A 72089-nucleotide genomic window follows, 5' to 3' on the forward strand; every position below is an offset into this window, starting at 1 on the left:
CTAAATGTTGGGACAATTGTCTTACATGTAAACGACTAAAATTTGCATTTCTGCTATATCAGGAACCAATTTCTGTTTCACAATGAAAATTAAATGTTTTTCTGTGTGGACTTTAGATACTCTGTACGTATCACTGCATTTATCCTCTATACTCCAGGGGTTACTATCAATGACTTTACATCCACCCCATATACTATTAAACCGAAATCAGTTCAGTCGGCTGAGTTTATGTCGTATCCTTCCTTCTTCCGTTCGTTTGTTAATGATATTTCACAACGGAGATGACGTCGTTATGATATATTTCGATTAAAAGGACGAAATCCAAAGATGCAGAATAATTTTCCAAATACAAATTAATTTAATATAACTGTTCCTAGAAGTCGGTAGGCGATTCCCGGAGTATCCGAAAACCGACCCCTGCCGTCCGAGCTCTTGACCCTAACTGCTCACAGTATAACATGTAAGATTACATTAGGAACTGACACAAAAGATTAACAAATGACATTCATTACTGCATACTTCCAACATCTCACAAAGGAAAAGTGTGGCCAATAAATGTCTTGCTACCACAGTTGACTCCACAATAACCCCCTTTCATGGCCAATCAAGATTACTTGACCATGAAAGGGGTTGAATCCCCCATTCATGGCCAATCAGGATTATTATCTGACCATGAAAGGGGCTGGACATGTGTGCAGTCAACTATGTTCACAAATGCTGTAAGAGAGGGGAGATAATCATTACTCACCTTGTTCTAATGATTAGATTAATCAATAGACTAACCAACCAATGCTGACAAGATTTTTAAATGTTTTACAATGCAATAAGAAAATGACATGTATTTAAATGTACATCTAAAAGATTCATTAATTATCATTTCAATTAATTACATGATAGCAACTTCGTATCGTAAGGAAAAGTTTTAATTCCTCATGAACCTGTATATCAACAAAAGAATATACAAAAAAGAAAAAATGTATACATTTCATCAATTGAAAGCACATATGGAATTAATTTTAAATAAAATTTACTTACATTTAAAGTTTCCAAACAATTCATTTTTTTTTTCATTTACTTATTTTTTTTTCAATCGCTGAACAGAGCTTGATCATATCTCTCATAAAACATTTTGATGCAGCATTTTGAAAATCAATGTTTTTATCTGTACACATGGCAAAACTCCTTGTGTTCCTTACGATGGACAATGACAAACTGAAGTATTAACATTGATCAAAGAACCTCTAATACTGAAAAGTGCTCACAATCATAATAGGAACAGGTAAGTAAAAAAAAATCATTATAAGAACCAAATATATCGGTTTATAAAAATAGTTTTATTTCCTGCATTGCCAGATGTCGTAATTTAACATTACTTGTGCTTAACGCAATTCTTTGAGAACATTATGTTTCAAAAAATAAACAGATGATATATACGAACAAAAACCGTTGTTTGTTTATTCAAAACATATATATTTTTGCTGTATTAGGCACTGACGGCAAATGGCTGTATTTTCCATAGACCTTCTTTTGTTTAATCCGTTGGGACAGGAGGACAAGGGTACATCTGTGGGTAAATAAACCTTCATATCACACTGACACCGGGGATGTATATGGTTTATTATACCTACAATTCGCGATTTGTTACCTTGGGGCGCACAAAATGTCGTTTTACGCTTCGTCGTCATTGTTGTACAATGGGAAGGGGAGATGACTCTGTGTGATAAGATGGTTGATCACAATGGGAACACGCATCCCAAGGCAATACGATATTTATTTCCCCAAAGGAAGAAAGTTCCTAGTCATTAATTCGAAAAGAACATAAATTGAGAATGCTAAACGCATTCATACATTGGTTTGAATGATGTTTGGTTTCAGTGCGGAGACTGGTCAATTGTACCAACTGCTTACGTAAATGTGGATAGAGTTGATGTGACCATCACTGACACATAGCTCTCGGTAAAATTGACCAGTCTATCGGTAACTGGGTTGATTTTTTTATCAACATTTAATTTGTTTTAGTTTTGTTAACACTACGGTATATGTAAATGAATAATTGAACAGGACAAAAGAAATAACGTATTAAACATGAATGCTGAATAAAAAGAAAATAAATTATTGTGAAACACAGTGATGAGAAAAAAGAGAACGTTATAAAAATCGGCAAAAGTAGAAATAAAAGTTGGTAAGTATATGACTAGTGAGCGCTTTCGCCCCATTCAAGGGAGCTCTTCTGTCTGTATGTATGTATGTATGTATGTATGTATGTACGTACGTACGTACGTACGTACGTATGTATGTATGTATGTATGTATGTATGTATGTATGTATGTATGTATGTATGTATGTATGTATGTATGTATGTATGTATGTATGTATGTATGTATGTATGTATGTATGTATGTATGTATGTACGTGTGTATGTACGTGTGTTTGTATGTATGTACTCAGGTTACACACAATAAAAAAAAAAACACTGACCATTGCTAGCATGTTGGATGCGCTGGGGTTGACATTTCTTCGTGCTTCATTGTGGTAATTAAGTAATTCGTCTTTCTCGTCTTGAGACAATCCATTCTTCTCTGTGGATCGTGTGTCCACAAATACTTCCGTCTCAAGTTGTAACTCCTCCAAAGGTGATGTTTTAGTTGGAGACCCCACGGCCATGAGAAAACAAACAAGGAAACTCAAAGTCTGCATGGATACAAAAAGGCTCTGCATGGTTACAGAAAGGCTCCGCGTTGCCGTTTGCTGTACATATGTTCCTTTATATACTCAGAGTATATACATTTTATAACCTTTCAATATGTCTTATTGCTTATTATATACTTTTTAAATTTGCATTTTATGACAAACACATATGCTAACTACTGGTGTCTTCCCATATATATAAATACATTAAACGACACAGCAGCTAATACAAGGCGCCTGATAGGCTATGGCTACCCATGCAATGCAGCATTGTGACGTCGAGGCGTCAACAAAATTACGATTTTCTCGGTATTTTTTTCCAGAAAATTAGAAACTAGTTATAGGCCAACTTCGCTAACCAAGGGTATTTAGTAGATACTCAACTTCACTAGTCAATGGTTTTTAGTACGATACTCAACTTCACTAGTCAAGAGTATTTAGTACGTTACTCAACTTCACTAGTCAAGGGCATTTAGTACGATACTCAACTTCGCTAGTCAAGGGTATTTAGTACGATACTCAACTTCGCTATTCAAGGGTATTTAGTACGATACTCAACTTCGCTAGTCAAGGGCATTTAGTACGATACTCAACTTCGCTAGTCAAGGGCATTTAGTACGATACTCAACTTCGATAGTCAAGAGTATTTAGTACGATACTCAACTTCGCTAGTCAAGGGTATTTAGTACGATACTCAACTTCGCTAGTCAAGGGTATTTAGTACGATACTCAACTTCGCTATTCAAGGGTATTTAGTACGATACTCAACTTCGATAGTCAAGGGTATTTAGTACGATACTCAACTTCGCTAGTCAAGAGTATTTAGTACGATACTCAACTTCGCTAGTCAAGGGTTTTTAGTACGATACTCAACTTCGCTAGTCAAGGGTTTTTAGTACGATACTCAACTTCGCTAGTCAAGGGTTTTTAGTACGATATTCTTCCTAAAAAGTCTTAGGTAGAGTATCGTACATCGTACTTAATACTCTTTTCAAGCGACGTTGGTTATAGACTAGTTTACTATAAAACACGCAAAAAAAACGGGATTTTGATTTGAAACAATTACGCAATTTCCATGGAGGGACTATATTTCATGATATATTGTTTAATGGGTTATATCCTTTGATTTGGAAGGTTTTAATCATATATCTAGGATATTTTCAAATAGCGGGATATCATAGTAATAAAATTGCAATAAAACGTCGAGGTTTGAGAGAAAAGTATTTTTCATGTTAGGATAGGAATATTCTACCCTCGGGATCACAAATGATGCAAAACCATCGGTAAGCCTCGGGTATTCCAACATTTTGAAAGAGTCTTATATCCTTATAAGAGTAACTGTTTAACACAGATTTCGCCAACGTAACATGTCGGCATATGTCAATGGTGTGAGCAGGAAATTCATTGTGACGTCATGGCAAACAATAAAATGACATCAGGAAAATAAATTTTGAGGACAGCGGGACAAAATAGCGAACTCGTCTCGAGGGATCGCAAAAACGTCATAACATTTGTTTGGTAAAATCTGGCATGAAATGAACAATCATTTAAGACCCTATTTTAGGTTTAATAACGCCAGCTAAGCACGATTGAAAAAAAACATCAAAGTTTCCATCTTATGAGATGAAATAATACTGGTATTCATCATGAAACAAGGAATATTCTATTTATTACATTTTTTTCTCGATTCCATTTACAGGTGACGTTACTTATAATTCCAACAAAAGTTATTCCGCCATTGTATTTTACATGGTTATTATCCCTTCTGATTAATACGTCGTATTTTGTGAGCACAACATCATTTTTCTACACAAACTGATGAGGTAACAATCATGATATTTTCATTGTCAATGCTGCATTCCGGTTGATCAAAAGCAAGGGAGAATATAAAAAGTGATATTTGCACAGGAGTGAAGTATATCGAGTGTAGTATATCGCTTTTATGTTTACAGTAAAACCTTATATTTCACTACGAAAAATGTAATCAATGGTATTTCAATTAGAATATTTATTGTATTGTAGAAACTTTGCAGTTAAAATTACCAAAGGAACATCAACCTAATGCTTGATATTAATACCAGTACATACTAAAACAATTATGGACTTCAGACATTTTCTACATCTCGAGGTTATATCAAGATCACAAACCCCTGATCGTCAGATAAAAACAACATATGTATTCAATATTGTAATGATGTGAAATAAAATGCTAACCATAAGGTTTTTTACCATTTGACTTATAACGATTAGGCTAGATTTCCACACTATTTGAGTAAATAAAATGTGTAGCAAAATATGTTCATCAGCGATCAACCATGTACGTGTTGATTTTCGATGGGATTATTAAATGTATATAGGATGGGAGTGTATTTCGCTTTTTACCATTTTATGGTATTGCTACGTTTCAATGGTATGGGAATGTCAAAACCCACATGATCGACTTGCATGAAATGTTAGGCATCAAATTTATTTCTTAACTATGCTACCCCGGCGACAGAGCATAAATAATATTCGTCATCTGAACAATAACTGATGTTCAATTGTGTATATATTTGTCTAATTAACACAAACATACATTTAAAATAATTTATATTGCTCTCGGTGTATGCGCAATGTGTGCTTGATTCCATATATAGAGCCATGGATTTTATTCCGGTGTAACGTTGAAAATGGACCCCCGTTGAAAACTGACCTCGGGTCATTTCTCAACCTTGAAAAATGACCCCGAAAACCGTTGAAAACTGAACTTTAAAGCGCACTTTTTACACCGACCCGTTGAAAATAGACCCCGTTGAAAAGTGACCCCATAAGAACTCGTTTTTACACCACAACACAACACACGACACCACAACACCACACAACCACACAGCATCACACAGCACAACAACACACCAACAACACATCAAAATAACACAACATCACATAACATAACATCACACAACAACACATCACACACAACACAACATTACACAACACACAAATACACCACAACATAACCAAGCAGCAACAACACAACACCAGACAAAACCATACAACAACACAACACCACCTAACCACAACACAACCAAGCAGCAACAACACAATAGCAGACAAAACCATACAACAACACAACACATCATAACAAAACATCACACAACAGACAACCACCCAACAACAACACAACACAACAACACAACATACATCACCACACAACACAACAACACAGCATCACACCACACAACACAACAACACATCATACAACACACAATCACGCAACAATAACACAACATCACCAAAAACAACACAACATAACAACAAACAACAACACACCAATAACACATAACACAACAACAAGACACATCAACACACAACAACACCACACAACAGAACGCACAGCAACGCAACACACAACGACACAACACCACACAACATAACGATACAACAACACGACAACACAACACCACACAACACAACATCACATCACACCAGAGAACGAATATACGTACCCGTCCTACTATACCTTTCTAAAGACGACGCCATTTTCTGTCAAAAAGTCTTTTGAGCTACAATATTGCAGCTTATCACACCACACAACAACACACAACATTTTTCGCGTTGGGAAAATGCGAAAAAGCGAAAATCCAACGTTTGCTTTTTCGCGTTTTTTCTAACACGAAAAAGCGAAAAAATCTGAACACTTGAGTGGTCTTCTTGATCTTGTTATATTTATATATACTAAACATCTCCTGAAGAGCAGCGATAGCTACGGAAGCGTAGAGATTGCAGATTTGTTTTGATTTTTGTTTTTGTTTTAATGCTTACAAATTGTGTTCCTGTACGCAACCATTATAAGGCGGGTTCAGTTGTTTAACATACATAATTTCTGACGTAAAATGATTTGTCGTCGAAAATATGATCATAAAAAATCATTAAGAAACATATTAATAATATCCCATAATTATAGTTTTGTAACACTATCCACTGGTACTCGGAAGTGAGCATCACATAGTACAAACTTTGCATGAAGTTGATAACAACATTTCCTTTTATTTACTGCGTTACCACAGTGTTATATAGCAATTCCTCAGTTTGAAAACAATTTAATAATCAGTATATCTACACGGACGGACAAAATGACTATAGAAAAATTAAAATTTTGTAGTTCCGTATTCTCCATAATAAATATACAGACACCTAAAATGTTTAATTGAGGTATTTGTTACGATGATAACAATACCAAATTACAAATCGTGGTGATTACGTAATTTAAATAACAGCACAGAAGGGGGGGGGGGGCTTATATTAGGAATGACGATAACAGAATTCGAGAATTATGTTTGTGCAACAGCTGTATATATGTGAATGTATACTTAGGTCATTTTCAACAGAAGATCCGTTGAGAGTTTGCTAAGATCATTTTTCAACGGTCATTTTTCAACAGACCTGCCGTTGAGAAATGATCCTAGGCACTGTCAATTTTCAACGGCATGTTCAATTTTCAACGGCATTCGGGGTCCGTTTTCAACGTTGAAAAATGACCCCAGGTCAATTTTCAACGGAGGTCCATTTTCAACGTTACACCGGACGCAATTAATTCTATTTAGTATCTTTATCTTGAAGTAAACTAAGAAGCTCTAACTCAACGATGTAAAGAAGATAACGTTTGTAACTGAAGAAACACACTTATTCGTCCGCTCTTCATTTTGATAGAGACAAAGAACGATTTGTCAGCGGGGAAGCATCTTTAGAACGTTACTCATTAAGTCTGAACACCCTGTTTAAACTAGTGACATTTTTTCTGACACGGTCAAAAAAGACTCGATGTGAATGCCCTTGCAAAGTCGAATCCGGTCAAATCAGCGCTCCTACTATATGCTATAAAACACTAGTAAACATAATGGCATGGTTATTTGGTGACAGAAATATGTACTGAACCCTGTGGACTGTACAATATTTTGCATAATTTGCCACAATTTACAAACAACACAACAATATACCAGTTACAAGTTATATCTAAGGTGACGACGGATGCATAGACACTTTAAATCAACTACGTTATGTTCAAGTACACATATATAGGCATACAGCTACTTTAAACGGGGCCTTAAACCTTAATCAATCATATCTTTGGCGTATAATATATGTACTATTTGTACACATGAATACATTATATATCTATCTCTACACTAGTATGGATATCGGTAACAGAGTGAAATGATAGGTAGGATTATTGACGTTATCATGCATTGTAAATGATTCAAAATATTATTTCCTCTATATGTGTTCTTCTGTTCTCTCTGTAACTGTGTGTTTACTTATTTGATGAAAAAGGTCATATTTTTTTCATTTTTTTGTTATGTTAGGCTAAATAAGAATCCTAATTAAAACTAAAATAACATTACGTTTGGTGTTCTCCCTTATAAATCATGTAACATATATGAAAAATGGACAAAGATAGAGGGTGAAAATCTGCTCACGATAAATTTTTAATTTTCAATTCAAATTAGTTTATTGCACATAAATCTATAATGCTAAAAACCCGGTTAGACCATTATTAAGACTACAGCGCCCCCTAACTTGGCATTGGTAAATTTAAAGCCAATTGGACTTTAAACTGGCATAATTCAAAGTGAAAACACTTAAATCGCGTTCTTGTAGTGACTGAAAATAACACATAAAATTACCTTTATAACGACATATCATACTTTGCTGTATCTAGTATCATTCTATAACAAATGGAAGTAAAATAACAAAAACTACTTTTTCATTTTTTTAATTCTTTGTTTGAGCAACAGAAGTGCCCTATAATTTTCATGTTTAAAATTATATTCAGCTTCCCATCGGTTTACCATAAACAGCTCAAGTTGATAAATCACTGGATATTCTTCCCCCTGTTTTTGCCTAAATATATATACACCTTTTACCCAGTCACATTATGCTGACAACAGGTAAAGCAGTCGTTTCACACCCTTCATGCTGAGCGCTTACTTACATAGACTGCATGGTTTGTCCTGGCCTGGAAGGCAGGAGACAGAACCCAAAGCCTTTTTCACAGTTGCGAATGCTCATCTCAAGTTCAAAAGCGATGTAGTGTCATGGGAGACATTAGTGAGAAAAAAAAGTCACTTAGATTAAGAGAAAAAATATAGTCCGAAATTGAGTCGGTTCTTTAGGAAATATCACATGGCATTATTCAAGGTTTGTAAGTAAGGGATTTTGATCAAACATAAGTCAATTGCAAGTTTTAATGTCTTGCTCTAAATATTTGTCAATGCAAAATAAACATGGATTCAGAGATATTTTAAGGGGAAAAGCTTCAGAAGGATAACAGTTTCCAGGCGATAAAGGTGCATTAAATGTTGCCTTGATAAGTTGATTTTTTAAAGATCATCTGTCCCTATAGTAATCGCACTTCGTCCGTCGTCTTGCGCCGTTTATATTTTTTTTATTCATACGACTTCTTCTCAAAATGTAGGTTATACCGATGTACGTTTTGCTAAATGGCACATTTGTTTTAAGGAAAACAAACCCATAATGGCACAACTAAAATACTTTTCACGACTGCTGTAGGGCATAAGAAAGTTTGTTTTGGATGCAGTTAAAAAAAGTTCAAAATATAGGTCACATAGGCATAATTTTGCTTTATTACACGGCATATTCTGGTTCAATCTAAGACTCTTAAATAAACATTTTGTGAAAAGAAGTGTGTGATATAAAGGCAAAATTAAGATTTTATTTAAATATAGGTCAATGGTCAATATGTAGGTAAGCTTGACCATTCTTTGGTCAATGCATGGGATGAATTTACCTTAAGTATTACGTTGCTCAGGCACTTTGTGATACATGATAGAGCCAAGAAAAGGATGTTTCGTTAAAAATTCTCAGAATTCTCAGTACTTTGATATTGGGTGAGAAATAGAGGGTATAGATGTAAAAAAAAAGTTGGATAATCCATTTATTCGTCGACATAATATTTTTATATTAATAAATGATAAATGAAGTATTTTTATTGTTAAAGAGACAATTCACTCAGGCAAATTCTTTTACATAACCAATAAGCAAAATATAGCATAAATGTATTGTTCTACATTTCTTATGAAACATATAACGTAAAACATTGACAAATTCCACGACATTGTTAAGTATTTTAATTAATATCGTTGAAATATCAAATCGTTGATCAATACGATTAAGCAGGTACAATATGAACTCTGTACCCATACCCGAGCCAAAGTCACGCACGTTAAACAAATGAACTACATAACCACTGAGAAGGTGATAAAATGATTTTTAGGCAAGACAATTCACCTAATGAGGTAAACACACTACTGTCGGAGCGATTTGAGCAGTTCTAGCCAAAAGTTGCATTACATTACGAGCAAGGGACAGGGTTCGGCATACAAGAAGTTCGACCACAGTGTGTAATGGCGGACAGCGAGCAAGTTTGAATATTTCACACACATGTCACCACCATAGGCGTTTCAGGCATATCACAGTGAAACTGACTGATCTAATTTCCATTAGAACTTGTTTTATCTGATATATATACAAATTTTAATGTTCTCTTAGACTGAATTGTCCCTTTAAAATTTAAGGGTACTAGGGGTTTTTGATTGTTATTTAAGCAATAAATTAAAAACTAATAAAATGAAATTGCTTTTTTTTCACGAAGAATTAAGAGGAAAACTGGAAATTGCAAGAAAACTCATCGGCTATTTTCAATTATTGGATATCGTTAATAAATAATCCCAAACGCTATGTTATGACATCAAAATAATGTATCTTCGGCTTTTGTATGCCTTAATTTGATACATTAAAGGCGCACAAGTAGGAATCGATTATCGGACGTAAAAATATAAAAGGTATTAGTCGCAGGAATAATCTTTTGATGGAATAAGCACTGTTTCAATACGTATGATGTGCCGATTGATGCATTTGCACCAAAAACTATAAAGCTGATCGTGGGCGGCCATGCAACACTTCCTTTGCACATACTGCAATATCTATGAAGGAAGGGAAATAACTCGAATTGATTGGAATGTAACGGAATATCATGTACATACGCATAAGCTCTTACAAAAAATACCCTTTTGAATGTCAAATATATACGCAACAACATGTATATCGAAAATATGTTTTAACTGAGGATGAAAATTCTTCTCATTCACAAGCCTCTGATTCATCATATCATAAAATAGCTTACACACACTTTTCTTTCACCTGTCAGTAAATAAGAATGATTTGAAATGAAAAATTAAACCTGTTCTAGAACTAGCATTAAAAATCTATTTATTTCGTTAAGATTCTTTACGAATGTCGCCGTCCAATGGTGTGTACAAGTACCGCTGATTTGACGTTATATTTCTTTTATATAGTTTAGAAAGCATGACAATTCGAAAACAGACCCGATAAGATTTAATTCCTTTTGAAATATCCATTCGAATTTAGTAGTTCAGGTAAAAAAAACGAACAGAAAACAATAATGAATTCTTTCAAAATAACAACATTGACCTTCAGTCAATGTCGCGTTTCACAGATATTTGTTCGGTCTGTAAATTGCTGGCATGATGTCTACGAAGTTTTTACAAAAACAATCCAGGGTACTGAGGAAGCAAAAGTCTTCCATTGTGTTCTAGTACTCCCCACCCGTCCTTCCGCGTATTTCATGTACTATACATCAAATGGTAGATTGTATATGGAACCACCTATGCTGACGCTACGTGACGCAAACATTTAATTTATGATATTGTAGAGAATATCGCCATAGCCCTTCGAGATAATTAACTGTAACCAATGTTTTTATTCTTAATTAAGCAACGTGACGACAGAAACAGATATTTCTAAAAAAAAATTAAATTTACTACGCTAGGAGCAAATAAAAGTGTATAGATCAATTCATTAAAAGATGACCGGTTGAATACGCTCTGTCTTTTCGTCACTATTCACATTCACAGAAAGTATTTGTATCATACTTTTGCTTTTTGGGAAGTGGGGAATCTTAATCTGCATCCTTTCTGTCTACAACACTATACTCGTGACACGTAGAACAAAGGTTACAGATTACACAGATTGTTTTGGTTAGACAGTAAGAGCGTGGTAATTCATGTTTGGTCGATCTCTGAATTTTACGCTTGTTATAACTTGGATGGAGTAAGTTAGAACCAGGCAAACTATCAGCCACCATATATTTCGTTTCGCCCCGAAAAATAACACTTGATCACGACCATGTTAAGAGCATTTCATTAAAATGCTTGACACCGCTTCACTATTGACCTTCGGTCGTATAGATAATTTATCAACATTTATATAATGGCATTTATTAGGTGTATAACACTTTCATTGTTTCTAAGTGTTGAAAATATGCTGTTTTTTTTTTGTTTTTTTTTGAAAGCACGATAATGAAAAAATGCATGATAAATAAACAACGAGATATATTTGCAAGATATTTGTTTATTTTAAAGTTTAGCGAGAACATGAATGTTTTTTTAAATAAATTGACAAAATAAAGATTTTTAGTATTCCAATATTTTAAGGCTCGAAAATTATTTGAAGGCTGTAGTCTATTTCTCGGCTCCTTAAAAATAAGTTTAGTGTTCAAGCTCGACGTTTCACAAAATCAGCATGACATGTAAAAAAAAAAAGATGTTAATAATGTGTACATAGAATCTTACATTTCATATAAGATTTTAATGAAGTAAGTCAAAGAAGTTTTTATTTCTGCGAGCCTTGGCGAGCAAAAATTAAAACATCGAGACGAGTTTATAAAATCTCATATGAAATGAACACAAATTTAAGTGTTTTTTTAAATGTTTTTTATAAAATAACTACAAATACCTACATAACAAAGAATTCCACGTCAAAACGTATCCAAAAAATCCAGCAGAGGCCGCCATTTTGTCCGCTGTCTTCATTATCCTGATGTCACATCATTTTTCCTGACGTTATTTTATTGTTTCTGTCTGACGTCACAATGAACTTCCGGCCAATGAAATTCGCTCAGGTCATATTACACTAGTGACATACGCAAAAATATTACACGGGCGAAATCACTGGATATCAGGCGAATTGTGTGATAAATATATGTATAGTCAAATTATCTGATGCACAAAGAACGGAAACCGACCGAGACATTCATTAAACAAGCATGCCTATTTGCATTAAAGAAACACGTAAAGTGGAGCTCAGTTGCATTATATTGGAAAATTAGGTAAAATTACGTCCGCGTTTGGAATATATTAATATTCAAGTGTGGTCTAATGTTGAAAGACAAAGATATGTTTTCGAAAAAAATCATATTTTTGCTGTATGCTGGCAGTTAATATGACGTTAATCGTATCAAACAAATAACCGCAGTCTCTCAGCACACGCACTTAACACACACAACTTTCTCCAACCGGTTCCTCCCTCTTGTCCTCTGACAGGAAGACATATTACCCGTCAGACTCGTTCGAATTTGACTCACTCGGCGAGCTGCTATAAGAAGCGGCAGTACCCACGGTCAGGACACAGGGCCTCGTTACTATTGATGATATATATAAGATAGGTCACGTCTATTTACATACATTACACAAGGGAAGAAGCTCCGCCATTGGGCTGGCTAGGGGCGCCAATTTCAAACGAATATTAACAACACTTACTTTTGATATTTCTTCGTCGAAACTGTTGCTATTGTTTCATTATATGTTCTAGTTTTTGTATCCACAGTAGTTTCGTGTTCTTTCTACGATCTTAACCGCATTTTAAGCAATTTTGACGAGAGGTTACAAATATCCCGCCCTGTCCAGCTTCCATTGGACCGGAAGTTGCGCAATATCATTGGTACTAAACGTACACGAGACTATAAGGTCCCTTTCATGTCATAAAGAATTCTGACAATTTGTATCAATTAATTCAACGCTTAAAACATCGAAAACTTACCAAGATACAATATCATACATTGCTTTTCAAGATATTGCGCCAAATATATATTCGCTGCGGAACTAGTCTTTCCATGTGCATCGGCATTCATATTACTTCAGAATGGTACAGTCTAGAAACGTCCGAACGATATTGCGCAACTTCCGGTCCAATGGAAGCTGGACAGGGCGGGATATTTGTAACCTCTCGTCAAAATTGCTTTAAAATGCGGTTAAGATATTAGAACGAACACGAAACTACTGTGGATACAAAAACTAGAACATATAATGAAACAATAGCAACAGTTTCGACGAAGAAATATCAAAAGTAAGTGTTGTTAATATTCGTTTGAAATTGGCGCCCCTAGCCAGCCCAATGGCGGAGCTTCTTCCCTTGTGTAATGTATGTAAATAGACGTGACCTATCTTATATATATATCATCAATAGTAACGAGGCCCTGTGGTCAGGAGGAAGAAGATACAGAACATCTCGGGATTCTCTGTTGCTGGCGTGATGTACTCGTCATTTATATAGTATATGGTGTTGTCGTTTTATTACGCCTTTGATCTGTTTGGTTTTGATCGTATCATACAAAATCTGTCAAGTTTGATTATTTTCTGACAATTACGTTACTAAAGCGGCATCAATTATTTTATTGATGTTACCGTGAGAGTTAAAAGTGTATGCTGCTGTTGCATAGTACTTTTAAAGGTACAATTTGCCATATTAGGATTTTATTTCAAACACAGCTGTAAAGTAGTTTGGATGATTTATAATGTCTATCATACGTGCGAAGTCAGAAAAGATAAAATCGTTAGCGACGACAAATATAAATGACCTCATCATTACACTTACGGTGCTGCTATTACGATGGAAAATATCTAAAATAAAGCGATCAATATAAAATTATTTAACAAGAGAGGCAAAATATTCGGTCACAAACCAAATACTCAAGGCCAGTTAGCTTGGACAAACACCCCGTTTGATGTTTGGACGCATGCTTGACCCCAATTCTCGAGATCCAAGCCACGCTTCTGTCATGATTTATTGTATCCATATTAAATTCTGACTAGAAGAATATTATGGTCCGACATTTGCACTGTCATGATGACCACCGCATTCTAGAAAATGGATCAGTAATTTTCCAAGCAAAAGCCTCCATCCATTGGTCAGAATTATCGTTGTCCGAGGAAATGCAGTCCGGACCTTATAAAAAGGCACGTAGAACGCACAAGCCTTAGATAAATGCTGCCATTCTACGTGTCGCTTTCACTTTATAAGTAAGTTTTTTTATTGTTTTAAAATCTACTACTCTGAGGAGGGACCACGTAGGATCCTCCCAGACAACACCAACTCCTAACTAATCTGAGGAGGGACCACGTAGGATCCTCCCAGACAACACAATCCTACTACTCTGAGGAGGGACCACGTAGGATCCTCCCAGACAACACCAACTCCTACTACTCTGAGGAGGGACCACGTAGGATCCTCCCAGACAACACCAACTCCTTCTACTCTGAGGAGGGACCACGTAGGATCCTCCCAGACAACACCAACTCCTTCTACTCTGAGGAGGGACCACGTAGGATCCTCCCAGACAACACCAACTCCTACTACTCTGAGGAGGGACCACGTAGGATCCTCCCAGACAACACCAACTCCTACTACTCTGAGGAGGGACCACGTAGGATCCTCCCAGACAACACCAACTCCTACTACTCTGAGGAGGGACCACGTAGGATCCTCCAGACAACACCACTCCTCTACTCTGAGGAGGGACCACGTAGGATCCTCCCAGACAACACCAACTCCTACTACTCTGAGGAGGGACCACGTAGGATCCTCCCAGACAACACCAACTCCTACTACTACTCTGAGGAGGGACCACGTAGGATCCTCCCAGACAACAACAACTCCTACTACTCTGAGGAGGGACCAAGTAGGATCCTCCCAGACAACAACAACTCCTACTACTCTGAGGAGGGACCACGTAGGATCCTCCCAGACAACACCAACTCCTACTACTCTGAGGAGGGACCACGTAGGATCCTCCCAGACAACACCAACTCCTACTACTCTGAGGAGGGACCACGTAGGATCCTCCCAGACAACACCAACTCCTACTACTCTGAGGAGGGACCACGTAGGATCCTCCCAGACAACACCAACTCCTACTACTCTGAGGAGGGACCACGTAGGATCCTCCCAGACAACACCAACTCCTTCTACTCTGAAGAGGGACCACGTAGGATCCTCTCAGACAACACCAACTCCTATTACTCTGAGGAGGGACCCTCCCATGATCCTCCCAGACAACAACAACTCCTACTACTCTGAGGAGGGACCACGTAGGATCCTCCCAGACAACACCAACTCCTACTACTCTGAGGAGGGACCAGTAGGATCCTCCCAGACAACACACCTACTGGGCCGTAGATCCTCCCAGACAACACCAACTCCTACTACTCTGAGGAGGGACCACGTAGGATCCTCCCAGACAACACAAATCCCTACTAATCTGAGGAGGGACCACGTAGGATCCTCCCAGACAACAACTTTTTCCTACTACTCTGAGGAGGGACCACGTAGGATCCTCCCAGACAACACCAACTCCTACTACTCTGAGGAGGGACCACGTAGGATCCTCCCAGACAACACCAACTCCTACTACTCTGAGGAGGGACCACGTAGGATCCTCCCAGACAACACCAACTCCTACTACTCTGAGGAGGGACCACGTAGGATCCTCCCAGACAACACAATCCCTACTAATCTGAGGAGGGACCACGTAGGAGGATCCTCCCAGACAACAACACCAACTCCTACTACTCTGAGGAGGGACCACGTAGGATCCTCCCAGACAACAACAACTCCTACTACTCTGAGGAGGGACCACGTAGGATCCTCCCAGACAACACCAACTCCTACTACTCTGAGGAGGGACCACGTAGGATCCTCCCAGACAACACCAACTCCTACTACTAATCTGAGGAGGGACCACGTAGGATCCTCCCAGACAACACAATCCCTACTAATCTGAGGAGGGACCACGTAGGATCCTCCCAGACAACACAAACACAACAACTCTTCTCTGAGGAGGGACCACGTAGGATCCTCCCAGACAACACCAACTCCTACTACTCTGAGGAGGGACCACGTAGGATCCTCCCAGACAACACCAACTCCTACTACTCTGAGGAGGGACCACGTAGGATCCTCCCAGACAACACCAACTCCTACTACTCTGAGGAGGGACCACGTAGGATCCTCCCAGACAACACCAACTCCTACTACTCTGAGGAGGGACCACGTAGGATCCTCCCAGACAACACCAACTCCTACTACTCTGAGGAGGGACCACGTAGGATCCTCCCAGACAACAACAACTCCTACTACTCTGAGGAGGGACCACGTAGGATCCTCCCAGACAACACCAACTCCTACTACTCTGAGGAGGGACCACGTAGGATCCTCCCAGACAACACCAACTCCTACTACTCTGAGGAGGGACCACGTAGGATCCTCCCAGACAACACCAACTCCTACTACTCTGAGGAGGACCACGTAGGATCCTCCCAGACAACACAACTCCTACTACTCTGAGGAGGGACCACGTAGGATCCTCCCAGACAACACCAACTCCTACTACTCTGAGGAGGGACCACGTAGGATCCTCCCAGACAACACCAACTCCTACTACTCTGAGGAGGGACCACGTAGGATCCTCCCAGACAACACCAACTCCTACTACTCTGAGGAGGGACCACGTAGGATCCTCCCAGACAACACAATCCCTACTAATCTGAGGAGGGACCACGTAGGATCCTCCCAGACAACACCAACTCCTACTACTCTGAGGAGGGACCACGTAGGATCCTCCCAGACAACACCAACTCCTACTACTCTGAGGAGGGACCACGTAGGATCCTCCCAGACAACAACCAACTCCTACTACTCTGAGGAGGGACCACGTAGGATCCTCCCAGACAACACCAACTCCTACTACTCTGAGGAGGGACCACGTAGGATCCTCCCAGACAACACCAACTCCTACTACTCTGAGGAGGGACCACGTAGGATCCTCCCAGACAACACCAACTCCTACTACTCTGAGGAGGGACCACGTAGGATCCTCCCAGACAACACCAACTCCTACTACTCTGAGGAGGGACCACGTAGGATCCTCCCAGACAACACCAACTCCTACTACTCTGAGGAGGGACCACGTAGGATCCTCCCAGACAACACCAACTCCTACTACTAATCTGAGGAGGGACCACGTAGGATCCTCCCAGACAACACAATCTCCTACTACTCTGAGGAGGGACCACGTAGGATCCTCCCAGACAACACCAACTCCTACTACTCTGAGGAGGGACCACGTAGGATCCTCCCAGACAACACCAACTCCTACTACTCTGAGGAGGGACCACGTAGGATCCTCCCAGACAACACCAACTCCTACTACTCTGAGGAGGGACCACGTAGGATCCTCCCAGACAACACCAATCCCTACTACTCTGAGGAGGGACCACGTAGGATCCTCCCAGACAACACCAACTCCTACTACTCTGAGGAGGGACCACGTAGGATCCTCCCAGACAACACCAACTCCTACTACTCTGAGGAGGGACCACGTAGGATCCTCCCAGACAACACCAACTCCTACTACTCTGAGGAGGGACCACGTAGGATCCTCCCAGACAACACCAAACTCCTACTACTCTGAGGAGGGACCACGTAGGATCCTCCCAGACAACACCAACTCCTACTACTCTGAGGAGGGACCACGTAGGATCCTCCCAGACAACACCAACTCCTACTACTCTGAGGAGGGACCACGTAGGATCCTCCCAGACAACACCAACTCCTACTACTCTGAGGAGGGACCACGTAGGATCCTCCCAGACAACACCAACTCCTACTACTCTGAGGAGGGACCACGTAGGATCCTCCCAGACAACACCAACTCCTACTACTCTGAGGAGGGACCACGTAGGATCCTCCCAGACAACACCAACTCCTACTACTCTGAGGAGGGACCACGTAGGGTCCTCCCCGACAACACCAACTCCTACTACTCTGAGGAGGGACCACGTAGGATCCTCCCAGACAACACCAACTCCTACTACTCTGAGGAGGGACCACGTAGGATCCTCCCAGACAACACCAACTCCTACTACTCTGAGGAGGGACCACGTAGGATCCTCCCAGACAACACCAACTCCTACTACTCTGAGGAGGGACCACGTAGGATCCTCCCAGACAACACCAACTCCTACTACTCTGAGGAGGGACCACGTAGGATCCTCCCAGACAACACCAACTCCTACTACTCTGAGGAGGGACCACGTAGGATCCTCCCAGACAACACCAACTCCTACTACTCTGAGGAGGGACCACGTAGGATCCTCCCAGACAACACCAACTCCTACTACTCTGAGGAGGGACCACGTAGGATCCTCCCAGACAACACCAACTCCTACTACTCTGAGGAGGGACCACGTAGGATCCTCCCAGACAACACCAACTCCTACTACTCTGAGGAGGGACCACGTAGGATCCTCCCAGACAACACCAACTCCTACTACTCTGAGGAGGGACCACGTAGGATCCTCCCAGACAACACCAACTCCTACTACTCTGAGGAGGGACCACGTAGGATCCTCCCAGACAACACCAACTCCTACTACTCTGAGGAGGGACCACGTAGGATCCTCCCAGACAACACAATCCCTACTAATCTGAGGAGGGACCACGTAGGATCCTCCCAGACAACACAATCCCTACTACTCTGAGGAGGGACCACGTAGGATCCTCCCAGACAACACCAACTCCTACTACTCTGAGGGGAAGGACCACGTAGGATCCTCCCAGACAACACAATCCCTACTACTCTGAGGAGGGACCACGTAGGATCCTCCCAGACAACACCAACTCCTACTACTCTGAGGAGGGACCACGTAGGATCCTCCCAGACAACACACAACTCCCTACTACTCTGAGGAGGGACCACGTAGGATCCTCCCAGACAACACCAACTCCTACTACTCTGAGGAGGGACCACGTAGGATCCTCCCAGACAACACCAACTCCTACTACTCTGAGGAGGGACCACGTAGGATCCTCCCAGACAACACCAACTCCTACTACTCTGAGGAGGGACCACGTAGGATCCTCCCAGACAACACCAACTCCTACTACTCTGAGGAGGGACCACGTAGGATCCTCCCAGACAACACAATCCCTACTAATCTGAGGAGGGACCACGTAGGATCCTCCCAGACAACACCAACTCCTACTACTCTGAGGAGGGACCACGTAGGATCCTCCCAGACAACACCAACTCCTACTACTCTGAGGAGGGACCACGTAGGATCCTCCCAGACAACACCAACTCCTACTACTCTGAGGAGGGACCACGTAGGATCCTCCCAGACAACACCAACTCCTACTACTCTGAGGAGGGACCACGTAGGATCCTCCCAGACAACACAATCCCTACTACTCTGAGGAGGGACCACGTAGGATCCTCCCAGACAACAACAACTCCTACTACTCTGAGGAGGGACCACGTAGGATCCTCCCAGACAACACCAACTCCTACTACTCTGAGGAGGGACCACGTAGGATCCTCCCAGACAACACCAACTCCTACTACTCTGAGGAGGGACCACGTAGGATCCTCCCAGACAACACCATCCTACTACTCTGAGGAGGGACCACGTAGGATCCTCCCAGACAACACAATCCCTACTACTCTGAGGAGGGACCACGTAGGATCCTCCCAGACAACACCAACTCCTACTACTCTGAGGAGGGACCACGTAGGATCCTCCTAGACAACACCAACTCCTACTACTCTGAGGAGGGACCACGTAGGATCCTCCAGACAACACCAACTCCTACTACTCTGAGGAGGGACCACGTAGGATCCCCAGACAACACCAACTCCTTATTACTCTGAGGAGGGACCCTCCCAGGATCCTCCCAGACAACACCAACTCCTACTACTCTGAGGAGGGACCACGTAGGATCCTCCCAGACAACACCAACTCCTACTACTCTGAGGAGGGACCACGTAGGATCCTCCCAGACAACACCAACTCCTACTACTCTGAGGAGGGACCACGTAGGATCCTCCCAGACAACACCAACTCCTACTACTCTGAGGAGGGACCACGTAGGATCCTCCCAGACAACACAATCCCTACTACTCTGAGGAGGGACCACGTAGGATCCTCCCAGACAACAACAACTCCTACTACTCTGAGGAGGGACCACGTAGGATCCTCCCAGACAACAACAACAACTCATTCTACTCTGAGGAGGGACCACGTAGGATCCTCCCAGACGACAACAACACCAACTCCTTCTACTCTGAGGAGGGACCACGTAGGATCCTCCCAGACAACACCAACTCCTACTACTCTGAGGAGGGACCACGTAGGATCCTCCCAGACAACACCAACTCCTTCTACTCTGAGGAGGGACCACGTAGGATCCTCCCAGACAACACCAACTCCTACTACTCTGAGGAGGGACCACGTAGGATCCTCCCAGACAACACCAACTCCTACTACTCTGAGGAGGGACCACGTAGGATCCTCCCAGACACAAACCAACTCCTACTACTCTGAGGAGGGACCACGTAGGATCCTCCCAGACAACACCAACTCCTACTACTCTGAGGAGGGACCACGTAGGATCCTCCCAGACAACACCAACTCCTACTACTCTGAGGAGGGACCACGTAGGATCCTCCCAGACAACACCAACTCCTACTACTCTGAGGAGGGACCACGTAGGATCCTCCCAGACAACACCAACTCCTACTACTCTGAGGAGGGACCACGTAGGATCCTAGAACACAACCAACTCCTACTACTCTGAGGAGGGACCACGTAGGATCCTCCCAGACAACACCAACTCCTCTACTAATCTGAGGAGGGACCACGTAGGATCCTCCCAGACAACACAATCCCTACTAATCTGAGGAGGGACCACGTAGGATCCTCCCAGACAACACCAACTCCTACTACTCTGAGGAGGGACCACGTAGGATCCTCCCAGACAACACCAACTCCTACTACTCTGAGGAGGGACCACGTAGGATCCTCCCAGACAACACCAACTCCTACTACTCTGAGGAGGGACCACGTAGGATCCTCCCAGACAACACCAACTCCTACTACTCTGAGGAGGGACCACGTAGGATCCTCCCAGACAACACCAACTCCTACTACTCTGAGGAGGGACCACGTAGGATCCTCCCAGACAACACCAACTCCTACTACTCTGAGGAGGGACCACGTAGGATCCTCCCAGACAACACCAACTCCTACTACTCTGAGGAGGGACCACGTAGGATCCTCCCAGACAACACCAACTCCTACTACTCTGAGGAGGGACCACGTAGGATCCTCCCAGACAACACCAACTCCCTACTACTCTGAGGAGGGACCACGTAGGATCCTCCCAGACAAACACAACTCCTACTACTCTGAGGAGGGACCACGTAGGATCCTCCCAGACAACACCAACTCCTACTACTCTGAGGAGGGACCACGTAGGATCCTCCCAGACAACACCAACTCCTACTACTCTGAGGAGGGACCACGTAGGATCCTCCCAGACAACACCAACTCCTACTACTCTGAGGAGGGACCACGTAGGATCCTCCCAGACAACACCAACTCCTACTACTCTGAGGAGGGACCACGTAGGATCCTCCCAGACAACACCAACTCCTACTACTCTGAGGAGGGACCACGTAGGATCCTCCCAGACAACACCAACTCCTACTACTCTGAGGAGGGACCACGTAGGATCCTCCCAGACAACACCAACTCCTACTACTCTGAGGAGGGACCACGTAGGATCCTCCCAGACAACACCAACTCCTACTACTCTGAGGAGGGACCACGTAGGATCCTCCCAGACAACACCAACTCCTACTACTCTGAGGAGGGACCACGTAGGATCCTCCCAGACAACACCAACTCCTACTACTCTGAGGAGGGACCACGTAGGATCCTCCCAGACAACACCAACTCCTACTACTCTGAGGAGGGACCACGTAGGATCCTCCCAGACAACACCAACTCCTACTACTCTGAGGAGGGACCACGTAGGATCCTCCCAGACAACACCAACTCCTACTACTCTGAGGAGGGACCACGTAGGATCCTCCCAGACAACACCAACTCCTACTACTCTGAGGAGGGACCACGTAGGATCCTCCCAGACAACACAACCACTCCTACTACTCTGAGGAGGGACCACGTAGGATCCTCCCAGACAACACCAACTCCTACTACTCTGAGGAGGGACCACGTAGGATCCTCCCAGACAACACAACTCCTACTACTCTGAGGAGGGACCACGTAGGATCCTCCCAGACAACACAACTCCTACTACTCTGAGGAGGGACCACGTAGGATCCTCCCAGACAACACCAACTCCTACTACTCTGAGGAGGGACCACGAGGATCCTCCCAGACAACACCAACTCCTACTACTCTGAGGAGGGACCACGTAGGATCCTCCCAGACAACACCAACTCCTACTACTCTGAGGAGGGACCACGTAGGATCCTCCCAGACAACACCAACTCCTACTACTCTGAGGAGGGACCACGTAGGATCCTCCCAGACAACACCAACTCCTACTACTCTGAGGAGGGACCACGTAGGATCCTCCCAGACAACAACACAACTCCTACTACTCTGAGGAGGGACCACGTAGGATCCTCCCAGACAACACAACAACTCCTACTACTCTGAGGAGGGACCACGTAGGATCCTCCCAGACAACACCAACTCCTACTACTCTGAGGAGGGACCACGTAGGATCCTCCCAGACAACACCAACTCCTACTACTCTGAGGAGGGACCACGTAGGATCCTCCCAGACAACACAATCACTACAACTCCTACTCCTACTACTCTGAGGAGGGACCACGTAGGATCCTCCCAGACAACACCAACTCCTACTACTCTGAGGAGGGACCACGTAGGATCCTCCCAGACAACACAATCCCTACTAATCTGAGGAGGGACCACGTAGGATCCTCCCAGACAACACCAACTCCTACTACTCTGAGGAGGGACCACGTAGGATCCTCCCAGACAACACCAACTCCTACTACTCTGAGGAGGGACCACGTAGGATCCTCCCAGACAACACCAACTCCTACTACTCTGAGGAGGGGGACCACGTAGGATCCTCCCAGACAACACCAACTCCTACTACTCTGAGGAGGGACCACGTAGGATCCTCCCAGACAACACCAACTCCTACTACTCTGAGGAGGGACCACGTAGGATCCTCCCAGACAACACCAACTCCTACTACTCTGAGGAGGGACCACGTAGGATCCTCCCAGACAACACAATCCCTACTAATCTGAGGAGGGACCACGTAGGATCCTCCCAGACAACACAATCTCTACTACTCTGAGGAGGGACCACGTAGGATCCTCCCAGACAACACCAACTCCTACTACTCTGAGGAGGGACCACGTAGGATCCTCCCAGACAACACCAACTCCTACTACTCTGAGGAGGGACCACGTAGGATCCTCCCAGACAACACCAACTCCTACTACTCTGAGGAGGGACCACGTAGGATCCTCCCAGACAACACCAACTCCTACTACTCTGAGGAGGGACCACGTAGGATCCTCCCACAAACACCAACTCCTACTACTCTGAGGAGGGACCACGTAGGATCCTCCCAGACAACACCAACTCCTACTACTCTGAGGAGGGACCACGTAGGATCCTCCCAGACAACACCAACTCCTACTACTCTGAGGAGGGACCACGTAGGATCCTCCCAGACAACACCAACTCCTACTACTCTGAGGAGGGACCACGTAGGATCCTCCCAGACAACACCAACTCCTACTACTCTGAGGAGGGACCACGTAGGATCCTCCCAGACAACACCAACTCCTACTACTCTGAGGAGGGACCACGTAGGATCCTCCCAGACAACACCAACTCCTACTACTCTGAGGAGGGACCACGTAGGATCCTCCCAGACAACACCAACTCCTTCTACTCTGAGGAGGGACCAAACTAGGAGACAGATCCAGCGACCAGTATGCAATTTGTTTCTAATATGCCTTCAGGTGCTATTAAACTAGATAAGTTTAAAGGGGATAGGAGCCAAATTCCAATATATCTTTCGGAATGGACATTATTGATATATGATCAAATTTTGAAATTTCTTACACATCTGAAAGTTATTATTTTCATATTTCAAATCAAAACCATGTATTCGGTCTACTGAATCTTGAATACTGAAGCTACCCCCACCTAGCAACCAATATCATTTTAAATGTCACGACGAACATGCAAAATTAGACAAAATATGTAAACATATGGATTGAACGACGTTTGATTGCATTAAAGGTGGTATGAACGCAATTGGCTACAGACATAATCTACATGTAGCGCTACATTGAATATGTTTTTGTATCCACTGCTTAACCCCTTTATACCGCATACACATTATTTTCGCGGTGGTGTGAAAAAGTAATGGAGCCGTGTGACTTTAAATCGCACTGAAATCGTTGTTGTGTACGCAAAATGAAAACACCGCGAAAATAAGTGGATTAAGAGTATGTAGAGTAAATAAAAAACGACCAATAATCTGTTAGGGAAAATCATTTAATTTTCATTAGATAGAAATACATATAAATGAAACAAGAATCATTCAGAAAAAAATACTTTAGTGAACGGTAGCGTTTCCAGTTAAAAACAGACAAAAGATTTATTAGGTTGGTAATATATAATGGGTTTCCGGAGGTTTCTGAAATAAAAAAGAATGTATTTAAAAATGTATCAATAGCATTGCTACGACCGTTGAAAAGACAGTTATAACAATTCACTATGAACAATTATTGATAAAACTTATCCAAAATATATGCATATGATAAAAATAGAAACAAAACGACAGTATTTGTGTCAAAAACATTGTCGATAACCAACAGCATTTCTTATAATGCAATTTACAGATGACAAGTGAATAGACAAATTTATTGCTTTATATATATTTCTCTAGGAGAAAGAAAATGTTTATGAAATATTAAAACAACAATGGCATTTCTACTTTTGCTGTAGTATTAAATGATACAGTGACATTTGAAAATAATGCCGTCTGTCGCAGTGTGACAATAATGTAGACGTAATGTACATGTCTACTATGATAATAGTAATACAATAACATCAATCAAATAAATACAATAAAAATGTCTCTCTAATTAGGCGTCCTTACACATTTGTTCTTGAGTATGGAGGATGAATATCTACAACACTTACCAGTTTAGGCACATAGTCCGTTTTCACATGTAGTTCCTGATGGGCATTGAGAACACGAAGTGCCCTCGTTGTATGGGCGATAACCTCGGAAGTTCCCCCTGTAGGAATAAAGATGGATATATAAAGGGTTCATATCTTGCTAATGCGTAAGTAGTAGTTACGCAACACTTTGATATGGCAGCTCTGTATATTTATAAAAACATGAGGTGCAACCAAATTCGCTTTATAGGGTAGATGTATTTGACTATATGAATGTGTATCGAACAAACTGTGGTAGTTGGAACCAAGAGCAAATCAGATTCATGAACACTTGTCATGAAATAACAAAACCGTATCAAACTGATATATATCTACTTATGTACAACTTAACAATAGAGAAAGTATAAACAGAACCAAACCAATATCACACAGACAATGACAATATATAACAGACCTCTATTATAGCATTGTTACTGATCATGAAACCAGGGAGGAAATGCTGGCCTACCCATTTCCATAGTTACAGACGACAATCACGGCATTGCTCCAGCTCAGACCCTCCAGGGAACTGCACTTCTTAGCACCACATCCCAAATACTCGGACGATGCCCAGGCTACCTGTAATGAAGCAGAAATCATAAAAAAGTTAGTGGTCAGAATTATCGTTGTCATGACTACTCCAACAATATAAGAGGTTAACACGACGAGATACTTTTTAAACATTGCGTCGTGTGACCTCTAACGAGCACGGCCATTGATTCATGTTGCTGGGCCACAGCTGATCGAAATGATGTAAAATGTATCAAAAGTCATTTTAAAAAATCATATGTTGTCACCTACCTTTTTGGATTTATATATCATAACACATATTTGCAAGACATTTCCAACAAATTAGTCCAAGAAGCTATGATAAATGCATTTCTTATAACATTCGCCGTATTTTCACTTGTATTGACCGCCATTTCTAATTTTAATAGGAATATTGAGGTTTTATGAAATTTAGGAGTTATCTAAATGTGTACGCAAAACAAGCGGAACGAAGTAAGCCTCATTTCCATTATGCGTTTCGTTAAATTGAAATTTTGTGTTTTGTATTAACGATAGCAGCCATGATGTTTTAGTGACATCGACATGCATATGATTTAACATGAATTTAACAATATATGGGTGGTGTTATATAAAATTATTTTTAGGACTGGATTATAATCAACAATTTCTTGCCATTTAAATTGCCTTAGATACGTTTAAACCTAGCGACAAATAATGGTGTTAATGACAATGTTTGTATCATGATAAAGACAATTAGACTGACCTGTGTATAGTGACCACACACACCGCTACAGCTGTTAGAGGAATAGGTGTAGTCCGACTCCTCGCTGGCCCACCGGTCTACAGTGTACTTCCCATTGTAGTCTTTACGAAAACACAAAAAACTAAAGTCAGTAACTTCTTAACTCATTTAAAATTATTGGGTCATTCAGGTCTGCATTCAACCTCCGGTAAAGCGTGAAAAACCACGCCATAAACAGTTCTTCAAAAACATTCAGATACAAATTATCTTGTTAGCTTTTTCACACAAAATGAATTTAGTCTTTTTTGGTAAAGCATTTGTGTTGTAATTATTGTTAATCATTCATCACCTGAATTGTGTTGAAATTTATATAATGTTTATAGTTAATTATTGTTTATCATTCATCACCTGGTTTGTGTTGTAATTCTATATAATGTTTAATGTTAATTATTGTTAATCATTCATCACCTGGTTTGTGTTGTAATTCTATATAATGTTTATTTTTAAATTTATATAATGTTTATTGTTAATTATTGTTAATCATTCATCACCTGGTTTGTGTTGTAATTCTATATAATGTTTAATGTTAATTATTGTTAATCATTCATCACCTGGTTTGTGTTGTAATTCTATATAATGTTTAATGTTAATTATTGTTAATCATTCATCACCTGGTTTGTGTTGTAATTCTATATAATGTTTATTGTTAATTATTGTTAATCATTCATCACCTGGTTTGTGTTGTAATTCTATATAATGTTTAATGTTAATTATTGTTAATCATTCATCACCTGGTTTGTGTTGTAATTCTATATAATGTTTATTGTTAATTATTGTTAATCATTCATCACCTGGTTTGTGTTGTAATTCTATATAATGTTTATTGTTAATTATTGTTAATCATTCATCACCTGGTTTGTGTTGTAATTCTATATAATGTTTAATGTTAATTATTGTTAATCATTCATCACCTGACTTGTGTTGTAATGTTATATAATGTTTAATGTTAATTATTGTTAATCATTCATCACCTGACTTGTGTTGTAATTCTATATAATGTTTAATGTTAATTATTGTTAATCATTCATCACCTGGTTTGTGTTGTAATTCTATATAATGTTTATTGTTAATTATTGTTAATCATTCATCACCTGTTGTGTTTAATGCTATTAATTATGTTAATTATTGTTAATCATTCATCACCTGGTTTGTGTTGTAATTCTATATAATGTTTATTGTTAATTATTGTTAATCATTCATCACCTGACTTGTGTTGTAATTCTATATAATGTTTATTGTTAATTATTGTTAATCATTCATCACCTGACTTGTGTTGTAATGTTATATAATGTTTATTGTTAATTATTGTTAATCATTCATCACCTGACTTGTGTTGTAATTCTATATAATGTTTAATTGTTAATTATTGTTAATCATTCATCACCTGGTTTGTGTTGTAATTCTATATAATGTTTATTGTTAATTATTGTTAATCATTCATCACCTGGTTTGTGTTGTAATGTTATATAATGTTTATTGTTATTATTATTGTTAATCATTCATCACCTGACTTGTGTTGTAATTCTATATAATGTTTAATGTTAATTATTGTTAATCATTCATCACCTGGTTTGTGTTGTAATTCTATATAATGTTTAATGTTAATTATTGTTAATCATTCATCACCTGGTTTGTGTTGTAATTCTATATAATGTTTAATGTTAATTATTGTTAATCATTCATCACCTGGTTTGTGTTGTAATGTTATATAATGTTTATTGTTAATTATTGTTAATCATTCATCACCTGGTTTGTGTTGTAATTCTATATAATGTTTATTGTTAATTATTGTTAATCATTCATCACCTGGTTTGTGTTGTAATCTATATAATGTTTATTGTTAATTATTGTTAATCATTCATCACCTGGTTTGTGTTGTAATGTTATATAATGTTTATTGTTAATTATTGTTAATCATTCATCACCTGACTTGTGTTGTAATGTTATATAATGTTTATTGTTAATTATTGTTAATCATTCATCACCTGTTGTGTTGTAATGTTATATAATGTTTATTGTTAATTATTGTTAATCATTCATCACCTGGTTTGTGTTGTAATGCTATATAATGTTTATTGTTAATTATTGTTAATCATTCATCACCTGGTTTGTGTTGTAATGTTATATAATGTTTATTGTTAATTATTGTTAATCATTCATCACCTGGTTTGTTGTAATGTATAATGTTATATAATATTTTATTGTTAATTATTGTTAATCATGTCATCACCTGGTTTGTGTTGTAATGTATATAATGTTTATTGTTAATTATTGTTAATCATTCATCACCTGGTTTGTGTTGTAATGTTATATAATGTTTATTGTTAATTATTGTTAATCATTCATCACCTGGTTTGTGTTGTAATTCTATATAATGTTTATTGTTAATTATTGTTAATCATTCATTCATCACCTGGACTTGTGTTGTAATTCTATATAATGTTTATTGTTAATTATTGTTAATCATTCATCACCTGGTTTGTGTTGTAATTCTATATAATGTTTAATGTTAATTATTGTTAATCATTCATCACCTGGTTTGTGTTGTAATGTTATATAATGTTTAATGTTAATTATTGTTAATCATTCATCACCTGGTTTGTGTTGTAATTCTATATAATGTTTAATTGTTAATTATTGTTAATCATTCATCACCTGGTTTGTGTTGTAATTCTATATAATGTTTAATGTTAATTATTGTTAATCATTCATCACCTGGTTTGTGTTGTAATTCTATATAATGTTTAATGTTAATTATTGTTAATCATTCATCACCTGGTTTGTGTTGTAATTCTATATAATGTTTATTGTTAATTATTGTTAATCATTCATCACCATCACCTTTGTGTTGTAATTCTATATAATGTTTAATGTTAATTATTGTTAATCATTCATCACCTGGTTTGTGTTGTAATTCTATATAATGTTTATTGTTAATTATTGTTAATCATTCATCACCTGGTTTGTGTTGTAATTCTATATAATGTTTATTGTTAATTATTGTTAATCATTCATCACCTGACTTGTGTTGTAATGTTATATAATGTTTATTGTTAATTATTGTTAATCATTCATCACCTGGTTTGTGTTGTAATGTTATATAATGTTTATTGTTAATTATTGTTAATCATTCATCACCTGGTTTGTGTTGTAATTCTATATAATGTTTATTGTTAATTATTGTTAATCATTCATCACCTGGTTTGTGTTGTAATGCTATATAATGTTTAATGTTAATTATTGTTTATCATTCATCACCTGGTTTGTGTTGTAATTCTATATAATGTTTATTGTTAATTATTGTTAATCATTCATCACCTGACTTGTGTTGTAATGTTATATAATGTTTATTGTTAATTATTGTTAATCATTCATCACCTGGTTTGTGTTGTAATTCTATATAATGTTTATTGTTAATTATTGTTAATCATTCATCACCTGGTTTGTGTTGTAATTCTATATAATGTTTATTGTTAATTATTGTTAATCATTCATCACCTGGTTTGTGTTGTAATTCTATATAATGTTTATTGTTAATTATTGTTAATCATTCATCACCTGACTTGTGTTGTAATGTTATATAATGTTTATTGTTAATTATTGTTAATCATTCATCACCTGACTTGTGTTGTAATGTTATATAATGTTTAATGTTAATTATTGTTAATCATTCATCACCTGACTTGTGTTGTAATGTTATATAATGTTTATTGTTAATTATTGTTAATCATTCATCACCTGACTTGTGTTGTAATTCTATATAATGTTTATTGTTAATTATTGTTAATCATTCATCACCTGGTTTGTGTTGTAATGTTATATAATGTTTATTGTTAATTATTGTTAATCATTAATCACCTGACTTGTGTTGTAATTCTATATAATGTTTAATGTTAATTATTGTTAATCATTCATCACCTGGTTTGTGTTGTAATTCTATATAATGTTTAATGTTAATTATTGTTAATCATTCATCACCTGGTTTGTGTTGTAATGTTATATAATGTTTATTGTTAATTATTGTTAATCATTAATCACCTGACTTGTGTTGTAATGTTATATAATGTTTATTGTTAATTATTGTTAATCATTAATCACCTGACTTGTGTTGTAATTCTATATAATGTTTATTGTTAATTATTGTTAATCATTCATCACCTGACTTGTGTTGTAATTCTATATAATGTTTATTGTTAATTATTGTTAATCATTCATCACCTGGTTTGTGTTGTAATGTTATATAATGTTTATTGTTAATTATTGTTAATCATTAATCACCTGACTTGTGTTGTAATTCTATATAATGTTTATTGTTAATTATTGTTAATCATTCATCACCTGGTTTGTGTTGTAATTCTATATAATGTTTATTGTTAATTATTGTTAATCATTCATCACCTGGTTTGTGTTGTAATTCTATATAATGTTTATTGTTAATTATTGTTAATCATTCATCACCTGGTTTGTGTTGTAATGTTATATAATGTTTATTGTTAATTATTGTTAATCATTCATCACCTGGTTTGTGTTGTAATGTTATATAATGTTTATTGTTAATTATTGTTAATCATTCATCACCTGGTTTGTGTTGTAATTCTATATAATGTTTATTGTTAATTATTGTTAATCATTCATCACCTGACTTGTGTTGTAATTCTATATAATGTTTAATGTTAATTATTGTTAATCATTAATCACCTGACTTGTGTTGTAATGTTATATAATGTTTATTGTTAATTATTGTTAATCATTAATCACCTGACTTGTGTTGTAATGTTATATAATGTTTATTGTTAATTATTGTTAATCATTAATCACCTGGTTTGTGTTGTAATGCTATCTAATGTTTATTGTTAATTATTGTTTATCATTCATCACCTGACTTGCGAAAGGTAATGCTGTTTTATTTTCGAGTTCGATTGAATTTTGATCTAGAAATCGCCGCAAAATTATTCAAATTTCAGATACAGCAATTAATTGACAGATAATTGCTGGTCATTAAACAATCTTTATAAAATGTATTGTCAATATAGATATCAGACATTTGCAGACTAACTTCATAATACACATTATCTACACAATTCGTCATTTTGGAAGTCCCTGTTATAAAGTTCCTGAGAATAGACCACGAAAACCGTCCAGTCATGTGTGTAATAACACTATTTTGACGTCACATGTAGTTTTGACGTCATATTCTATATCTGACGTCGCATTATTCTTTCATTAGACGGAAACATCACATCCGAGCCAGATTTTTACTGTTTGATATAGAATTTTTACTATATTTCTATTATTAAAAGTTATGTGATAAATAGAATCATACACTCGTGATTATGCGATATGAAATTTATCAAACTCGTTAGATAATTTGATATGCCACGAGCCTTTCGTGGCATATCAAATTATTGAACTCGTTTTGTATATTTCATATCACATAACCACTCATGTAAGATCCTCTATTTTAAATATGATTAAATTTTTATGATGGAACATTAATTTTGACGGTGATTAATTGTTGTGTCTACGTTGTTGTAAGTGACGTCATAATGGTTATGCTTTAGATGTCTATTGCATCACTATCAATTCCACTTCAGTTTGTTTATTATTTAACGTGACGCTACCCAAATTGTAAAGTTGACAAACGAATGTAAATATTTACTAATAAAATTCATAACTTTCTTTCCTGTATGATTTTCATATTACAGATTTCTGTGGTATGTCTGTAATTCTACGGGTTATACAAGCCTAACATAAGTTTGTGGCAATGTTTAAATGAATCATAAACTTACACGAGGAGAGGAAGATGTTCTCGCCGACATACCAGAACGACGACCCAGAGGATCTCTCGCCATTGTGGCCCCAGATACATTTGTCAGCATAGTCCTGGGCAATGGTTGCCAATTCGTCACTCCATTTCTGTAAAATGTATTAACACATTCCGTGTTAGAACAAAAGCAATTTGATCAACGTTAAGTAACCGTCATTCAAACATGGTATATCATCGTCAATAACCAGTGTGTGTAGTTATCTCTTAATAACATAACAAAGCAAATTTCGTCAAAGCAGCTACATGTATCAACAGCAACAGACTGTTATACTTCATGAGTATACATTTCTAAACGTTATCGTGTTTTATATGGATATACATAACATAGACTCTATTTGTTTACGGTGGGTTTAGTGCAGAAATTGGAAGAAATAAAACCGCAAACAAAATCTTCTGCGATTATGTGTCATAAGGATGAGCTGAATAACAGCTTTAGAATGCATCTAGCATTTTCATCTCATACGTTTAAGAGGCAGAGGTTATATATACGCCTAATCAAAACCCATGATAATGTTTTACCAAAGGCATCAAACTAATAATAATAATAATATACCATTATCACTTACATTGGAGCTCTTTTTAAACAATTTTTACATTGAGCAATGGATACAAACGGAACTAAAGGAAAAAATAGTTCTCAGAGGCATACGTGTTGACCGAAAATAAAATAGCACTTATTAGTCTTTTCCTAGTTACTTAACAAATATAGACAAAGTTACATGCGCGTATGAATCTATACCCTATAAAAAAAAATGACAGAAACAAATAAAGAAATTACCATTTTCAGCATGTTGGATGCACTGGGCTCGACATTTGATCTGACGTCATTGTGGTAGCCCAAGATGTCGTCTTTTTCTGCCTCAGTCAAACCATTCTTATCGGTCGATTTCCTGTCCACGAGCAGCTCCCCTCCAAGCTGAAATGATTCTTCAAGCTCCTTCTCCAATTCTCTCAGTACGATACCGTCGGGAGCAGACGACGCCGCCGCTAAGAGAACACATACAAGGAATAAAGAGATCTGCATAGTTATGGTAGGACTCGGAAATCTACTGGTTCACATCAGTGTTTTTCCTGTTTATATACTGAACTCTGTTGGTTTTTCGCAAGGTTTAATAAAGTTTGAAGAATCTAAACAACATTTGCTCTGCCTCGTAGGATATTATTCGATAATTTGAATTTTCAATTATGTTTATTTTTCCGAAGTTTTGATATTGGTATGTGACATGTTTGATTCTTTGATCTGTAATCGTCTAATTTCGTTTAAAATCACATTTATAAACATTTAAGGTGTACTGTTTCCTTTCCTTTTGTTAATCCAATTAACTGTCCGGCATTTGATATGTTAAGATTGATTTGTAAATAATCCTACATATTGGCAATACGTCATGCGCATTTCCAAAGTGTTTGGTGTATACATCGTTTAGCTGACACGTCTTAAAAAATACACCCATTTTGTCAATAGACTTTATCTGATATCTGGAGTTGTATTTTACTTAAGGTATCAATCAAGTTTTCCGTGTTATATTACATTTTTCCCATTTGTTGCATTAATTTTGAATTATTGATATTTTCTCATTTTTTTAATTTAATATTTGCTAGAGTGTGAAATAAAGTCTGAAAGTTAAATATAATGCTTGGTTTTTTTCTTTCCAGAGTCTTTAGGTCACCACAGACAAATTAAGGTGGGTCAAAAAATGACAACATCTTCAAAAATCTTCTCAACACACAGATTAGATGGAATCAACTAATGTACATAGATTGAAAGGTGTTAAGGCTGTTTACAAAAATTGTAAATTTAATGGTCTTCGGATCTCATATGTTCCCCGGAAGAGGGGTCAAATTTACTATATTTTATATCCTGGGAAACATATTTGTGATCCTTATTTATTTAATTTCTATAGAAAAATGATTTGAACTTGGTCAGAATTATTAACGTGTTATATCATTCAACGTAATGTCTAGATTGATACTGGCTTATCCCAAGAAGTCAAAATGACTAAAATTCTGATTTTTTACATGAATACTTCCCATTGATTAAAAGTTTCAATGTATTAGATCACTTCTTTTATGAAATAGTCTCCATTTTTTATTTTACCAAAGGTTTATAGCTTTTGTAACATTTGGGCCATTTTTGGCTCTATATTAACTCACATGCTCACATTAGGCTTGGTTAGCTGATGAGCCTGATGGGTGCAAGAGGCAAATATAGTGTTTACACATCTTTCTTACATTTTGTAACAGATCCATCGTTAAGTCCCACTGGGTACGCTCATGACAGTATAGATTGATAATGGTACAATAAAACTATAAACTATTTCACATTAAATTGTTTCTCTTTCATTTCTTTTATTTTTAGCACTACTTTTAATACATTTCGTAAGTAATTATTCTGTTAGAATAGGATTTTCATTTTCCTTATGAATGTTTTTTATATGTATAATAGCTGTTCAAATCTATTTACATAGGCTGGTTTCATATCAGACAAATTATTTTCTGCTGCTATCAGAATTAAATACTCCTAAATTTCACATGTATACTGATGACTTTGTAATATGTTAACAATTTCATTATACAGTAATATATAAGATGAATCATAGGTGGTCACTATCTATACACAAAGTACGATAACTCAAAACTCAAGTATTTTGTAATAATATGTAAAATATCGCGTACTAATCTTATTCCTATTTTTAGTGTCTCGTAAGTCTGGCTGGACATCATAAATCTTTTTAAAAAATATCATATAGTTCTGTATTATATTGTGATTTTATTGTGTGTTACACTTAATAAAATAATTTTGTATTGTGTAATATTATATTGATATTAAAAATATAGATAAAAACCGAGTAAACCCTTTAATGTTCGGGTCATCAAAGAAAGAAATGGGTGTCTGATCTATGTTATATTTAGCTCGCTCTTCAAACCTCAATCTATCTAACTAAGGTGTGTTATTACATTATTATTAAAATATCATAACATTCATCTTGGCTGTTTTAACGTATGCACGTCACATTCCAAGCTTTCAATAATGAAGTCTTTGATCCATATTAAGGAAAATATCATGACCAATTTTTGTTTGTTCTCTTTCCGCCTACGTCTTTTAACAAATAAACGTTTATGTATAGGTCCTTGACAGAGCAAACAATGATCAGGGGGAACAACTCTTTATGTATATACAGGTGTATAATTTAAACAATGCTTGTTTATCCTTATGACGCATGTAAGGGCTGGATCCGAAAACCGTTGACGACTGATTATAAGAATAATATAAGAATATTGGTCACACGACAGCTCGAAATTAATTACTAATTTCAAATTCAAAATTGCTTAAAGTAACTAGTCGAAATATTAATATAACACTGATAAATGAAATCGAAAGAACAACCTTCAACAGATCGTTTTTCAAAGAGAGAATACTCCATTTGCATTTCAATGGTTAGGCTGAGAAGAAACTGCACAAAAGTAAAGCTTGACTTCATTCTGATTTTCCTTTTGGTATGTTCCAAGCATTTATGTTCAAATATAGTGGTCGAACGTATGGCACTCTCTCGGTTTGGAAGACAGCGATAACCGAGGCAACAGATTTACTATAACTATTAGAAAATAAAATAATACAATGGAAATGATCATGTATTATCATATTCATTATTTTAAGGCTTTATTACTTTTTATGTCGATAGGGCGTTAGCCAGACAACTCTTTTTTACGTAGGAAATTAAAAGAGTTGGAATGCATATTTAGTGAATAAGTGAGCAGACAAAGTATCAATGGTTGGTGTTGCTTTACAGGTTACCGAGATCTAATTGAATAATGATAGTGTATTTAAATTCCAAGTGCTTAAAACTACATAATTATCAAAATAATCTTTTTTGTAAATAAACTTGAACTTTGAAACAGTGTCGTTCAAATTATGAATGCATTAAACATTAATTGTAAACAATACTTGGTATAAAATGCGGTTGTTAGAAGCCGTTGTGTTAGTGTATCAATGTCTATCTTAAAAATGAAGGTGCCGTTTGTAATTGGTTATTGTCTGCTTATCCTAGTTACTGCTGCCCCTCAGGATCAAGTGCTGAAGGAACTGGAAGCAGATCTGCAGCAAGCCTTTAAACTGGGGGGTGATCTACACCAGGAAAAGAAAGATGTTGGTTTCACGGGTCTTACAGCAGGTCAAAAGCAGGACTTGGTGGACTACCATAATACAGCCAGATCCGAGGTGTCCCCTACAGCGTCCAATATGCTGAAAATGGTAAGCTGCGAGCGCGTGAATATTACAATTACAAAATGTTCCTCCCCTAAGTGACGGTAAAATGTAAAGATATAGATTATTGCTATAGATATAATCATTCATGCAAGCTTTAAACTTGTTTTCCAATATCATATATTCTATGTTTTGTATGTAGTTATATCGATATATGAAAAATACTTATAAAATAAATGTGAATATTTTAATAGAGGTTTAAAAATTGCTCAACTTAAAAAAGACGTTTACGTACTTCCACACTTACGTTTTAGGTTAATAAAACATCACCACTATTTCTATTGATTGCTAATCTCTACATGACATATATTACTGACATTTGACCATTACAGTCCTGGAGTGACGAGCTTGCTGAAGTGGCCCAGAACTATGCCGAACGTTGTATCTGGTCCCACAACCCTTCCAGGTCTTCCGCGCCATCCTTCAGCTATGTAGGCGAGAACCTGTTTCTCACGTCCGGATGTAAGTAAAATGAAGTCAGATAACCAATTCAAAGAATCCATCATAAAAGCTAATGGTTTTTTTATCATTATTTGTAAACAGTATTGTAGCGTTTTCATTACTTGATCGCTCATATATTTATTTAATGTAAAATTTATGTTTGTGCTACTTTACTAAAAAAGTTACACGTTATTCTTGGCTAATGATCGATTTTATTAAGATTCATGATAAAAGTAAAAAATAAATGTTTAAAGTTATATGTGCCGTTACTGGGCAAAAATTTTGACATGTTATTTTTTCTTCATTAATCTATTGAAAACCACAATGTTTGATGAATTAAGCTGTGAAAGTCATTCAAATGACTTCAGATGCCTTATAAATATTAGCTACAACACATACATTATATACTGTAAAGTTGTTGTATTTTATGCGTTATGTATGTTTAGATGTTTAGACAGAAATCACTTTACAATTACTAATAACACTGTAAAAATGTTAAATGAAATTGTAGACCACAATTTGGCTTCATGGTCTGACTGTATGTACTCATTTCAATTCACTATAGATGTAAATATTATGATTTTTGGCAGTACTGCCAAAAATCATTTTCAGCTCTTATATGTGCTTGTAAAATAAAAACCTATGGATTGAAAGTAGTGTAATGCTCATAATGATGGTTACTTTTGGTAATGAATAACATATTAAAAGCTCATCTTGATTCGTGAGTATGAAAAATACGGCACATATAACTTTAAGATATGCCTAGGTCATTAACTTTTATCACTCCATGTTTATACAAATAGGGTGTAAGTATTGTCTTTTCCTTTCGTATGAACTTATATCCTAATGACTTCCTTGTCATTAGATCACATTTGCTTTTAGTTGAGTATTTGTCTTTTTTTCATTTATTTTAAGCATATAACGGAGAGGGTGTCGTCAGGTCGTGGGTTAGTGAGGTGAAGAATTACAACTACTTTACTCTCGGCTGCAATGGCGTCTGTGGACACTATACACAGGTAGGTACATGAACACTCTGCACAGGTAGGTCCGTGAACACTGTCCACAGCTAGGTCCGTGAACACTATACACAGGATGGTCCGTGAACACAATACACAGGTAGGTCCGTGAACACTATCCACAGAGAGGTACGTGAACACTGTGCACAGCTAGGTCCGTGAACACTAAAAAAGGTAGATCCTTGAACACTATACACAGGTAGGTCCGTGAACACTATACACAGATAGGTACGTGAACACTGTGCACAGCTAGGTCCGTAAACACTAAAAAAGTAGATCCTTGAACACTATACACAGGTAGATCCGTGAACTTTATACACAGGTAGATCCGTAACACTGCACAGCTAGGTCCGTGAACACTATACACAGGTTGGTCCGTGAACACTTTACACAGGTAGGTCCGTGAACACTTTACACAGATAGGTACGCGGATTCTATACACAGGTAGGTACGTGGAACACTGTGCACAGGTTGGTCCGTGAACACTATACACAGGTAGGTCCGTAACACTGTGCAGGCTAGGTCCGTGAACACTATACACAGGTTGGTCCGTGAACACTTTACACAGATAGGTACGCGGATTCTAACACAGGTAGGTACGTGGAACACTGTGCACAGGTTGGTCCGTGAACACTATACACAGGTAAGAACGTGAACACTGTGCACAGGTTGGTCCGTGAACACTACACACAGGTAGGTACGTGAACACTGTGCACAGGTAGGTTCGTGAACACTGAGCACAGGTAGTGTTATAGAAACAAAATTAAATAAAACAACATGGTACACATGTATTAGACGTAGACAGAGGATGAGGTTTCTATCAATCAATGATCTCTTTGATCTTATTGGTTTACTGCTGATTCCTTTCTACTCTCTAATGTGACAAAAGTATATGTATTGTTTCTTTACAGTGATATATTAATGGTACAGCCTATTGTAATAGCGGTAATTCCCGGTTTGCTATCGTAATGTATGTTTGTATTTAAAATCATGAGTTTTATTAATTACACAAACTGCAGTGTAAGCACATTTTATATGTTTTACAAATAATGAGGCTAATGAATCATCGTATCATATATTGTATAAATGATTTCTATCTGTTTATGTATGTATGACATGGTTTAGGTGGTGTGGCACGACTCGGAATACGTCGGATGTGGGGCTGTCAGCTGTAACTCCGTGTCTGGTCTGAATTGGTCCAACTCGATCATCGTCGTATGTAATTACGGAAAGGGGTAGGTCTTTGCAGGTGTCTTTATATATGTAGCTGAGGTCTTAACACACTTATCTGTGAATGTGATGAATATCTAACTTCATATATGAAATGATTTCTGGAAACGTTTCTTGTATATTCTTTTAGCATTTTGCTTTATCTGTTTCAAATGTAATGTTTTATTTCATCAGTGTTCTAGGAGCTGTGCGACGTAGGCCAGTTCATGTGTTCTTAAAGTAATGAACCTAGTATTACTTTTATTACTCTTGTCATGACTATAGGATATATTCGAGAATTTAAAATATTTGGTTGTCTATGCTGAATTCAATTTAAAATTCCTTATCTTTACCTTTTTGTTATAGTGGTAATTACCGTGGTCGACAGCCCTACACTCAAGGGAGATCGTGTTCAGCCTGTCCTTCTGGTAAAGTCTGTGAGAACAGGCTGTGTGCTAACCCAGGAGATACAGGTAAGCAAGTGTTTTAGGTACCTACTATGTTGAACTTATTAAATTGGTTGCAATAATTTTTATTATTATGAATATTTATGAAATATATTTACAGTATCTCTAACTCGGAGTATTTTTTCTCTATCAAAAGGAGGAGCAGACGATTTAGTACTTCAGTTATAAAAGTTACTAACTTAACACCATCGAAAAGTTCCACTTCAGCTTCTAATTTTACATCAAGATAAAAATATGATAAAATAATTAATTGGATCCCGAAAAAACTCCCTGGCACTATGTCCTATATGGAATGCAGTACTGATTGCGCATGCACCGAAAGCAAAATAATTATTTTAAACGAATTTGTTTTGTTAATTAACTTATATGTATACACGATTTGACACCAATTATTGTTCAAATGATGGGTATCTTGGGGGCAAAAATGAATTCATAACAAAAGCATGTGCATTTCAGGTAAATTAACAAAGCAAATTGAATACAGAAATAAAGAAATACATGTGTAAATGATAAGAAGAAACAATGTGTGAAGTTTGCTTTTATTTATGATGTTTACATTTCAAACATATCTCAAAAATGAATTGATTTCACTGCTCCTACAGGATCGAATGGCAGCAACAGTGACAGTAGCGGGAGTTCCACCTGTAATTAATTGTACACTTCTCGGATATGTTTCCGCTTTCCTGTATTTCTGCTAGATATACACGCAGAAAATAAAACTACCATGCATTGAAAATTGTTTGTTGTTATATAGAATTGCTTGATCATAGATTTCAAGATATATGTTTATTTCTAGATTATACTATACGCGAAAAAATAATCTAGTTTTTTTTCTATTTCTTTTTTATTATTATTCTAATGGAGTGGAGTAGTTACATATTTAAAAGTATTCTCTGGTCTGTCAATTTCTACGTAGCAGCAGTTTAAATATACACATTGTAGATATAATATTAAAACGGAAACCCTCAAATTACTATACATGGGTTGAGCAGTTAATCTGAGGGCTTTCCTCGAAATAGTTTATATCTACTCCGTGACATGAAAGCTTGGCTGTCAGCCCACGTATGGCCTTATTATCGAGGGTTCTGTTACGACTAAGGATCCAGGCGAACTGGGCGTTGGCCATCCCCATGACGTCGGTGCACGAGAATACGAGGGCGTGGTCAGTGTATTCTGTGGTTATAATAGAATAGTCCAACGGCTGGGGACCTGAAAGGAAGGTATTTTGCAATGACATCAACCTAATAAAATTAGGCTACTTAGCTCCAATAGCGTAACGTAGAGAATCTTAGTGGAGCGGAATTATATGACAGGTTTACAAATAATTGAGGGTTATAGAATTGAAGCTTCTTTCATTTCGCTACAGTGATTTTAAATTGTGTTTCTTTTAACACATTCCTTCTTCGCGAAACACATGGATACTGACGTTGGATGTTTTAGGAAGTAGTTTTAGATAACGGAAATAACAATCGACATCAAAAGCGGAGTATAATAAGCGAAATGTCAGAAATATAAAATAGATAATCATAAACAATTGGTGCATGTTATATTTCCCTAGACTATTCCTAGACTAGCGAGTTAAGAATAAATCTTAAATAGGCGAAGATATATAGGGTTAGCAGGCAAATTATGTGGGGATAAAATATAGCACTACTCACTGTCCCCAAAGGTGACCATGTACCTGGCAGGAAAGACGGGATCAGCAACACCATCTCCCTCTGCCAGCACTGTGGTGTTGTCCGGCCTGTTAAACATAGGGATAACTGTTACACATAATAACTACCAAGGGGATCATTAGCTATCATGTAGCTGGTCAAAGAAATGTTAGCTTCCCAAAAAGCTAAGAAGGCTACCATACAGCATTTTTTATCAGGAAGCAATGATAGGAAAACTTGATGAATTGTTCTGTCCACAGTTAGCTTGCATATTCTTATGACAATTCATTTTTGAAGAAATTTAAAAGTAATTTAAATGCATTCACATTCAATGTACATGATAATTAACTTCATGATATTCATGAAAGGGTCACTAGGCCACCTTTCCAAAACAAAAATTAAACGTTTCTTTAAAACAACTGCAAAATAATAAAATTCATAACAATGACCAAAGATGAGGTTTCAACACCAACAAATTCAAATCTATATATTAACAGTGAGGAGTCATGTCTTTGTTTTGCCGTCTGGCGCAGTAAAAGTCAACTAACGAGGCGTGGTAATATTAGGACGACGTCGGGAAACATAACACGACCTGTGTGATGAAAATTAACGCTTTGAATATGTTTAATAAAGTTGATTAGAAGTACAATAAAGTGGACTAAAGGTGTAGTGGATCTTTTTAATGCTATGTTTTTGTCTAATAGATTATGTACGAAGTACGGATATACAAGTTGGTGAAATACATACGCATATAAGCAAGCATAATATTTCTGTTAAAACTGCACTTGACTTTAGCGCATACATTTCCACATTTATTAAGTAGAGCCTAACTTTTTGTTTCAGCAATTCCCATTTACAGACAGTCACTGCAAGTAGATCATGATCAGGCTCTATATAGATGAACAAAACATTTGAAAGCTCTCTAGACTTACCATTATATTCTATTCAGTACATCTAGTGTTGCCTTGTGTAACTGAAAAAATCGGATATTCTGAATAGCATACAATATGCAGCTCACCCTAATATATCTTCATGCAAAATCTTTTTCTTACCATTGAGTGGCCGTAAAACGGCCCAAAGTGATACCCCTCCTTTAGTCGCTTTTCACGATCATGCATTGGGACCGCAGGCATAATTCTAACATCCTATCTCAGTGAAGGCGTTGCTTGAAATTAAGCTCATAAAAAAGTCTAAATAATTTTAAATCCTGCTTTAAACATTGGAAAACAGAATAAGGATAGTGGATAGATGATACCATTCATTGAATATGACCTAATTTATGCACGTGACCTAGCAAATGGGACCCTCGGATGTAATCATCTTAAGCAGATCATGTCAAGATCCTTATGCAGTACTAAACATCAATTTCAAGCTATCAAATCGGTGAAAAATCTTAGTTTTGAGCAAATATATTAAAGTTCTTAATGCTAAAATAGAATAAATGCTTGACTAGATCACTGTGACCTACTTTTTGAACTTTTCATGTTTTTTAACTGAACTTCACAAACCTAATAATTACAGGCAAAATCTGCATAAAAAATGTTATCCCTGTTCTATTATTAAATTAATTAGGACTTAAACAATGAAAATGTGAATTTTCACCCTTTGATCTTTAACCCCTTAAATTACCATGAGCGCAGAAAAATCGGATATTCTTAATAGCATACAATATGCAGCTGACCCTCATGTATCTTCATGCAAAATATTTTGCTTTTCACTGAGTGGCCGTAAAACGACCAAAGGAGGGGTATCACTTTGGGCCGTTTTTTACGGCCACTAAAGGAGGGGTATCTTTTTGGGCCGTTTTTACGGCCACTGAAGGAGGGGTATCATTTTGGGCGGTTTTACGGCCACTAAATAGTGGCCGTAAATCGGCCCCAAGTGATACCCCTCCTTTGGTGGTAAAGCGGTCCAAAGTGATACCCCTCCTTTGGGGGTAAACTGGCCCAAAGTGATACCCCTCCTTTAGTGGCCGTAAAACGGCCCAAAGTGTTACCCCTTCTTTAGTGGCCGTAAAACGGCCCAAAGTGATACCCCTCCTTTAGTGGTCGTAAAACGGCCCAAAGTGATACCCCTCCTTTAGTGGTCGTAAAACGGCCCAAAGTGATACCCCTCCTTTAGTGGCCGTAAAACGGCCCAATGTGATATCCCTCCTTTGGGGGTAAAATCGGATTGTGTAACCCCGCCTTTGACGTTTAAAATTTAAAGCACAAAATAAATGTTTAACAAGGGACACGAAAGTAGTAAGCTCCATGGTACCTTTAGGTCAAATGATCTAAATAACTTTAGTCTCCTGGGAAGTATGACAGCTATGAAACAGTGACATGTACTTACAGATCACCATAGTTGTGAAGGCCTAGATGTCCATCAGGTTTAAGTGTATACTCCATTCGAATACAGCTTTGGTCTTCCTCGAACTGGTCATAGAATCGGAGCATCTCGTACCAGACCCCAAGGAACTTAATGAACACATAAATAATATGGAAATAATTTTGTCAATATTTAAAATTTAAAAAGTTATTCGTCAACATAGAAATTATGTTGAGTAATGCTTAGTTTTTCAGAATAATAAAAAAAACCTTAGGCAAGATGTGTTTGAAGTAAAAGCACCATTTGCTTTATCTCTTGACATATTTAGATCAAATCTTGTCTTGATTAATTATATTATAATAATTGTTGAAAGTGTTGCTTTTGCAATGTACCCATCAAAGATGTCGGCATAGTGTTGCCGAAGTAGACAGTAAATGAGTTAACAGCGTATTACTATTCCCTTAATTTTTTTTATTGATTTCGTGATTTAAAATCAAATGATTCTAACTATTTCAAAATGTCGATGGGTATAAATGAAAAAAAAAAAAAAAATAGAAACCATCCAAATCCAAAAGAGGTCAGAATATTTAATTATGAACAAAGGAAACACTTACACTTTTTAAATAAAAAAAAAACACCCAAAAAACAATATGTTTCTGTATACATCTGAAACAAAAGATGGGCCCCAGGATGTTTAAGCTCACTTTTGTTGAAGAAGTAAGTCATGACATTACGTTAATACCAAAAAGCAAGTTACTCGCAGTGTAAGTAAGTGAAAGATATATCCCTCATATAATTATTTCAAATGCAGTATAGATAAAAAATAGTTAATTTATTTTTAATTATTTTTTACAAAGTTGGTAAACTCAAGCTCATAATTTATACAACTAAAGAAAATTATTTAAAAAATATGCAACCAAGGAAAAATAAAAACACCAAATATGTAGAACGAAAACTGAGTGCTTATTCGCGAGAACTCATCTTTAAGCTTTAAATATGATAAGATGAGTGTTCCCCTTCATCTGCGTAACCAGCCTTCAGGTACCACCGGACATATGTCACATGACAAAAAGAACAAGCTGTTGGTTTATCATTTGTAGAAACACGCCTGTATTATCAATCAATGTAGTGATTTTAATCAGGGCTACACGCTGTAGTGGAAACCCCTTATTACATTTAGTACTTTGTACGAGAGTTTGAATAGAAAAACATGCTGATTAAAATGCGAATGTTAAAATACAAGGCAACACAACAATAAAGAAATAATTCCTATGAATGTATTGTCCTGAAGATATCATCATCAAATAAATGTAAATAATAACTAAATCAATGGATTATGTTTCTATTAAAATTTCATAACCTTCCTTAACGAATGGATTATGTTTCTATTAAGATTTCATAACCTTCCTTAATCAATGGATTATGTTTCTATTAAGATTTCATAACCTTCCTTAACCAATGGATTATGGATTATTTCATAACCTTCCTTAACCAATGGATTATGTTTCTATTAAGATTCCATAACTCCTTAACCAATGGATTATGTTTTATTAAGATTCATAACCTTCCTTAACCAATGGTTATGTTTCTATTAAGATTTCATATAACCTTCCTTAACCAATGGATTATGTTTCTATTAAGATTAACCTTCCTTAACAAGGTTGTTTCTATTAAGATCCATAACCTTCCTTAACCAATGGATTATGTTTCTATTAAGATTTCATAACCTTCCTTAACCAATGGATTATGTTTCTATTAAGATTCCATAACCTTCCTTAACCAATGGATTATGTTTCTATTAAGATTCCATAACCTTCCTTAACCAATGGATTATGTTTCTATTAAGATTCCATAACCTTCCTTAACCAATGGATTATGTTTCTATTAAGATTCCATAACCTTCCTTAACCAATGGATTATGTTTCTATTAAGATTTCATAACCTTCCTTAACCAATGGATTAATTTTCTATTAAGATTCCATAACCTTCCTTAACCAATGGATTATGTTTCTATTAAGATTTCATAACCTTCCTTAACCAATGGATTATGTTTCTATTAAGATTTCATAACCTTCCTTAACCAATGGATTATGTTTCTATTAAGATTCCATAACCTTCCTTAACCAATGGATTATGTTTCTATTAAGATTCCATAACCTTCCTTAACCAATGGATTATGTTTCTATTAAGATTCCATAACCTTCCTTAACCAATGGATTATGTTTCTATTAAGGTGTTAGATCCTGTTTATTCGTTTGTAAAGTCGAATCTGCACAAACAAACGCTCCTTGTACATGCTATTGACACTAGTAAACACAAAGTGGCATGGTTATTTTGGTGTCTGAAGTATGTATCGAACCCTGTGGACTAAACTAAAATGTACAGTTTTTTGCTTATTTTGCCAAAACAAGACAACAATGTACGACTCAACAGTAAAACCCGAGGTTAGTCCTGATTCATACACTCTCCATCAACATAAATATGTTATAGTGATATGTAGGCATACAAATATACCACTAAGTTAAACAGGGTCTTGTTTTAGCGGTTCAGATTGTCTTCAATCATCAACTTTTCTGACCTCCAATATCAATCAAGGACAATTTTGTTGTATTGCATGTTTCATTTCTAATTACGTACCGGCTCCACCTTGAAGTCAGCCATAGGTTCTACATCCGGACACTTTCCATGTAAGAGAACCTGACCATCAATGACCACACTGACCAAAAACAGTGTAAATAGCACACGTGAATTCATTCTCCAAACAGGTCCCACTGTCCCTGATGTAAGAAGTGATGTACTGTGTAGGCCTGCGTGTTTCTGTTCTGCTCACCCTTATGTCTCGTACATCATATCAATCAAATATACTGAGCAAGTACGATATTGATTGATCGACGTACAAATAAGCAAATTTTCACTAAGAATAATTTAAAGGCCTTTTTAATATTCTTTTTAATGTTTTTTCAGCCAAATGTTCAGTCAAATATGTCATACGTTTCATGTGGCACATGTTTCCGAATGGTGTAATAGCCTTTTTTATCAATATGTAATAACAGGTGCTCTGTATTATGCAAAGGAGTTGGACGACAGTTTTGTCCACTGTCAGATTAATGTGACAGGGTGGAATAAGGTGTCATTGGTAGTATGCTACAATGAGATGATATTTTACAATGAGAATCTAGAAGTCTTCCAAAACACACAGACAAGCATCCCGCAATAACCGTTAAACAGAGTCAAACAACCAGCCAACATATCTTGTTATCATACTTAACCGTACTTCAGACACCAAACAGCACAGCCATCATGTCACATCATACTGGCAAAGGAGGAAACCTGCTGTCCTATACCTTTATGCTGAGCACTAAACGGAAGTAGATTTCGTTGTTAGACATAATGTATGTACTTATTTGTTTTATCATAAAGGAAATGTGATACCAATCATACTGTATACCCAATGAATTTGATAAAGTGTGGTGATTTGTAGGGGAAACACACTAGGCAGCACGTCAGGGCCTATTGTGTAGTACATAATGCTGTCGGTAACAATTTACAGGATGAGCAGTTTCTTCCACAATGCAAATATAATGTTGCTGTATTATATCTCCTATATGTGAGATAAGCCATTTGAAAACAAGAACATATTTGATTATAATACGAACATTTTGTATTTTGATCAATGTGATATGAAATCATAGATAAAAAATATAATAGTATTCACTTAAGGAATCGTCCCTACAACGTATCGTAGTCGCACTAGATGTGTACTATTACGTTTATGATAAACCTTTCTTACATCAAATGATATAACATTAATAGTAGCATTTTAATATCATACTCTGGTACTAGGTCGCAGAGCAAGGGTAATACATGATGTAAGTGTCAAGGATGAATAGTTGTGACGTGTTCAGATAAAAAAAACCAATGCATTATCTTAATTAAAGTTATATGTACCGTATAATTCATACTCGTGATGAGCCTTTAATATTTCATTCACCGCAAAAAATTATCAACATTTTGAGAAATACAATGTTTACAATTGCATATGTTTTATATAGCATGTTGGGTCGAAATAACCAGCCGTATACATCACACGGGCCGAGACATTTCGTACCTGCACACAATAGATGTAAACAAACATGTAGATGAACACGTTGTGTTAGTGTTATTTTGGACTGAAGAAGGCCCTATAGTGGCTGAATATATATTCCATAGAAATGATTTTTATTTTACTTTGAATTTATTTTGGCCTTTTATTTCGGATTATTGATATACTAGCTTTATACCGTTTTACCTCATTATGCATGTTTTAATTTTACAAGTAAACGTACAAATAAGAGCTGAAACTGATGTTGGCAGTACCGCCAAAAATCATTATATTTACATCTACACTTCAGTAAAATGATGTATAGGTCATACCATGAAGCCAAGTTGTGGTCTACAATTTCATTTCACATTTTTACAATGTTATTAGGAATTATATAGTGATTTCTACAATTAAGTTTCCATCTAAACATACACAAAGCATTCTAAAACAAGAGTTTTACAGTGAATAAATTATGTGTTGTAACTAAAGTTTATAAGGCATCTGACATGTTTGTCTATACATTTGAATGATTTTCACAGCTTAATCCATCATTCTTAATGATGATTCTTAATGATGTTTTCCAGCACAGGCTCCTTATAGATCCTCTTTGCTGGACTCGTAATATTTTTAGTTACATATTATGATTATAGCCACTTCCTAGCTGATATTCTCTTTATAGTTATTGTATTTGATTTCCTGTTCGTTCCAGTGATTGTCCAATCTGTTTTTGAAGGAGTCCAATGTCTTAGATGTAACGACATGGTCTGGTAGGTTGTTCCATATTGAAGCAATCCTAACGGAGAATGAGTTCTTCCTGATCAATGGTTTTAGTATGCTGGGGGAATATTTTCAGCGAGTTTGTCCTAGTGCTAGACCTCTCTGATGTGTCGGACCACATCCTTATGAACTGGGTTGCTCCTTTGTCGTATTTCCCTGTAACTGCCTTGTAGGTTTCTATCATGTCACCTCGTACACGTCTGTAACTCAGGGTTGGGAGTTTTAACTTCTTAAGCCTCTCAGGATAAGATAGGTTATCCATTCCCGGTAGTTGTTTAGTCGCCTTTCTTTGTACTCCGTCCAACTGTTCAATGTGTTTCATTTTATATGGTCTCCAGACAACACTTGCATATTCCAGATGGGTTCTTACCAAAGATTTGTAAAGTGGAATAAATAGTTTAGAATCTAGGAACTTAAATGTTCTTCTGATCATACCGAAAATTGAAGTTGCTTTTTGTACTTTTTCGCTAATGTGTTTGTCAAATGTAAGCTCTTTATCAAATATGACCCCAAGGTCCTTATAGTTTCCAATACATTACCAAAGAAAAACAGATACACGTCAAAATTTTCACCCAGTAATTAAACTTGCTTTCAACAAGTGTCTCGGAGATATCCATTAAATTACTACTCTCAAAAACGAAGGTCTTGTGTTTCATTCCATTCATTGGGTTTTTTTCCGTGCCGTGCACTCTGGTGCTATTGCCTGCAATTACGCTTTACGTTTCACTGTTATTCATTCAGGACAGAAGCTTGGTTAGAATTGTACCTGTTGCCTCTGTTGCATTTAGGATATAATAGTTTCTCTTCTTCCTAACTTACCATATTTTCCAGAGTATAAGTCGCGTCATTTTCCCCTGAAAATCGGGAATGCGACCTATACATCAGTGCGACTTATCCGTGGACGAAAACCAAAATCTGATGATGCTTTTGCATTGTTACGTCGTGATTCACATGTGAGTACTGTAAGTTTTACTCGTCACTTTTGTAAAGTTATACATCGAAAAAATCACTGTATAAGTGTTCAAAAGATATAATATGCAACAAAAATATATTAAAGATGAAAATTACGCATCAGATGCATCTTCGACCGTAAAAATGTTTATTCAAGGGAAATGGGCCGACTGAAACGTGTTCGTTTACAATCAAAACAGACGGTTACGTGGGTGCATGGGCCTAACTTTTAGGTACAACTTATTCACCAGTGAGACTTATATGTGTGTTTCAGCTCTGGGTACTGTCCCCTGGTCGTAACACACCATAGTCTGTTAAATGTAGCTTCTGGTTCTGCATAGTGTTCAGCATTTAAATGTAGTGAGACGACTAGTTTGCCCGTTGTCGACATGGTGTAACCGGATGTAGTATGAGCTTCGTTTTTCTTTGGCGACATGCTTCAGTAAGATAGCACTATAACAAGATCAAGTGTCAGATGGCAGGCTGCTAGAATTGTAGCTGTTGCCATTATTTCATGATCGTAAAAGGCGACTAAATTTTGGATATAATATCCCCCTAACTTACTTTATTCTTCCTAACGACTCCATGGACACCACCTCACTTTTGGCCTTCAGTTGAGCCCCTCGCCCCTGTGAGGTAGGCTATGGGTTCTGTCCCCTGGTCGAGACATACCAAAATCTATAAAAGTGGTAGTTTCTGCTTCTGTTTAGCGCTCAGCATATGGGGAGTGGGACGACTGGTTTGCATTTTGTAAGTATAATATGACTTTGTGGGATGTGCTGTTCGGTGTCGCTGGTGGTATGCTTCAGTGAATGAGCAAGAATTATCACTATTGCAAAGAGACAGAAGACGAATATACCTCAGCTTCCAAAAACATAAAGACATGCACACACACCCAACACGTTACATACATGGGAGGTCGTCCTTAAATGACCCTGGCTAATGTTAATAGGACGTTACTTTATCAATCAACTAACAACTAACTATGTAATACAAATATACATATAAATGGATGTTGCTCTCAAAAGGATAAGTTTGCCATATCAAGTCATAGAAATTGATTGCATAATTAAAATAGTACATAAGTTATGTTGTATTCAATTTCAGATTTTCAATAAAGATAATTTTGAAAGCATTGGTTAGGTTTTGGTTTATTAAATTGAATATATTAACTCTTACACTTTTCATAATGCTATACTACTAAAGCATGCCGTGAAAGACACTAAGCAACACACCCCACCCGTTCATAATTTACATGGCTGCCGAGTCCTATATGGAAACTCATATGGCAGAACACGACGGAGTAGTCCTAGTCTGAAGAGCTAAAAAACCTCACACTGATCAAAACGTGAAAGGTCACCATGTGTGACGGGGATCTTATTATATGTCGTCAATGAAATACAAAAAGATAAAGTTCAGTATTGGATGATACGCATTGTAGGAAAACTTTCGAAACGAGTGAAGTGACGAGGCATGACTTTGATATTTCGAATAAAAACAGGAAGCCTTTTACATTTTGCATTCGTCCAACTCTTTCCTTTTAATTATCATCTGATTCTCAATCTAAAATAGCAACAGTCGGGGAGGAGTAGATGAGGGGCAGCATAACTCTATGAAAGATTTCGGCAAATGGTGGCTATTGAAAAGGACAGACAATTTATAAAATGAGCAAAACACTTTGTTGTGGAGAAAAGAGCTAATGGGATTATTTTTGAATGCCATGTCGTTTAAAAAATGATACTAGTCTAACGTTAGCCGGCGCCATATTCTCATAAAAATATCGATATTTTTTCTCGATATTTTTTATACGAACTCTATTCAAATTTAGATTTTAGAGCTGTAAATAATTATTAGTATACACAACACTTCAGATAAATAAACATTCTGTCAATATTTATAGAATATTTTAGAATTTAACAGCCGTATGAAAATGACAATAAAATACAGTGTAGATGGTCGTATAATTTTTACTTAACATATTATCGTGATTAAAAAAAATATGTGTATTAAAAAGTTAGTTGACACGTTACTCATTAGTATGTGTGATGGAAGACACAACGTGGTTTGTCCGAATAAGGTTGATATGTTATTTTCCGGGTAGTTCCGTTTCCGATACAGTTTTCCGCATGGTTCCGTTTCCGCATAGGCCTCCGATTTTACAATCGCCTTATATCTATGGCGTCAACATTTGTGTGTGTGTCGTCGTACTGTTCCAGAATGTCATTTACAGATCTGTTGATCATTCTGTTGTTGTTGGGATGCTTCCATGGTTCATTAGGGAAGCCATTTAGTGGAGAATCATTATCTCCAGTGATTTTGAGTAAGTTTTTTTAGATGATAATATATTTTTTAAAACTTTGGCCTAGTGGCTGACACTGAACTGGTGGAGTGAATCTGCTCAACTCGATTTGCGCTCTTCTAAGAAGAGAAGTCTTCTCAGAAGATCTTCCAGCCTATAGACGGAAGAGCTTCCAGAGTAGAAGAGCTACAATCGAGTGAACGGTAGTTATATTCTGGAAGTAGAAGAGGGCAAATCGAGTTAGGCTCAGTTCACAGACACGTGATTATGAGTTATGCCACTAAATGTGTCAGCTCATAGACCACTTACACACCATGGTAGGCCTATATCAGAGATAAAGACCAATAACAGGCTTTGCAATGTAATTTTTCGCCTTCAAAATACTGAAAAACAACTTTACTAGATGTAGTGGGCCGATTTTGTCCAAATCATTTACTGTAAAAAACAGTTGAAATTCTTTTAACCACTGTAAATTTCCTAATGCAGTGGAAATGTCAAAGACAAAACTTCAATTATATAATATTTTTATTTGTTTTCTTAAAATCTTAAAAAAAGAGTTATCTCCCCTCTGAAAAGCAAAAAAAAAATTGTTATTTTGACAATATTTTCACTTTAAAGGATTTTGGTTCCCCTAGCTGTGCATATGGCATTTTGGGACCGATCGGTTTAAGTTAATATGTAGTAAAAGTTTGAAAAAATCAGAGAAAAGATCCCTCTTTCCATTGTTAGATGTAGATCATTCTTTGGTGGGCGCCAAGATCCCTCTGTGATCTCTTGTTATTTCATATATAAACCCTGGGATATTGAGGATGACAAGTCATTGGATCTGCCATCAAACCATTTGTCTATAAATTAAACCAACTGTAGGAGTCTTTACTAGACTGTATATATGGTGCATTGAAGAACTTGTATCTTGTATTGATTATAATTTTAAATGTGTCTTCTTTCTGATGTATCACAGTGAAATTTTAACATATCTTATGAGCAATCTTGATTAAATTCAGTGGGTTTTTTATATAGTAAAGTGTCTCTGTCATGTGTTATACATGTAGATATACATGTACAAAAAATACATAATGCATTAATTTATTTCAGTAGTACATATACAGTGTACTGTGTATAAAACTGATTTTGGCTGTTTTATTTCCAGTGCCTGGTGATGGAGGGAGTCAGTTCTATGCCAAGCTGAATAAAACAACAGTTCCACATGTCTTCTGTGAAAAGCAAACGTCTGACTATTTTAATTTATGGCTCAATATATATGAATTGGCACCCTACCTGATTGACTGTTTTACAGATAATATGAGGTACTGCCAAATTTGTCCTAAAATAATATTTAACATTTCAAAGCTTAACTTCTCCATATATCCTTATATCATTGCTTTGATGATATAGAAGATATATGTGTTCTGGAATAACAATTTTTTCATGATGTCCTGATGTAAAATTCAAAGATGGTGTCATTATCAGTTCATATAATAAGTAACTTTGATAACCTTAAAATAGATTTTAATGCTTAAACTACACAAAACCAAACTTTCCTATTACACTGCAAATATATAAAGCAAGGTATATATAGCTAGAGTTACAATGTATGTAAAGGGACTCTAAACCTGGTGGCCAAGTTGTTAAAAGCATTCATATTTGTTTCACAAGACTGGGCTGTGAGTTTATACTTAGAAGTTGCTTGCCAAAGACAATTTTTGTAGGATTTTCCAGGGAAGTCTAAAAGATTGATTCATAATTTTTAATTTGTTTGATGAGTCCATTGAATCAAGGAAAAGTTCAGCTGGGCACTCAATCTTAGAGGTTGCGGCTATCAAGTCCCTTGCTTTCATTTAGCAACTTGTATTGATTATTAGATTTAGCAATATACTTGTTGTTTATTTAGTAGTTAACTGTAAAAGAGATTAAGTTCTGATGTTATATGGTTTCAGATTGGTATATGATCGCAAGACTCACACTACCCATAATGCCCCTGGCGTTGACATACAGATTCGAGGCTGGGGGGACACTGAGACCGTCGAGTGGCTGGACCCTTCACACTTTGGTTTTAGTGAGTATTCATAGCCATAATAGATCTTTATATCTACCGTCATTACAAATCATCATCTTGTTCAGAAAGATGAAAAGAAATGAGATACTGTATATGATAATAATTATTTTAAATTTCCATGTTTTATTTTTCTTTACAGCCAGTTACTTCTACTACATTGCACAGGAATTGGAATCCTTGGGGTACAAGCGAGGTGTCTCCATCAGAGGAGCTCCATATGATTTCCGCAAGGCACCAAGTGAGTTTCAGGAATGTTTGACTTACAATGTACAATGTACTTGTATTACATTGTATTTGAGTTACATTGTACACTAGCAATCTTACCATAAAATGTTTTCAAAATAAGATGTCATTTAGCAACCATGTTTACTGCCATATGTGTGAAAACAAATTAAACATTCTTTTCGTTGTGTTTATAATTAAAATTTGGTTTACATTGGAGAAGATAAGTACCACCTGCTGTATTCATTGTATTGTCATAATTCTCAAAATATTCTTAGGCAAAAAAAACAATATGTTCGCTTGGGGTTTTACTTGCCATGAAAGTATTGGACGTTTGGTTAAACAGCATGAGTACTAAATGAATTACATGATTGTTATAACATAGAACATGTGTTGATTTCAATTGGTACGTATCTATCGGTAACTACTCGGATAGTTGATTGGTGAGGAGCTCAACAAAGGATATTCCTTACAGCTATATATGGAAGATTGTGAATGCCTGATTTGATGTTTTTGTTCTTTTATGATATTTGAAATATTGTTTTTCTATTCCTACAAACCTAATGAACAAATATATGAATATTCGTTGATAATCGTAGTTATGTATAATGTATGCACATGCCCATCAGGCAAATATTGTCACAATATTTGAAAAAAACTAACCAAAATAACATGTAGAATTAAAACTAATTGGGGAATTGTATTCAAGCTGAAATAATTCTTGTGATGAATGTAAATATAATTAGTGTTATCCTATCTATGTGTTCAGATGAGCTAGGTGGTATGTACAATAAGCTTGTTATCCTATCTATGTGTACAGATGAGCTAGGTGGTATGTACAAGAAGCTGCAGGATTTGATTGAGGACACCTACATCCTGAACAACAAAAGTTCGGTGACCTTAATCGGTCACAGCATGGGTAACCCTGTCACACTCTACTTCTTAAACCACATGCCACAGGCCTGGAAGGACAAGTATGTCAGGAGATTTATTTCTCTAGCTGGTGTATGGGCAGGCGTCATCAAAACTCTCAGGCTCTTCGCTTCAGGTTAGAATATGAATTATTGGAATACAAGTATCGGCCATGTTTTTGCTGCAGATGATGTCATAACTTCTCTTTACTCTATCTAGTAAATATTATTGAAATTTTTTTTTATAGAAATAGATATTCTTCCTTCATAAGATTACATTATTATATATATCTGCCATTGCATTCATCTTTGTGCAAGGGGAGATAATTCAAGTTTTAAAATTTATCTTTCCAAAGGAATAACAAATTAAGTAACTTTCAGTGAATCTAGCTTTGATGTACTTCTATTTTGATTTGAGTGGTTCTCTCAATGTTTGAATAAAAATGTTTTACATGTTCTATTCAGAGTTTATAGAATTCTGCTACTGTAGATTTCGCTAGAAAATGACCACTTATTTCATGAATGAAAAAAACTCTAAAGAGTTTGATATTTTTCAGATTTCTTTGCATATTTATTATGCAAACATTGGCCAAAAAACTGAGAATTGTGCGAAAAACCAACATGATTTTGACATCATACTAGAGAAATCCACATTGCCTATTAATCTGGAAAAACAATTCCTTAATAAATCAATAGAATCATTACATTCCAATCTAATTAAAATTCGATGTTCATTATCTACTCCGTACAGTCCGTATACTTCATACGGAGTGTATGGAGTAGATAATGAACATCAAATTTTAATTAGATTGCATACATTAAAAAAAAATTGATTATAAGCATTTATGTTACCTTTTTAATTTCGTTGGGTTATGAACAAATTTTGTTTTGGAACTTTTCGTGAATCTGAGTCAGTAGTCAGTTTTATGGCTCTCCTTTTCATAGAAACGAATACTAAACAATGAATAATTTCTCCCAAAATGAGAAACGTTTTCCCCTAAACATCATCAACATGTATCTGAATTTGAAACAACAACCCCCAAACCTTGATGTATCATACTGTATATCAATCCTTATTCATTGCAGGTGACAATTTAGATGTTTATGTAGTTGAAGCCATTAAGGCACGGCTAGAACAAAGATCAATGGAAAGTACAGCGTGGTTATTGCCCTCTGACCTTTACTGGGCAGCTGATGAAATCTTGGTCTCACGGCCGGAGAGAAACTATACTGTGAAGGACCTGAAACAGTTCTTCCTGGATTTGAACTTCACTGATGGCTATGACATGTTCCTGGATACAAAAGACCTGATCAGGGACCTCACCCCTCCTGGAGTAGAAGTTCACTGTTTACATGGTTTTAACCTGACTACCCCAGGAAGGTTGGTGTATGGTCCAAATATGTGGCCGAACTCTCAACCAAAAGTTATCCCAGATGATGGCGATGGAACAGTCAATCTACGTAGCCTCGTAGCCTGTAAAAACTGGATAGGAAAACAGAAACAGACAGTTCACCACCAACAGTTTATTCATGCAGAGCACATGGAGATTTTAAAAGATCCTAGAATAATAAAATATCTTAAATCTGTTCTTTTGTCCTAGCACTAGATATTATAATGTTAATTAGCTTGTACCTTTCACTGTTGGCTTACTTTCCCATTTGTTCAGAATAGGGGTTGTAGTGGTTAAGATATTACCAGAAGCCCTCCACTTCTGGGTGACAAATTTGAATCCCATGTTGGGCAGTTGCCAGGAAATGACTGCTGGATGGTAGTTTTTGGTTACTCTGGATTTTCTCCTCCATCTTAACATGATCCTGGCTTTTAATAAGACGTTAATCTTATCAAATTTCTATGTTCATTAGAATAACTCAGTTATAGATAGTTTCTTTAACTTGATTCGAAGTATGAAAATGTATACAAGACAGAAATCACAGATTCCGAGATGAAGAAACTTGAAGTGAATGATTTGAAGAAAAATAATATAAAAGCAATTGCAATCATTTGTTTGGAAATCTTGAAATCAGACCAAATTAGTTTTATTCATAACTGCAAAATCATATTTTTGATTTCCTGGAAATTCATTGATCAATCTTTTTACAAACTAAACATATAACATAGCCGAAAATTTGGAACAGAGACTGTTTATACTATGTATATTGTAAACATATATACTTACAAAGTTGCAACGTCATTGTACTTCATCTTGTTTTTATCATCATCTACCTCCGTCACGGTGTAAAACGAATTTACATTAATTTTTGATAATATAATCAGATGAAGCATGTTGTAATCCATGTATACGTTATTATATATGTTGTGTTATTTTCTAAACAATATATTGCATCATTAGCTTTATTTATATACTTAAATATGCTCCACCGCCGACAGAGCATTAATGATATTCATCATTTGAACAATAATTGGTGTTTAATTGTGTATATATATGTCTAATTAACACAAAAAATAATACAAGATAATTTACTTTGCCTTTGGTGCATGCACAATCAGTACTTCATTCCATATAGGATGTTCTGTATTTGCACATTACAGAGTTATCTGCCCTTGCGGGTAGGTACTAATTGTGACGTCATGTGTTTGCGAGCGTAGCATTATACTTTTCGGAGAAAACGACATAAATTGCGCTCACAAAATAATGACGTAACAATCAATACCTACCTACAAGGGAGCTAACTCTGTAATATGCAAAGACGGAATAGTGCCATGGAATTTTTTCGGGATGCAATTAATTATTTTTTTTATATTTTTAACTTGAAGTAAATTTAGAAGCTCAAACTTTTCAATAGTGGTTATGGTGTAAAGTAAGTAACTTTTGCTTTGGAAGAAAAATACGAAATCGTCTGCTTCTGTTTTTTAATACTGAAAAAAATACCTTTTGTCAGCAGTGGAGCATCTTTAAACAGTTTATTGAAAGTTTTACCTTTTATGTAAACTGTATAAATGCCAAATTATTTATTGATGCTGTAAATTTATTTATTTTTGTGGTGATTTCATTTAGCATTTCATCTCTAACTGATTTTTTTTGCAGCTATCTAATTCATGATTTATAGATAGTCATATGGTTCTACAGTACGTATGTTTGTCACATTTTACAGAAATCGATTTTAGCATATTTGTCTTGCAAAATAAGCTAAATTTAATCGCCTGCAAAATAAGCTTAATTTAATCACCTTCAAAATAAGCTAAATTTAATCACCTGCAAAATACAGTGTCTAGTGTTCTTTAAGTTACGGTAACAGTAGTTTATTTTAAGAGAAATTGAAAACAGATTAGTATTTGCTAACTGTATCATACAAATTCTGATAAGTGTTCAAAATTTGTATGATTAGATAGAAATGCTGTAGAAATATTAGCTTTAGTTTACAACCATGGATGGTTCCGGTGCATGAATTAAATTTATGTGTAGTGCCTTGGAATAATTGTACATTTACTGTCTGTAGATTTTGAATTTATCCTGCAACTTGCATCGTTTTTATCTTGAGTACACCAAACGCGTGTCCGGCTGTGACACATTAAAGCTGTACTATTACAGTACATGGTACGAATGAAATCAAAAGTAAATTCATGTTTAAAAAAAATGTATGATCTGGCCTTTTCAAATATTGAATGTCTGTCTTTCTTGTCAAAATAAATTTTCAGAGATATGGATGAAATTACGTATTTTTTGGTGCATGTTAGTTATGATAGTGTTATTTTAAAGGTTTTAATTGGTGCAAGATGGTTTTTTTTGTTTTTTTTTTGTATTTTGTTAATTGGTTTTTGTTGTTTTTCTCTTACTATATTGTTCATGTGTGAAAATTTGCTCAAACATTTCTCCGAAATTCGATAAAAATATTGAATTTGAAATGCACTCTTCAGTTCATCAGTTGTACATTTTGATTCTGTTTATGAATGTTGATATACATGTATATGTAACTGAAAATCTATAAGTTGTTCAGTAGTTAATTAATGTGTATACATGTTTGTTGCTGTAAAGATCTGTATACGTGTATAGGTTTAAGTAATCTCTGTTGGTAATTGATATCGCTCACTGATATTTTACTAAAGTGATTTCTGTGTACCAGTATTTATTTTGATATCTACCACATTTAATAAAAACATGTCTAAAACTTACAGAATACTTGGATCACCAGAAGCATATATGCAATGCATTGCTTAAGTCACTGATCTTCTGGATTGCCCTTGACATAAAGGTCAGAGAACTGAAATATTTTCTTTTTTCAAACAGCTGTTTTCAAACATTTGATTGTATATGGCAAGATGACATGTCATGGGCCTCTTAATCTTGTTCATGAAGAAAATATCTTGGGCATTTACTGGAATAAAATCTAAATATTCAGTAATAATACTTAAATAGTAATATTTCAAAATGCAATATACATTGTATGGATAATGATATAGATGTATGTTATGGTCGTTTTGGTGACTTTTTCACTTTTTGTTTACCTCTTAAGATATCTTTAGAATTGCAGCTAATTGATGTAGTCAGTACTTTTTTGTATGCCTTGCCAATGTATAAATTGGTGCTTTATTGTTGTAATAGAAGCTTTCATATCCACAGGCTTTAGTAAATAACATAGTACTATACTTACAGAATTACTAACAATATTGTTTGGTGCATGAATGCCATAAGCTGCAATATTGTAGCTTTAAAGACTTTTAGACAGATAACATTATTAGCTCACCTGGTCCGAAGGACCGAGGTGAGCTTATGGGATACCGCAGCGTCCGGCTTCCGGCGTCCGTCAACAATCGACTTCTTCTCCATAACCGCTGGTCGTATTTCAACAAAATTTGACTGGTAGCATCCTTATGGGCTACTTACTGAAAATTGTACAAATGATGGGGCTGATCCCCCGGGGGCCTGCGGGGCGGGGCCAAAAGGGGCCAATTTGGCTATTTCCATATAAACGACTTCTTCTCTGAAACTAAGCATGGTATAGCACCCATAATACAATGGTAGCATCCTTATAGTGTGGGGATTCAAAATTGTGCAAATGATGGGGCTGACCCCCCGGGGGCCTGAGGGGCGGGGTCAAAAGGGGTCAATTTGGCTATTTCCATATAAATGACTTCTTCTCTGCAACTAAGCATGGTATAGCACCCATAATGCAATGGTAGCATCCTTATAGGGTGGGGATTCCAAATTGTGCAAATGATAGGGCTGACCCCCAGGGGCCTGAGGGGCGGGGTCAAAAGTGGTCAATTTCCATATAAATGACTTTTTCTCTGCAACTTAACATGGGATTACGCTCATAATGCAATGGTTACATCCTTATAGGGTTTGGATTCAAAATTTTGCAAATGATGGGGCTGACCCCCCGGGGGCCTGAAGGGTGGGGTCAAAAGGGGTTAATTTAGCTATTTCCATATAAACGACTTCTTCTCTGCAACTAAGAATGGAAGAGCACTTATAATGCAATGGTAGCATCCTTATATGGTTGGGATTTGAAATTGTACAAATGATAGGGCTGACCCCCGGGGCCTTAGACGGCAATAGATGCGAGTTCAAAAAGGTCAATTAGGCTACTACTTTCATATAAATTACTTTGTCTCTGAACCTATGTATTGGATAGCATATTTGTATGGTATCAATAGCATCATTGTATGGTTGTGATTCAAAATTAAACTTTGGGAGTCAATTTTGCTTGTTTTTCTAATTGTCAGAGTCTTGTGATAATTACTAACAAAAAACCAGGTGAGCGATACAGGCCCTCTGGGCCTCTTGTTGTCATTAGAGCTACAATTGGTGCCCATTACTGCTAGTAGAGCAAAGAAAAAACTTGAAAGAGGCAATTTACACCTTTGAATGCACGTTATTGAGTCAATTTTATACTACATACCTACTAGGCAACGTATAAGAGGTTTAAGTCACATTCGAATTTTATTTGCGTTAAATACAAATATTTCAGTCTTTTCAAAGGAAAATTGTACAGCAATTCTACAGAATCTGAAATTTGAGTTTTGTGATCGGTCAGAGAGATATTATTAATGATTGTTATATTGGTTTTACACAAAACTGATATATATATGCATCTATAAGCATGAAATAATTGGAAATCTATAAAAAGCATAGAAAACTTTGCCCAAGTGATTCACTGCGGCAGTGCTCCACTAGTACACATAGGGGTGATTTCATACCCGACTGGATAGCATAGTAGGGTGGGTATGTAAATTCTTTCTAGAATGCCATATGTTTATATGAAATAATTTCATGAATTTTGCATGAAGTTAACCTACTTACAAGTATTCATGTAATTAATCTGTCAATTACATAGTATAATATAGTTAAGAAAAACTTACCAGAAAAAATAGAATGAAAATTTTTGGTGAAATACCCAAAATATTCTAAATTTTTGCCTCATTCATATTAGAAACATTGTTTGAAGTGTTTATTTAATATCTGCCCCATCCTTGATATATAACACAGTAAAATGTCATGAGTGGAAATCCATCAATGTGTATTATTATTTCTTTTATTTTTCTCATTGTGCACATTTTGAACTTGTAACTGTAACAGTATTGTAAGGCATCTGTTCATTGCTATGACATTATTGAATACCACAGGCACCTTTCTTGTTCATGTTAATGATAGTCTTTTGACTAATACATGTGTAATAGAATCTGCAACAATATACTACATTAAGGTATATTTAAATGGAAAATTTAGTCTGTGATTGTATTTAAGTAATCAGTATTAGACCAGTTGTAATGTCCGTTGGGGTAGTTGGTATCAGTGTGATTTACCCGTCTGTTATGGTCAGTGTGTACAATGTAATGGATAGCTCGGTGCCTTTGTAAATCTAGTTGTTACGTCTTTTAGACAGAACTGGAACCTACCACAGTGGAGTAAAGCACTTGATGTCTAGTACAAAAATTGCTCAACAGTAGCATATAACTTTTCAGATGCATGATCTTATCTGAAAAGTTACTTTATCCAATGATCGAAGGAGTCTCTCGGGTGGCTATTTGTTGCTATTGTATAGCTTATGAGAATCTGACTCGAGTATGAGTATTGTGTACTCAGAGTACATGCTTGATTGTATAGCTATGCAATTAGGAAATTATTCTTGGCATTTGTCGATATATTTTATTCCATTTGTTATAAGGGATGTAGGACAATAGTTTCATGTAACATTTCACTTCATGGTTATTTGGTAGAATAACTTTACTGAATTTTCTTAAAAGATTTTGAATGTAATTTTGATGTTAAAGACATTTATAGACATGAAATATCAATTCATTGATAAGTTAATCCTGATTCTGACCCGTTATCGTAAAATATCACTAAATGCTCAGTACAAGCAAAGTTGTGTTACTGATTGGTATTTATGTTCTTGAAGTTATTTCATTGATTATATCATAAAATAATTTAATTATTTTGTAATATGTCGATCATTCCTAAAAAAAATTCCGTAAAAGCATGTATTTACATTTTTACTGCAGTCCCACTCTGTAACATTACCAAGCGCAGTTGGCAGTCATATAGACTATGACCTCCAATTGCATATATTGACGTCATTATCATTGTGACGTCACAATAAGTTGTGTCAGCGGTTACGGAAAACAGCTGTTCAAATGGCTGTTCCATCCTTGATAATAACAAATGATTAATTCATTATAGATGCAAAACCCCTTGATATGTCAACATAAAATTGTAACCAAATGTAAATATAAGCATTAAACGTCTTTCAGTTGGCCTTCATAGCCAATATGAAGGCCAACTAGACAAGGGTAAATCCAGCATGAAGCACTTGTGCACTTCATGGAATTTGCCTCTCTTCAGTTGGCATTCATATTGGCTATGAATGCCAACTGAAAGACTTTCAATGCTTAATGAAAACATTACACAATAGATACCAGTTTAGTTCTATTAGTTGACAAATGTTGTAATGATGTTATATACCGGTATGTGATATAATGAATACACTGTATGCCATACTGATTTTTGTCATTGGTCAGAGCTAAGTTTCCTCCTTGTAAGTTAGTAAGATTTTGAATGTGGTATTTTTGAGGGCATAGGACCTCTCTCATTACAATCAATTCCTCTGTATTTATTTCAATTTGTAAAAGATACATTAAGATAGTACTATAAATTTAGAAAATGTTTTATTGGAAATTAATTCTTTAAATTACTTTATTTTGTCTCATTTTTTTTTTTTTTTTTGTAAGATATTGTGCTATTAAATGCTCATAAAATTGGGAAATACTGTTTTATTTGTGCTAGATGTAAATTTACAAAGAGCCATTGTAAACCAACTCACTGCAACATGTCTCCAACACAGATAGAATAGAAACCTCCAACACAGAGTAGAAACCTCCAACACAGATAGAGTAGAAAACTCCAACACAGATAGAGTAGAAACCTCCAACACAGATAGAATAGAAACCTCCAACACAGTGTAGAAACCTCCAACACAGATAGAGTAGAAACCTCCAACACAGATAGAGTAGAAAACTCCAACACAGATAGAGTAGAAACCTCCAACACAGATAGAGTAGAAACCTCCAACACAGATAAAGTAGAAAACTCCAACACAGATAGAGTAGAAACCTCCAACACAGAGTAGAAACCTCCAACACAGATAGAGTAGAAAACTCCAACACAGATAGAGTAGAAACCTCCAACACAGATAGAATAGAAACCTCCAACACAGATAGTAGAAACCTCCAACACAGATAGAGTAGAAAACTCCAACACAGATAGAGTAGAAACTCCAACACAATAGATAAAACTCCAACACAGATAGATAGAAACCTCCAACACAGATAGAGTAGAAACTCCAACACAGATAAGTAAAACTCCAACACAGATAGTAGAAACCTCCAACACAGATAGAGTAGAAACCAACACAAAGTGAAACCCAACACAGATAGAATAGAAACCTCCAACACAGATAGAGTAGAAACCTCCAACACAGATAGAGTAGAAACCTCCAACACAGATAGAGTAGAAACCTCCAACACAGATAGAGTAGAAAACTCCAACACAGATAGAGTAGAAACCTCCAACACAGATAGAGTAGAAACCTCCAACACAGATAGAGTAGAAACCTCCAACACAGATAGAGTAGAAACCTCCAACACAGATAGAGTAGAAAACTCCAACACAGATAGAGTAGAAACCTCCAACACAGATAGAGTAGAAAACTCCAACACAGATAGAGTAGAAACCTCCAACACAGATAGAGTAGAAAACTCCAACACAGATAGAGTAGAAACCTCCAACACAGATAGAGTAGAAAACTCCAACACAGATAGAGTAGAAACCTCCAACACAGATAGAGTAGAAACTCCAACACAGAAGATAGAAACCTCCAACACAGATAGAGTAGAAACTCCAACACAGATAGATAGAAACCTCCAACACAGATAGAGTAGAAAACTCCAACACAGATAGAGTAGAAACCTCCAACACAGATAGAGTAGAAACTCCAACACAGATAGAGTAGAAACCTCCAACACAGATAGAGTAGAAACCTCCAACACAGATAGAGTAGAAACCTCCAACACAGATAGAGTAGAAAACTCCAACACAGATAGAGTAGAAACCTCCAACACAGATAGAATAGAAACCTCCAACACAGATAGAGTAGAAACCTCCAACACAGATAGAGTAGAAAACTCCAACACAGATAGAATAGAAACCTCCAACACAGATAGAGTAGAAACCTCCAACACAGATAGAGTAGAAAACCTCCAACACAGATAGAGTAGAAACCTCCAACACAGATAGAGTAGAAAACTCCAACACAGATAGAGTAGAAACCTCCAACACAGATAGAATAGAAACCTCCAACACAGAGTAGAAACCTCCAACACAGATAGAGTAGAAAACTCCAACACAGATAGAATAGAAAACTCCAACACAGATAGAGTAGAAACCTCCAACACAGATAGAATAGAAACCTCCAACACAGATAGAGTAGAAACCTCCAACACAGATAGAGTAGAAAACTCCAACACAGATAGAGTAGAAACCTCCAACACAGATAGAGTAGAAAACTCCAACACAGATAGAGTAGAAACCTCCAACACAGATAGAATAGAAACCTCCAACACAGAGTAGAAACCTCCAACACAGATAGAGTAGAAAACTCCAACACAGATAGAGTAGAAACCTCCAACACAGATAGAGTAGAAAACTCCAGCACAGAGTAGAAACCTCCAACACAGATAGAATAGAAACCTCCAACACAGAGTAGAAACCTCCAACACAGATAGAGTAGAAAACTCCAACACAGATAGAGTAGAAACCTCCAACACAGATAGAGTAGAAACCTCCAACACAGATAGAGTAGAAACCTCCAACACAGATAGAGTAGAAACCTCCAACACAGATAGAGTAGAAACCTCCAACACAGATAGAGTAGAAACCTCCAACACAGATAGAATAGAAACCTCCAACACAGTGTAGAAACCTCCAACACAGATAGAGTAGAAACCTCCAACACAGATAGAGTAGAAAACTCCAACACAGATAGAGTAGAAACCTCCAACACAGATAAAGTAGAAAACTCCAACACAGATAGAGTAGAAACCTCCAACACAGAGTAGAAACCTCCAACACAGATAGAGTAGAAAACTCCAACACAGATAGAGTAGAAACCTCCAACACAGATAGAATAGAAACCTCCAACACAGATAGAGTAGAAACCTCCAACACAGATAGAGTAGAAAACTCCAACACAGATAGAGTAGAAACCTCCAACACAGATAGAGTAGAAAACTCCAACACAGATAGAGTAGAAACCTCCAACACAGATAGAATAGAAATCTCCAACACAGATAGAGTAGAAACCTCCAACACAGATAGAGTAGAAAACTCCAACACAGAGTAGAAACCTCCAACACAGATAGAGTAGAAACCTCCAACACAGATAGAGTAGAAACCTCCAACACAGATAGAATAGAAACCTCCAACACAGATAGAGTAGAAACCTCCAACACAGATAGAGTAGAAACCTCCAACACAGATAGAGTAGAAACCTCCAACACAGATAGAGTAGAAAACTCCAACACAGAGTAGAAACCTCCAACACAGATAGAGTAGAAAACTCCAACACAGATAGAGTTGAAACCTCCAACACAGATAGAATAGAAAACCTCCAACACTGATAGAGTAGAAACCTCCAACACAGATAGAGTAGAAACCTCCAACACAGATAGAGTAGAAACCTCCAACACAGATAGAGTAGAAAACTCCAACACAGATAGAATAGAAACCTCCAACACAGAGTAGAAACCTCCAACACAGATAGAGTAGAAAACTCCAACCAGATAGAGTAGAAACCTCCAACACAGATAGAATAGAAACCTCCAACACAGATAGAGTAGAAACCTCCAACACAGATAGAGTAGAAACCTCCAACACAGATAGATTAGAAACGTCCAACACAGATAGAGTAGAAACCTCCAACACAGATAGAGTAGAAAACTCCAACACAGATAGAGTAGAAACCTCCAACACAGATAGAGTAGAAAACTCCAACACAGATAGAGTAGAAACCTCCAACACAGATAGAGTAGAAAACTCCAGCACAGAGTAGAAACCTCCAACACAGATAGAATAGAAACCTCCAACACAGAGTAGAAACCTCCAACACAGAGTAGAAACTTCCAACACAGATAGAGTAGAAACCTCCAACACAGATAGAATAGAAACCTCCAACACAGAGTAGAAACCTCCAACACAGATAGAGTAGAAACCTCCAACACAGATAGAGTAGAAAACTCCAACACAGATAGAGTAGAAACCTCCAACACAGATAGAGTAGAAACCTCCAACACAGATAGAGTAGAAAACTCCAACACAGATAGAGTAGAAACCTCCAACACAGATAGAGTAGAAACCTCCAACACAGATAGAGTAGAAAACTCCAACACAGATAGAGTAGAAACCTCCAACACAGATAGAGTAGAAACCTCCAACACAGATAGAGTAGAAACCTCCGACACAGATAGAGTAGAAACCTCCAACACAGATAGAAGTAGAAACCTCCAACACAGATAGAATAGAAACCTCCAACACAGATAGAGTAGAAACCTCCAACACAGATAGAGTAGAAACCTCCAACACAGATAGAGTAGAAAACTCCAACACAGATAGAGTAGAAACCTCCGACACAGATAGAGTAGAAACCTCCAACACAGATAGAGTAGAAACCTCCAACACAGATAGAGTAGAAAACTCCAACACAGATAGAGTAGAAACCTCCAACACAGATAGAGTAGAAACCTCCAACACAGATAGAGTAGAAAACTCCAACACAGATAGAATAGAAACCTCCAACACAGAGTAGAAACCTCCGACACAGATAGAGTAGAAACCTCCGACACAGATAGAGTAGAAACCTCCAACACAGATAGAGTAGAAACCTCCGACACAGATAGAGTAGAAACCTCCAACACAGATAGAGTAGAAACCTCCAACACAGATAGAGTAGAAAACTCCAACACAGAGTAGAAACCTCCAACACAGAGTAGAAACCTCCAACACAGATAGAGTAGAAACCTCCAACACAGATAGAATAGAAACCTCCAACACAGATAGAGTAGAAACCTCCAACACAGATAGAGTAGAAACCTCCATCACAGATAGAGTAGAAAACTCCAACACAGATAGAATAGAAACCTCCAACACAGATAGAGTAGAAACCTCCAACACAGATAGAGTAGAAACCTCCAACACAGATAGAGTAGAAACCTCCAACACAGATAGAGTAGAAACCTCCAACACAGATAGAATAGAAACCTTCAACACAGATAGAGTAGAAACATACTAGTCTAAATCGTCAATGCAGTAAAAAAAGTCATAACAATAGGTGCATGGAAAGGCAAAAATATGTTATTGTGAAAATAAGTTGATTTACAGTGTTTTCCGTAATAATAAATCTCTAATTTGTAGTGAAGATTTCCTGTTTTTATATATTTAATGTTGAATGGTTGAAAGTTAATATCCAGTGGATTGCCATTAGCAATTTTCAGCTTTCTTACTACTTATTCCATTTTTCAGGATATAATGCTTTTCCTTGTTTGCTTTTAAATCAATTTATACATGTACATAAGCAAGACACTGTTATACATATGGTAATTGAGATGGTAGATCCTATATTAAATTGGAGATCCTGATACAGTTATCTCCCCTTCAATGTATAGTTGCCTAGACTGGTGCTATACAGTATGTAATGTAGGAATATGCCTTAACATGTATGATTTCATTAAACAGAAATTTGGTACAAAATTATGACTTATAGTTTGTTGTATACCAGTAATTAACATTCCATCATCAATACAAACATTTATATATAAAAATGTAAGATTACATAATAGTTAATGGTTAGAAACATGGTAATACATTGCTACAACTTCCAGGTGTGACTTTTGTTGGTTTCATTTGTTTGGTAAATTTTTTCATCTTTTCTAATTATCTCTTATGGTTATTATGATTATTGTATGCATACCTGAAAACATTTTCTGCTCTCATTAGTGAACATTGGAACTGTAATTATTATGTATCATGCAATACATTACCGATCAATAATGTTAGTTGGATCCTTATTTTACTAATCCCCCAATATCGGACACTCCATCTTTTGAGGTGCTTGCATTTTTATCCTTGCCTTCCATACATTATAATACTCTGGAATATCTTTAGTATTTCATGGTTATAGTGACTTTTGCCTTATGTTAACTAGTGTCATTATTTTTAGCATGAAACTTTGAAAGAGTGATTTGGTTGATCATATATAAGTGTGCCTGAGTGTATTTGATAATCAATATGAATGTTAGAAATGTGCATGACTTATGTTAACCACAATCCTGTTACATGTTGAACAGCAGAATAAAAATTGAATTTACCAAAGGATGATACATTCTGACCACCGTTTGGCCGTTGTTTTGACTCCTGACATCTGAATAAGATGTATGTAATAACATAATTATGATGATTTCCATATCAACCAGTGATACATCTGGTCACCAGTGATACATCTGACCACCAGTGATACATCTGACCACCAGTGATACATCTGACCACCAGTGATACATCTGACCACCAGTGATACATCTGACCACCAGTGATACATCTGACCACCAGTGATACATCTGACCACCAGTGATACATCTGGTCACCAGTGATACATCTGACCACCAGTGATACATCTGGTCACCAGTGATACATCTGGTCACCAGTGATACATCTGGTCACCAGTGATACATCTGACCACCAGTGATACATCTGGTCACCAGTGATACATCTGGTCACCAGTGATACATCTGGTCACCAGTGATATATCTGGTCACTAGTGATACATCTGTCACCAGTGATACATCTGGTCACCAGTGATACATCTGACCACCAGTGATACATCTGACACACCAGTGATACATCTGACACCAGTGATACATCTGGTCACCAGTGATACATCTGGTCACCAGTGATACATCTGACCACCAGTGATACATCTTACCACCAGTGATACATCTGGTCACCAGTGATACATCTGACCACCAGTGATACATCTGACCACCAGTGATACATCTGGTCACCAGTGATACATCTGACCACCAGTGATACATCTGGTCACCAGTGATACATCTGGTCACCAGTGATACATCTGACCACCAGTGATACATCTGACCACCAGTGATACATCTGGTCACCAGTGATAATCTGGTCACATACATCTGGTCACCAGTGATACATCTGGTCACCAGTGATACATCTGGTCACCAGTGATACATCTGACCACCAGTGATACATCTGACCACCAGTGATACATCTGGTCACCAGTGATACATCTGGTCACCAGTGATACATCTGGTCACCAGTGATACATCTTACCACCAGTGATACATCTGACCACCAGTGATACATCTGACCACCAGTGATACATCTGACCACCAGTGATACATCTGGTCACCAGTGATACATCTGGTCACCAGTGATACATCTGGTCACCAGTGATACATCTGGACACCAGTGATACATCTGACCACCAGTGATACATCTGGTCACCAGTGATACATCTGACCACCAGTGATACATCTGGTCACCAGTGATACATCTGACCACCAGTGATACATCTGACCACCAGTGATACATCTGACCACCAGTGATACATCTGACCACCAGTGATACATCTGACCACCGATGATACATCTGGTCACCAGTGATACATCTGACCACCAGTGATACATCTGACCACCAGTGATACATCTGGTCACCAGTGATACATCTGGTCACCAGTGATACATCTGACCACCAGTGATACATCTGGTCACCAGTGATACATCTGACCACCAGTGATACATCTGGTCACCAGTGATACATCTGGTCACCAGTGATACATCTGGTCACCAGTGATACATCTGACCACCAGTGATACATCTGACCACCAGTGATACATCTGACCACCAGTGATACATCTGTCACCAGTGATACATCTGACCACCAGTGATACATCTGACCACCAGTGATACATCTGACCACCAGTGATACATCTGACCACCAGTGATACATCTGACCACCAGTGATACATCTGGTCACCAGTGATACATCTGGTCACCAGTGATACATCTGGTCACCAGTGATACATCTGACCACCAGTGATACATCTGGTCACCAGTGATACATCTGGTCACCAGTGATACATCTGACCACCAGTGATACATCTGACCACCAGTGATACATCTGGTCACCAGTGATACATCTGACCACCAGTGATACATCTGACCACCAGTGATACATCTGACCACCAGTGATACATCTGGTCACCAGTGATACATCTGACCACCAGTGATACATCTGGTCACCAGTGATACATCTGGTCACCAGTGATACATCTGGTCACCAGTGATACATCTGACCACCAGTGATACATCTGACCACCAGTGATACATCTGACCACCAGTGATACATCTGACCACCAGTGATACATCTGACCACCAGTGATACATCTGACCACCAGTGATACATCTGACCACCAGTGATACATCTGACCACCAGTGATACATCTGACCACCAGTGATACATCTGGTCACCAGTGATATGTCTGACCACCAGTGATACATCTGACCACCAGTGATACATCTGGTCACCAGTGATACATCTGACCACCAGTGATACATCTGACCACCAGTGATACATCTGACCACCAGTGATACATCTGACCACCAGTGATACATCTGATCACCAGTGATACATCTGATCACCAGTGATACATCTGGTCACCAGTGATACATCTGGTCACCAGTGATACATCTGACCACCAGTGATACATCTGGTCACCAGTGATACATCTGACCACCAGTGATACATCTGGTCACCAGTGATACATCTGACCACCAGTGATACATCTGGTC

The 72089-nt window shown here is 37.1% G+C and overlaps 5 protein-coding genes across 5 annotated transcripts in view; 2 read left to right on the top strand and 3 right to left on the bottom strand.

Moving 5' to 3' along the window:
- LOC138316798 (peptidase inhibitor 16-like) overlaps positions 1-2664 on the bottom strand; it is a 20716-nt gene extending 18052 nt beyond the window's left edge. Inside the window, exon 1 of the mRNA XM_069258454.1 lies at positions 2479-2664. Coding sequence (XP_069114555.1) covers positions 2479-2664 — 186 coding nt within the window. The remainder of the gene's footprint in view (positions 1-2478) is intronic.
- A 22558-nt stretch (positions 2665-25222) lies between these two features.
- LOC138316250 (peptidase inhibitor 16-like) lies at positions 25223-34104 on the bottom strand. The gene is made up of 6 exons (XM_069257863.1): positions 33828-34104; positions 33012-33138; positions 27184-27284; positions 26380-26489; positions 25893-25990; positions 25223-25383 (listed from the first exon to the last, which is right to left on the bottom strand). Exons 1-5 carry the CDS (start codon positions 34071-34073, stop codon positions 25897-25899), a joined length of 678 nt encoding a protein of 225 aa, XP_069113964.1. The 5' UTR covers positions 34074-34104; the 3' UTR covers positions 25223-25383; positions 25893-25896.
- A 2913-nt stretch (positions 34105-37017) lies between these two features.
- Positions 37018-41179, top strand: LOC138316251 (peptidase inhibitor 16-like). The gene is made up of 6 exons (XM_069257864.1): positions 37018-37298; positions 37643-37772; positions 38667-38767; positions 39893-40002; positions 40343-40449; positions 41046-41179. Exons 1-6 carry the CDS (start codon positions 37038-37040, stop codon positions 41093-41095), a joined length of 759 nt encoding a protein of 252 aa, XP_069113965.1. The 5' UTR covers positions 37018-37037; the 3' UTR covers positions 41096-41179.
- On the bottom strand, positions 41157-47765 carry LOC138316252 (apolipoprotein D-like). Its single transcript, XM_069257865.1, has 4 exons — positions 47683-47765; positions 44433-44557; positions 42102-42187; positions 41157-41652 (listed from the first exon to the last, which is right to left on the bottom strand). Exons 2-4 carry the CDS (start codon positions 44534-44536, stop codon positions 41417-41419), a joined length of 426 nt encoding a protein of 141 aa, XP_069113966.1. The 5' UTR covers positions 44537-44557; positions 47683-47765; the 3' UTR covers positions 41157-41416.
- Positions 47766-52311: 4546 nt separating this feature from the next.
- On the top strand, positions 52312-62237 carry LOC138316253 (lysosomal phospholipase A and acyltransferase-like). Its single transcript, XM_069257866.1, has 6 exons — positions 52312-52537; positions 53667-53823; positions 54454-54572; positions 54712-54810; positions 55615-55842; positions 56792-62237. The coding sequence occupies exons 1-6, from the start codon at positions 52393-52395 to the stop codon at positions 57304-57306; spliced, it is 1263 nt and encodes a 420-aa protein (XP_069113967.1). The 5' UTR covers positions 52312-52392; the 3' UTR covers positions 57307-62237.
- The last annotated feature ends 9852 nt before the right edge of the window (positions 62238-72089 follow it).

This window comes from Argopecten irradians, chromosome 2 (assembly GCF_041381155.1).
Source record: "Argopecten irradians isolate NY chromosome 2, Ai_NY, whole genome shotgun sequence".
Taxonomy (NCBI): Eukaryota; Metazoa; Mollusca; class Bivalvia; order Pectinida; family Pectinidae; genus Argopecten; species Argopecten irradians.

Coding starts and splice junctions, on each gene's coding strand:
- LOC138316250 (XM_069257863.1), bottom strand. CDS start 34,073: ATGCAGATCTCTTTATTCCTTGTATGTGTTCTCTTAGCGGCGGCGTCG. Junction 33,139..33,827: donor CATCCAACATGCTGAAAATG/GTAATTTCTTTA, acceptor TACATTTTACAG/AAATGGAGTGACGAATTGGC. Junction 26,490..27,183: donor TGTGTGGTCACTATACACAG/GTCAGTCTAATT, acceptor GCTTCATTACAG/GTAGCCTGGGCATCGTCCGA.
- LOC138316251 (XM_069257864.1), top strand. CDS start 37,038: ATGTCTATCTTAAAAATGAAGGTGCCGTTTGTAATTGGTTATTGTCTG. Junction 37,299..37,642: donor CGTCCAATATGCTGAAAATG/GTAAGCTGCGAG, acceptor TGACCATTACAG/TCCTGGAGTGACGAGCTTGC. Junction 38,768..39,892: donor TCTGTGGACACTATACACAG/GTAGGTACATGA, acceptor GACATGGTTTAG/GTGGTGTGGCACGACTCGGA.
- LOC138316252 (XM_069257865.1), bottom strand. CDS start 44,536: ATGCTCCGATTCTATGACCAGTTCGAGGAAGACCAAAGCTGTATTCGA. Junction 42,188..44,432: donor CTTCACAACTATGGTGATCT/GTAAGTACATGT, acceptor TATGTTTAACAG/GCCGGACAACACCACAGTGC. Junction 41,653..42,101: donor CATGGTCACCTTTGGGGACA/GTGAGTAGTGCT, acceptor CCTTCCTTTCAG/GTCCCCAGCCGTTGGACTAT.
- LOC138316253 (XM_069257866.1), top strand. CDS start 52,393: ATGGCGTCAACATTTGTGTGTGTGTCGTCGTACTGTTCCAGAATGTCA. Junction 52,538..53,666: donor ATTATCTCCAGTGATTTTGA/GTAAGTTTTTTT, acceptor TTTTATTTCCAG/TGCCTGGTGATGGAGGGAGT. Junction 54,573..54,711: donor CCCTTCACACTTTGGTTTTA/GTGAGTATTCAT, acceptor TTTTCTTTACAG/CCAGTTACTTCTACTACATT.